Here is a 72,089-nt window from a genome sequence, read left to right on the forward strand (position 1 = left end):
CTAAGTTACTTGCAAATGTATGCATACAGTCTGACAATAATTCCAGTGCATGTTAGAAATTTGTATAGTTGATTTGATTTTATTGATCCAGTCCTTTAGACAGTTTGATGGATTTTGTCAATCTACTTGTGCAGGAAGCCCTGTTTCAATTCTACCAGTATATCAATGGTCCAATTGAATTAGAGATGGATTATCAGTATACATATTGTGAAGATTTACACGTTTTCCGTTTTGGTCAAAACGTGTGAATTGATTTGATTCGGTCTTATCAAATGTCCTATTTGGTCCAAGTGACAGTTTACATAGATTAGCACACATCGGACATTAAGTCTGGTTTCAATTATGACTTGAATGATACGAGCATTTTCTATATAGGAGCAAGGGTTTGCAATATAAGAGTGTTTTAAATACTTGTAAGGGCTTGGAAAAAAATCTTTTCTAGGTGTTAAGATTTTCCTAGGCGCACATCGCAAGAGAAGATCAGATGATCCTATAGTTGAAGAAGATAAGTAGTGTAAACTCTAAAGTTTTGATTATAGTTGAAATATTTGTCACTTTATGTTGTATTTTTGTTTTCCACATAAAATATATTATGTTATGTGTTTACTTGTTTCATTGTTTAGTTATTCTCTTTATTGCATTTGTTCTATCTTTATCCGAACTTGAATACTTATTTTTCTATTTATCAATAGCTAGAAAATATTTTCTCTCGTATGGTGTGCCTGATGAGTGGATGAGTCTTTTTTTGCACTAGAGGATCATAATTGTTGGGCCATGGAAGGTTTGGATGCCACCTTTTCTTGATATATTGGAAGTTATCAGGTAGGTGGACTGGTGGTCCAACAAGTTAAACTAGAGACTTCTATGTAAATATACAATTGATCCTTGCTCATCCAGTCTGAGTCGTTTGGCATTGGGGAATTTTTGGGGATTCGAGGGGATTTCAAATCCCCTAATTGTTTGGGCACCATAAAGTAAATGGGGTTTTCAATTCCAAGGTGTTTCAAATCCACCATGAGAGCTTGGATTACGTCTAAGCCTATGGGGTTGCGAAGAACGAAATGGGAGGGTTTTTAACAATGTGTCAAATTCTATACTTTCTATTCTTTCTAGAGCCTATGAGTATATCATTGAACAGGCTTCTAATGTAGTCAGTCCTAACTATTGTAATTTGTTGTTTCCTGGAGGTTAATTAGTTTGCTATCTCAGCAGTTTAATCCCCTCTCTTCTTTTTTTAATGAACTTTCTGTTATCTCTCTCAAAAAAAAAACCTACCGTTAGAGCTTGGATTACATCTAAGATACTTTCAAGAGTTGCATATGTAACATGTATGTCATCGGGCTATTATTCTAGTGAGTACATAGCCCACTAATGATGTCCCAAAACAATTAGATTATCAATTGCATCACTATAATTACTTTAATATGATGATCAGAATCGTCCAAACATTGTCAATGTAAATCAACGGTTAAAAGTCATTGGTTAGTCACTTGGACATAGATGTGTACATGAATTGAGCTAGCTCGGTTAGCTCGCTCGACTCGACTCGAAAAAGCTCAATTCGACTCGATTTGAAGCTGAGTTCGAGCTGAGTCGAGCTGATTTTTTAAGCTCGAAAATGAGTTCAAGCTGGCCCCAGCTCGACTTGACTCGGATTGAATCCAGCTTGAATTGAACTCGGATCGAACCAGCTCGGTGACTCAGTTACTTTGCTATTGATGTTGCTCACCAAGTGTTTGATGAAATGACTCAACGAAGTGTGGCTGGTGGCAAGGAGGATATGTATATGAAACAAATACCCTTTTTTTCTTAGTTTTTATGTTGCTTAGAAGGTGTTTGATAAAATACCTGTAAAACTATTGTTTCTGCTTTACATACAATGGGATTTTGTGTGTTTGTGGAAATGTTGTACAGCTGAACTCAGCTCGAACTCGGCTCGAACTGGCCTGAGCTGCTGACCGAACCGAGCCGAGCTGGCCAATCAGGCTTGAGGATCGAGCCAAGCCGAGTTTGAGCTGAGGTCAGTTGGTGGTCGAGCTGAGGCCAGCTCAACTCAGTTCGACTCATATACAGCCCTATCTGGACATAATTTTGTCCTTGTAGCCCATCCAAGCCTTGAAATTTCATTATTTTTTGGCAAAGCATATATTTCAGCGAGCTTATTGCAACCATTGTGTTAAACATTACATACCTTCCTTAATTAGAAATATTAAAATTAATTTAGTAATTAAACTCAAGTCCCTTTAAATAGACCACGCTTAGCTACTTTTCGGTTAAAGTTGATTCACAGTACTCTACCAAACACACAATGGGAGGATTTCCAATATAGGGGATTCCGAATAGGCAGTTCCAAATCCATGCTCCCAAATTGATGGATCACTGAGATTGACAGAAGTCCAATACAACTATTAATCGGGCCCAAGCTTCTACACAGAAACCAAGTTGCTTGATCCGACTGGCCCAGGATTTCAGACCCAACAAGCTGGACCGACACATGGGCACCCTTGCCCAACAACGTGGGCGGACGAGATGAACCTCTGGATCATGAGGTGGGCTCCACCTGCGCAGGGTGCTGCCATGACACTGTGGGAGTGCCGATCACACGTGCTACTCACGTGATGTACGATGGATAGGCTCTCCACCGTCAGCCCTCTGTTTTAGAGAACTGGCAATATCCGGCTGTAGGCTAACTTAGCACGCTCCATCATTCTGGAGGGTACCAATATGTCATCCAAACCATTCAAATTACGGAACCCACCATGAAGATCACCTGGCTCAAATATCGCGCTGGTCCACTCAGCAGGTGGGCCATTTAATCGAAATTAATGGACGGTCGACAGGTTGTCTCTGACACAATGAACAGATGTGGCCCACATAATGAGTGGATAGGCCCTATTTATTACACAGGTTGTCTTCATAGTTGGCCCATCTTTTGCACGAGCAAAAGCTCAGGCATTCTCCAAGTAATCCGTACAAAATATTTTCCTCCCAAAGAAAGAATGATCACCTGCAATCACTTGTAAGTTAAGCTACAATCCATCGCGGATGACGATGTGCGACACACCTGGAAACGGATTGGCTACTCCCCCCTGCCACCAGCCCCGTGGCTGATGGTCGGTGCTTTGTGGGCCCACCATGATGTATGTGTTTCATCCATTCCGTTCATCCATTTTTACGGATAATTTTAGGGCTTTATCTAAAAAATGAGAGGGATATAAATCTCAGTTGGATCACACCACAAGAAAAAAAAATAATGATTGTATATCCACCATTAAAATCCTCCTAAGGGCCAGTGTACTGTTTATTTGACATCCAATCTGTTGATGAGGTCATACAGCCCAGATGAAGGAAAAAAGAAAAAACAAAGATCAGCTTGATCCAAAACTTTTATGGCTCCAAAAAGGTTTTTAATGGTTGACACTCATTCAACACTGTTTCCTATAATGTGGTCCACTTGAGATTCAGATATATCTCATTTTTTGTCTCGTACGATAAAATAATCTAGGAAAACTGATGAACAACATGGATGAAACACATACATCATGATAGGGCCACATAGGACTACTATCCATTGGCCGGTGGCTGGGGAGTAGCCAATCCGTGGATTTACTACGAAAGCCTTTTCCTGCGCTGGAAACTAGGTGGGGCTCACTCGATGTTTGTAAGAAATCTGCTCCGTCCGTTTTTTGAGATCTCCTGGGGCCAAAAATGAGCCAGATCCACTACTCAAATGAGCTGAAAAAATGAGGATTGAATGTCAACAGTTGAAATATCCGTAGGGCCATAAAAGTTCCCAATCTCGATAATGTATGCGTTTTCAGTTATCTCGACAGGAATGGTGTTATGAACTGATGGCATGTAAACATCCGACCGTATGTAGGTTTCAACGATAGAGTTTCCCTTCCACCCTTTTTTCATTTAGTACGGCCCACTTAATCCGGAGACGGATTGGCTACTCCCCTGACACCAGCCCCGCCGCTGGTGGTTGGTGCTCTATGGGCCCCACCATAATGTATTTGTTTCATCCATTCCGTTCATCCATTTTTATAGGTCATTTTATGGTTAAAATAGAAAATGATAGGAATATCAATCTCAGGTGGACCACACCACAGGAAAACAATAATGATTGGATATCCACCATTAAAATCTTCCTAAGGCCCACTGTACTGTTTATTTGACATCCAATCTGTTGATTAGGTCATAAAGACCCAGATGAAGGGAAACAATAAACATCAGCTTGATCCAACCCTAAAACATTTTTAATGGTCAATGTACATTCAACATTGTTTCCTTTAACGTGTTCCACTTAGATTTTGATGTACCTCAATTTTCCTCTCATAACGTAAAATGATCTATAAAAATAGATGGCATGAATGAAACAAATACATCATGGTGGGGCCCACAGAGCACCAACCACCAGCCAATGGCTGGTGGCAGGTGCAGTAGCCAATCCATTTCCCTTTATCTTCGGATCTTTCTCCTTTTATTATTTTTTTTAAAATCTCAAATCCTAAAATGATCTCACAAGATGAATGGACAAGATACATTCCTCACAAACATCACGGTGGGCCATCTATGTTTCAGCGGTAGAACGTACTGCAAAAGGCATTCGCTGGAATCCGCGTCCGGTTACGGGGGGTCTTGGTAAGAGGGGTTGCAGGCAGGTTGGGTCCGTCGTGATCCTTAAGGCGGGGCCACCGTTGGCACTGATATTTTATCATACACGCTTGACACGTTGTCACGTGCGACGGCTGTAGCTCAAGCTATTCTACAACTGGTTGCAGGCGTGATCGCTCTTCACGAACTCACTCAACCATACAACCATCAGAAAAAATCTCCCCTCTCTCAGAATTCAGAAACCCCAATATCAGCGCATTGAGATCGTATAACCAACAGAGGAAAGAAAAAAATATATTAAAAAAGGAATTTTCCCATTCGCCCGCGACAAATCGATGTCTGTTTCGACGGCGATGGTGGGATCGAGCTCGTGGTCCCGCGCGCTCGTGCAGATCTCACCGTACACGTTCTCCGCCATCGGAATCGCCATCTCCATCGGCGTCTCCGTCTTGGGCGCCGCTTGGTATATACATTCCTCCTCCCCTTCTCACATTCTCCGCAGCATCTTTTCTCCGAATTGCAATTTCCTGAAACTTAGGTTTTTCTTGATATGCATTTTAGGGGAATTTATATAACCGGAAGCAGTTTGATTGGTGCTGCGATTAAAGCTCCTCGTATCACTTCCAAGAATCTTATTAGGTATGATCGGATCTTTTCGATGAATTTGATTATTTTTCACGTATCAGTTTGCTAATATTCAAATATTGTCGATGTAGTTATAGATTTTTGGATATTTAAGTTAGATGTCAAGCATTCTAGATATTTGTATGGGATTTGGACCGTTGATCTGCTGAACCTAACATGAATGAGCCGTACACCGAATATTGCACCAGCTGGATTACTGTAGCCACCTCTTGGAGGGAATTTACCGATATTGAAATGGATAGTTCTGGAAAAAAAACAAAGAAAGAAGAAAGAAAACCTGTTAATTGGCAGTTAGGACAGTCTTAACCATTGTGATTTTTGGGGTATGGTTCGAACAATTGGATGGTGAGATCTTGTCCACGTGTGCCAAATGGATATTGTGTTTGGCACTAAACGCTGAAGTGATTAGTTTTTAACATGATTTCGTTGGATCTAATTTGGAGCCTTAAAGGCACTTCAGAAGATAATTTCCCGTGTTTCATTTCTTGTGCGATTGGAATCTTGTGAGGTTCTCCATGATACAAGATTCGAACATGGATTTCAAAAATCCAAAAATACTCCAAAAATCAAACAAAGATTACCACAAGCTTTACTATATTGGTTCTACCAAACTGCTTCTCTTTTTCTTTCCTGCAAACTGCTAGTGACACCATTGTCTATTCATGATTGTACACCAGTGATCTGCCTGCTTCTGTGTTCCCACTCAACCCATCTTCTCCCCATTTTGGGCTTTATTCCTTCTTTGAGTGTTGGAGATGCTTGGGTGCTGTTTGACAATCGCCTTCCATTTGAAACTGTCGGTTTTGCAATGACTACATTCCCCTCAGTTCGGGAGAAGTCACTTTGAGGGATTTTTTTCTCATCAATTTATTTTCTAATGTTGGTCACTCTTCTACTTTACTGAGTTTGGTTTTATGACCCCCCTTTGGAGTCTTGTTTTCATTCCTTGAAAATTGTATTGGCAGATCAACAATAACCTTAGCTTGGTCTTTGGGCTCGATTGGGAGCTTGTAAATGGAGGTAAATGGGAAACGGAATTGGAGGTAAATGAATTGGGAATAAATGGCTTACATAGTTGTGCTTGGATGGGAGTAAATGAAATGCATTTGAAATCCAAATATTCTATTTGGATGGGAGTAAATGGGAGGAATTGAAATGCATTGGATTTTTTCAGTATATTCACAAGAATGTATATGATATCCTAAATCAACTTTAATATCTCAAATCAGTGTACATATGTGATATTTAATAGAATGATTATAATAAGCCCATTGAAATATATACTTTAGCCAAAAAAAAAAAAACAGAGCAAAATTTGAGCCTCAAGTGAGCCACAACCATAAGGATCACAAACAAGCAACTTGCTAATTTTTTTTAGCCGTCCATTTATATGGTCAACCTTTGGACGGTTTGGATCATTTTATTGGTGTGATTTTAGTGATATAGCCGATAATTAGATTGTTTTGGAGTATCATTAGCGTGCCAAATGTATGGCGGACATGCACATAGCGGCACTTTTATTTACTCGTGCGACTCTTCAAGGAGATCAAAAAGGCATTTCACACCATTTACTTCCAAATCCTCTCTTCTCATTTGCAAGCCCATTTACTCCCATTTTATTTCCTTTTCATGCATTTACTCCCAGCCAAACACATTTCAAACGTCATTTACCTCCATTTACTCTCAAATCCCCCCATTTACCTCCATGTTCTCCCATCCAAACGGCCCTTTTGGGTAAATCAGCATGAATCTGAATTAAATCCTCATCTTGAATATTAGTGACAGATACAAACTTTCAGGTAGCTTGATGCCATAGGCAGTATTGTTAATTTTTATTGCCATGTGGCACGGTTGTGGATTAAAGCAGTTAGGATTTCATCATTTCTCCAACCAAGCAGGTGTTAGACTTGAGTGTGGTTTGTCACAAGTGAATGCTAATGAAGTCATCAAGCATCTTGTGCACCAAATGTGCATGTCATTGAAGCCACTGGAAATTGTAGATACTGTGCAAATTGGATATAGGCTTCATCTCTGCAATGGCTCGATCCATTATATGAAACAAACCTAAACATTGAAATCTGAGACCTACAATATCTACACTTAGTATTCTGTCAGTTATTTGGAAGGGGCTAAATAGAAGGAATTTTATTTTTATTTTCAATTTACAGTAGATCTCTTTCTTCAGCTAAGGGCAAACAAAACATTATAACTTATTTGGCAAACTGGGATTTCTCTTCCAGCAAGTACTAATGATCTTGGTGTTACACCTCAGAATTGGTGCAATCTCTCAGAAAAACATTGTCATGTGGATTTCTGCCTCCTCAAGCCAATGGGAAGATGAACATGCATGACGCGTTAGGAATCCTGGCAGTATTGGGACTAGGGCCATCCTGCATGATGATAAGGGATTAGTTTGTCTTGTTTCTTCTAGCCCTTTGTGTTTGGAGATGCAAATCATGGGGAAATCCCAGGCCATAAAACTAGTATTAGAGGTTGTTTGGCTACTTGGAAACTGCCCCTGTTGGAATTGGAATCCATTAAGTAGGGTGTTTTTTTATTGTTTAGGTGTTCGGAATTACATAGAAATGGTTTCTTTCTGGAAGCCGTTTCAGCCAAAACAGCCAATTTCATTTCCTTGCTAGAAGATGGCTTGCAAATTCTTGGGTAAATTCATTCCAACTGTTAGATCTGTTAATTCATTTAATAGTTATATCCTCTCTCCCTCATCTTCTCTCTTCAATGGTTAGATCATTTAATTCATTTAATAGCCATATCCTGTCTTCCTCAACTTCTCTATCCAACGATCATTTAATTCATTTAATAGCCATATCCTCTCTCCCTCAACTTCTCTCTCCAACGGTCATCTCACCTCCCTCTCTCAGCCTTCCCTGATTCCCCTCACATGCGTGCATGCGCGTGCGCACACACTGTTAGTGATCTACCATGCCTGTCACATACATAGGTCTCTACATTCATTGTTGCCAAACACTTAGATTTCATCATAGAGTATATGCACCATATGCAGTTTAAACTGCATGATGCTTGCTCTTGATCAGTTTGCAGCGAGATTTGATATGGGTTGGAATTGCACTGAATCGGGTCCTTGAACCCACAATTGTTCTGGACAAAAGCGACAAGGAAGAAAAACAAAAGGACAGATAAAAGAAGATTAACGTGGCCAAATGTGAGATGTTTGGTGTTCATTTGGACAGGAATGAAATTGGGAGCCTTGCTGAATCTTTCAGGTGCAAGGCGGGAGCTTTCCCATCTTCTTATTCGGGCCTCCCCCTATGCATTGGGAAACCAAGCAAGCATCCATGGGACACAGTGATTGAAAGGTTCGAGAGGAAATTAGCGGGATGGAAAGGTAGATATATGTTGCTTGGAGGGCGGATAACACTCATCAAAGTGACTCTTTCAAATATGCCTCTTTACTTTATGCCGCTCTTCAAATGCCCAAAAGTGCTTCTGTCTCATGTGGAGAAACTTAGAAGGGACTTCCTTTGGGATGACATGTCTAAAAAGAAAAGATTCCACTTGTTGGAGTGGAGTGAGGTTTGCAAACCCTACGAGGGAGGGGGCTAACATTCTCAATCTGGATTTGATGGATGAGGCATTTGGACAGATGGTGGTCGCAGTTCAGGACATAAAGGGAAGCTCTTAGGGGAAATATTATTGCTAGCAAATATGGACACACAGAAGAAGGATGGTGGACTAAGGAATCATCTAACTACGGAGCATCCGCAGCGTGGAAAGGCGTTTCTAGCACAAGGGACAAGTTCATGGAAGGTTTGGCTTTCTCTTTAGACAATGGGGAGAGGATATGATTTTGGGAAGACGTGTGAAGAGAGGATGAGCCTCTTAACGTTAAATTCGTGGCTATAGCTAGTCTTGCCTTGGATCACTTTATTAAGATTGATAGATGCTATGAGATCCACGGCAAAACGGTTATGTGGACTCCGCCATGTCGTCGCTTCCTTCAGGATGAGGAGATCAGCGAGTATGTCGCCCTCTTAGAGTTGTTGCAATCTTCTATTCCTTCGATTGGTGAATCTGACAGAATGGTATGGACAGGAGACAAGTCAAGCTAATTTGGAGGCTGAAGAAATAGAAGAGTTAATGGGGGCTACTTTGGATGTTATCCAAAGTGCATCTGGTTGTTTCAGAAAAGAACTCCTACAAATGGTTATTCGATAAATCAGGAAAATTCTCAGTGAAAACTTTCTATAAGGTTTTAGACAACGTTTATATGGAGGTATGGTGCTCCTTCGAAGGTGGTGGTGTTTGCATGGCTAGTGGGAAGCAAAAAGGTTTTAATAGTTGATAATCTTCAAAAGAGAAAGTTGATCCTTCCGAATGTTTGTGTGATGTGTTATCAAGATGCAGAATTGGTGGATCATCTTTTCATTCATTGTGATTTTGCAAAAATTGTGGGAAAGCTTATTCAAACTTTTTGCTGTACAATGGGTGATTCCAAATTATGTGGATCGATTCCTTTTGGCATGGCATGGCGGGGGAAAAGGAAAGATTGGGAAATACGTGTGGCGCATAAGTTTGCTTGGGGGTTTTAGGTTCATATGGTTAGAAAGGAATTAACGCTGCTTTAGGAATAAGCAAAGGAATGCTTCCGAAGTATTCCAAATGGCGAAATCTCATATCAAAGAATGGGTGTATGCATCAAGGATTATCCAGCTGTTCTCGGATAGTTGGGAAGGTTTGTAATTTTATTTTCTTTTTCATCTTTTGTATTTGTAGGCTGTGGCCTTTATTTTAATAAAATTTTCACCGTTCAAAAAAAAAAGAGAGAGACAAGTCAAGCTGCTTCTCGTTTAGATCCTTCTACCGATTGCTTCGTAGACAAAGGGGGAATGATGGGAAAACGACTCACTTCTGGCACTATGCACTTCTAGCACTATGGTGCCCCACCTAAGGTCGGGGCTTTTACATGGCTAGTGGGAAGAAATAAAGTTCTAACGATTGACAATCTACAAAAGCATGCCATGATTATGCCAAATACATGCCTTATGTGTATGGCTAACACCGAGTTGGTCAACCATCTTTTTATTCACAGCCCCTTTGCAAGTCGAGTGTAGGCTTCCCTTCTTGGAATGTTTAATTTGGCATGGTCTATGCCCTTTGATATTGGCGATCTATTTTTGACATGGCATGTGGTCTCTTTGGGGAAAAAAAAATAATCAAAAAGCTCTTTGGAGGCTATGTATCCTTGCAGGTCTATGGCCAATTTGGGGAGAGGAATGATAGATGCTTTCGTAGCATTTGCCGAAATAAAGAGCGGTTTGTTGATAATGTTTGGGAGATTTCTTTAGAGAGGTGGCTGGATATGCTGTAATTTCCTTTTTTCCTTTTTTGTCTTTTTTTTCTTTTGTTTTCAGCTGTTCCTTTTCTGTGCGATCTCAGCACCCTTTCAATTAAAGCCATTGTTATCTTCCCCCAAAAAATGATAAAAGATAAAAGAAGGGGTGTTAATTGGGCAGCATATGATGCTTCATACACAAGACACTCAGAAATTTTATACATTATAGGTTAACTCATTAAACAGCCCAAGTGATGGGGACATCAAAGGACACACTCGGGTGTACCAGAGACGGAGACGACCACTCACATCAGTGCAGCTTTCTTTGTGGATGGGAGACAAGTTCCAGATGGGGCCCGCCAGGCCATTTTGAAGACCCTACATGCATTGGACGTGCATCAGGAAGACCCCACCTTGGGATGATGCATGTGAGCTACTTCAGAGACTATTTTAGTCATAGGATTTTTATTTCATGTGGATTTGACCGTTGGATCTTGTCGATCAGGCCATTGGGCCACCGGATCTTTTAGGTCGGGGCCTATTGGACTCTGATCTTACTTTCTTTATGGTTTTTGGTATTTTTAGGAGTTATTTGATGGTTGAGATTGATAATATATGTTTTAGTTTTCTTAATTTGGACGATGGACCACTTTACTTAAGTGAGTGATATAGTTATAATTATGCTAGACTTTAATTCCGAATTTTTTTATTATAAAAGCACAGGGGGGTGGAGTTTCAACCCTAATGGAAATTTGAGAAGAAAAAAAAGAGAAGCTCTCTTGTGTGAAGGAATTTTCCTAATTGTTTTCTAGGGTTTTTTTAAAAAAAAAAACAAAAAACAAAAAAACCCTTCCTTCTAATTGAATTGTGAAAGGGTACAAACTTGTTTGGTGGTGAATTCCCCAAGGTACATCCTTCCTCTTCTTCATCTTCGAAAGGTATTCTTCTTCTTATTTTGTCTTCTTCTTTTCCTTCCCATTACAACCTTCTAAACCCTAGATCTTCAATTTTTTATTTTTCCAAATTTCTAAAAACCCTAATTCTAAAATCCTCAATTCCCAAGAACCCTAATTCTCCATATTTCATATTTTCTCCTTCCTAACCCTAATCATAAAACCTACAAATCTGTCTCTTTAGTATGGAACGCGCCTATGCTAAATTAGAAGTTCTATCCTTGCATCGGTCCTAGTTGTAATTGATTCATGTGATTTCTTAGCATGTGGGCATGTGATTTAGGTTAAATCAGATTTTATTTCCTATTGTTTACTCTTAATTACTTAGTGGATTAGCATATTTTGTTAATTGAATTATTTTATGGACTCTTTCATAATCTCTATGTTGCATGTTAGCATTAAATCATGTGTCTTGCATCACCAAGTTGTGAGTCCAATGTAACCAAGTAATAATCCAAATATCAGATTGGTCGAACAATCCTAACCTTTGATTTGTGGTCACTTGTTTCGGGAAGTAGGACCAGTGGACCACAGGATATTTTTCGTCTCACCATCCAATCCCTTAGATGGTCAAATCAGTGTATTATTTATGATACGTCTAAAGTGAGACGTGTTATTTGTCCTGTTTGAATTGGATTTCTCGAATGCCACAAGTACATTTTCTTAGCACCTACCTGCATATAGTTCATCACATGATGCCAGAATATCAACGTTTTCATCAGAAAGAAACCATACAGTATCTCAAGCAGCCCACACCTAAGGTTGTCCCCAAAAATCGGCATGATTGGGTGTTGATGGGGACATCCCGCGCACGCGCACGCACATCGGGCCCCCTACGCACATAAGCCAGAAGGAGAGCCCCACCGTCGATCTAGATCGATGACGACGTCCAGGAAGGGTCTCCTAGTTAGAAGATGAAGTTTTGATTCAAGAGAGTGGACCCGATAGCCAAGAAAAGCCCATCATGGGATCTCATGATTGTGGCCTACTTGGCGGATTGATTTCATATTTTAAGTTTTGCTTATTGTTATTATTTAGAACATCGTGAACACTTTGGATTTCTTTGTTTGGTTTTTATTTGAGTTTACTTCATCGCCAAGTAATAGGTTGTGCACATGGTGCGAGTTTTTGGGGTATAGGGTTTTTCCTATAAATAGGCACTCCTTGTAGTTCTTTTGATTAATTCAAGCTTAATAAAAATTCCTGCTTTATTTTTCTACTCTCTTAGTTAGTTGTGGAAGAATTCAAAAGTGGGTTTAAAGCTCTCCTTTTTCGAAGGGCTAACATCGTGGTGTGAAGTCACATCTATCCCCATCCATCCCTACCATCTCTCATCCGTATATCTCATCTTCTATCATCATTATTGCTTTGAATATTTCAGTTATTCATTCCCTTACAGCCAGTTTCCAGAATCTGGACCTGTAGGAGGGTTGAAACTTCGGCGGAGCACCACGCACAAACTGTACATCGGATCGAGTTGTGATTTTGGGGTGTTGGAGTCCATCCCTGGCCGACCAGGGCTAAGGTGGCTTTTTCCTGAATATTGGGCCCCACACATGTGCGGCCGGGATCACACGCTCGTGCGTCTAGTCCATTGTTGTTGTCCACGCGTGCGGTACTTCTCTGGTTCGTCTCTCTCCTCTCTTTCACTCCGCTTTCACCCAAAATTCCTAAACCTAACCCTAAATTACTCAAATCTCCAATTTTATGCCCATTTTCTTACCCTAGGGTTCCCCGAATTGGAATTTCTGAATCCTTTCGATTATGGACTGATTACTATGCATGTGTGGATGATTATTTCTTATCTTTGAGTATCGTTTGGTTCATAACTTTTATTGGTCCAGTCCTAGCCTGTGTCGGCCTGGACCCGCATAGATTCCTCTTTTAATTGAATGATTTGGACTATCGTGTGGGATGTGGAATTTGTGTAACTGTTTCTTAATTGGTATGATCTAAGCCTGACTTCTTGCATCTCATACTTAAATTTCATGTCCTGCATCAGGTGTACATTCTTTTGTTACATCTAGTCCTTCGTGGCCACCAATCAGTTAGGACCACCAGTTTGGTATTATTTTTCAAATATGCTCCATTCACAATCGTCCCCATAATATGGATGGTTTGGATTGATTTACATGTTCTCCATGGGCACGGTGGCAGGAGAGTCTATGTGGGTGGTCATACCCTACCACCATGATTTCCTTGTTTTATTTGTGCTTGTGAGGCCTCATTTTCATTCCCATCATCATACACAAGGCTGGTCATGGTAGATGGGTGAGCCTTTTTAATTGTAGGTGACACCATGTAAATGGGCCTTTCAGATCGTATATGGCCCACCATGCAGATGCCCTTGCCTAAAAATTGGACTAGTCCATTCATTAGGCAGGCTATGCATTTATGACGGTTGGAAAAGTAGCCAACAGTCCAGATTCTGGATACACTCATTTGTGAAAGCAACAGACCTGTTGAATTAGTGGGTCCATCTTTCTGGGTCATGTTATGATTTGGTTAATCTATTCTTTAGCCAATGTTGTAACACGGTAGACCCAACCAATGAATGTCTTAGATGACAGCTCATGTTGGCATGAGTGGTATGATTTGCCCATTCAAGCTTTCTTCTGTGCAAGGTATTCAATTAAGATGTTATGGCCAACAACAGTTACAAACCATTTTACCCTTTTACCCTTTTTTTAGTACCTTGCTTCTGTGCAAATACCCATAGAAACTCTTCTCGGTACCCAAACATAGTTTTTGAAATCCTTTTCACGTACCCAAACATGATAAATAGAACCTTTTTCTTAGAGATTCTATTTCAAGGAAACATTTTTGTTCCCACCTTTTTGAGATTCCAGGGAGCCAACACAACCCCATAGTTTATTTTGGATTTCTTTTCTAGTCCATTGATAATTTAGGGGAATTCTATAAGTCCTTTGTCCTTGGCTCTGTGAAATCATTCACCACCTTGGATGAGAGCCTTTATTGTTATAAGATTAAAGACATGGAGACATCCGTCCTTCCGGGTTCTTTCAACCTTAGTCCCAGGGTTGCTATAACACACGCACACACGCACGCACACACACACACAAAGTAGGTGAAATAGAATCATCATTCTCGAGATATGGCAACTAAGCCAAATATATATATATATATATATATATATATAGAGAGAGAGAGAGAGAGAGAGAGAGAGAGAGAGAGAGAGAGAGAAATGCTCACACACAACTAGTTGCACCATTTAAATTGGTCCAACTAGCTGTGCATTAAATGTCAAAGATTCCTCTTTTCATCCTCCTATGTTGCACTACATGTGAGGATATGTGACATTGAGTCTTACATAAGGTATTATGGGAATTATATATTATAGATCCAACCCATTCATCAAATAGGGCCCACTAATGAAATTCTATGTACTAAAAGTTAGTAAATGGTCATCACTACTAAAGCCATACATGTAACTTGAATCTGGACTGTTGGAATAGATTTCTAACCGTTCACTTTTCTTGTAGATGATATCATACTATTGATCACAAAATAAATAATATTTTTTTTTCATCACATGCTTACAATGGACCCTACCCAATTAACGGACCGGATTTCCAAGATATGTTGTGCATCACCCAAATATATCATATGTGTACAACTTCTTTAGTCATCCCATTTTCTTTGTAAACATTCCTCCTCCTCCTTTCTCCCTCTCTTCATTTAACCTCTTTTTCCTTATTTAATACTCTTTCTCCCCTACACGTTTGGAAACGAATCAAGTCCTTCTTGGCCTAGAGAGGGCTATGTGCGGCCCACCATGTGACCCACAGGAACAGTGCACATTTATCCAGGTTTATGTGACTTGATCAACAGGTTGGATGGAAAATAAACGTTATGAAAACATTACAGTGAGCCCTAGGAAGCTTTTAATGATAGGGCATTTAGTCAACATTGTTTCCCATGTTATGGTCCACCTGAGAATTGGATCTGCTTCATTTTTTACATCGTGCTCTTAAATGATTTGGTAAAATGGATGGACATCAAGGTGCGCCACATGGTAAGGGCTGCATTGTCTTGGGTGGGGTAGGGGCTGCACCTAATCCACTTTCCCCTTCACAGACACATTTAGAGACAATCTCCATCAATTATTTCATGTGCTTATGGACAAGAGATTGTACAGTAATGCAGGTCCGACGGTACATGTTGACACTATAAGTTTATGTCAAATCCACTCCATTCATTCGTCGTCTGTGAGCCCACCATGATGTTAGGGGTTAATCCACACCGTCCATCCATTTTATCAGATGATTTTAGAGGATTAAAATAAAATAAAATAAAAATAGGATGAGGCCCATACATTATGGTGATCCACTTGTTCCTTAGATTTGCCTCTTTTGGGTTCATGCCCTAAAATAATCTAACAAAATGGATAGTCGGCTTGGATAAAATCCATACATAATGGTGGGCCCCACAGTCCTCTCTAGGCCAAGAAGGACTTAATTCGTTTCCAAACGTATAGGGGAGAGAGCGCATTAAATAAGGAAAAAGAGGTTAAATGAAGAGAGAGAGAGAGAGAGAGAGAGGAGGAGGAGGAGGAGGAGGAGGAGGAGGAATGTTTACAAAGAAAATGGGATGACTAAAGAAGTTGTACACATGATATATTTGGGTGATGCGCCACGTATCTTGGAAATCTAGTCCATTAATTGTGTAGGGTCCATTGTAAGCATGTGAAGGAAAAAAAAATATTATTATTATTTGTGATCAATCGTATGATATCATCTACAAGAAAAGCGAACTGTTAGAAATCCATTCCAACAGTCCAGATTCAAGTTACATTTGCAGCTCTAGTGGTGATGACCATTTACTAACTTTTACTACATAAAATTTCATTAGTGGGCCCTATTTGATGAATGGGTTGGATTTATGATACATAATTCCCATCATACTTATGTAAGACTCAATGTCACATATCCTCACATGTAGTGCAAAATAGGTGGATGAAAAGAGGAATCTTTGACATTTAATGCATAGCTACTTGGACCAATTTAAATGGTCCAAGTAGTTGTGTGTGAGCATTTCTCTCTCTCTCACACACACACACACATATATATGATAAATGTAGATTTTTATTTATCAAAATGAATTAAGGTCAAGAGCACCACACGAAAAGCCAATGAAAGGCCTCCTTGACGTCAATTCCAGCCATTCTTCTAGTCCATTCGAGATCCCAATTCCACATAAGTGCCCCTCAAGAAATAAAATGGGCAAATGATATGTGTGGATGCACAAGGGTTTTATAGCCATTTGATATTGGGCTTTGATGCGGTGACCTAAAGACCATTGTATTTAGTTTTTTCCATGCCTACCACAAATGTGCAAGGTTGCCAGTCCCATCCCACTATAGATGAGCTACGTATTGGCATTGCAACTGGCCAGAACAGCCAGCTTTGGGATGGAATTGGGCTATCGATTGGTCCATTGAAAGTACCCCACTCCAGTCGAAGCATCCATAGACTCATCCCAAAGCCAGCCCATAGTAGGCTGGCCTGTCCCTGTTGGACTCCTACTCCCTTGCTCATCCGTTGTTGAATGGGACTGATTAGCATGTACATATAAAGCATGCAAGGGGTATCAGGTGTGGTCATATTTATATCATTGTTTTATATGTAATCTTCTCTTGAAAAAACTACATTTTAACTGAAAAGGTATCAAAGACTAATGATGTAGTGCAAGCATCAGCCTTACCATGGACCAATCAGCATATCTTTACCCATAGAATGTGGGACATTTCCATATTATTTCCAATCATTCATTCATGGTACTCAGTCAAAAGGTTAGGATTGTCTGCTCAACATGATTTAGTATTTTGCAACTGCTTAACAAGGCAGATATGAATATGTATTTTAGAAGAGCTTGTGGTTAGACAGATGAGTTCCTTATGACAATGGGCCTTCATTAGGAATCATCAATATGTCCTTGCCTCCTTTTGCACTTGTTATAGATGAATTCACTGCAAGTATTGAGGACAAGGTCCCTAGTGTATGTTGTTTGCAGATCTTAGTGTTTGTCGACAAGACTAGAAAGGGAACAAATACTGAGTTGTAAGTTCTGAGGAAGGCTCTACAGTATAAAGGTTCAAAAATTAGCAAAACAAAGTCGGCATTCTGACCGAAACTTCAGCAGTAGTTATAGAGGCATGTATTTAGTTGGCCAGGTAATTCCTCAAAAGCGATTTCTTTTGTTACATTGGTTTTATAATTCAAGGGGATGAGATGCCAATAATAATGTCTGGACAAAGGCTCCCGAGTCTAGAGCTTAAAAATTAGAATAAAAAAAATATTTGGAATGCAACTTTAGCAATAATAGTTATAAAGCTAAGATGTAGTGGCTAGGAGATTTCTCAAAGTAAGTTCTTTCGTTAAGTTGGCCCTAAAAGATCAAGAGGATAAAAGAAATCGATGTAGATGTTTCTTATGGTAGTAGAGTTGGTGGGATGAAGTGAAGATTTCTTGTAGTGTTGTGTGATTGCGGGGACATTCTATAAGGAGAATGTTTGCAGAAGATGAGCATTAGAAAGATGAGGGTGTTTGAGATAGATAATTGGGAAGATTAGGAAGGATATAATTAAGAATGGAGTCATCTGAAGCAAAGCCTAAGAGTACCCCCATTGAGAGAGAGAATGATGGGGAGCCGATTGAGATGGTTCAGCCATGGGCAACAAAAAGCCCAAAATGGAGGGTACTTAGATTTGGGTTGTAGGATCAGGTCTAAAAGGAGAATATGGAGAAGGCCTCTGGGGACTTGAACTGTGGTAGTGACAATGGATGAAAAGGCCGGTTTACTTACAGAGGATGGGGTTTAGATGGAAATGATTGGAGAGATAAGAAAGTAAAGTCGACTACAAAAAGATGGGACTGTGATGACGATGACAGTGACGATGATGTTTCTGGCCTAACATGTTGGCTGAAGAACTGCAAGGACTGCTACTCTTTGACCCTCAAGGAGAATGCTATCTTTTCTTTTCTTTTCTTTTCTTTTTTTTTTTTTTGGGGGTTGGTTATACAAAGCTGAAACAGGAAACCAACAAAACAATTCCAGTAGAGAAATTGTGAAATTCCTGGTTAAATGAACTGTTTAACCAAAGGCAGGCATGATGGGCTTTACCCCATGCTGCTGAGCCATTCATTCCATAATTCAGATCCTGGCATGCTGCTGAATTTCGAAGATGATACTTACCATTCCAAGAGCGAATTTGCTTAGCTTTGACATTAGGTCATCAATTGCGGGGGGTTGGGGGGGTGTGTGGGGTGTTTGTGTATACAAAGCTGAAACAGGAAAACAACAAAACAATTCTAGTAGAGAAATCGTGAAATTCCTGGTTAAATGAACTGTTTAACCAAAGGCAGGCATGATGGGCTTACCCCATGCTGCTGAGCCATTCATTCCATAATTCAGATCCTGGCATGCCGCTGAATTTTGAAGATGATACTTACCATTCCAAGAGTGATTTTGCTTATCTTTGACATTAGGTCATCAATTGCTTCTTTCAAAAGGACTCTTCCATTGCAACAACACTTGCACCCAGGCAAAAAACACTAGAAATTGTCTATGCATCCAGAGAATTAAATGGATCTTTCCTGTTTGCATGAAATCATGAATGGGCCCTGTATGATGAGAGCAGGAACCCATTTCATGTTCATTCAAAGCCAAACATCAATGTTATGCATGTGCATCAGCGCATCTTTGGTTACTGTATAGGGGTAATTTAGCCTTTCCTGAATAATGCTGGGATAAGCTTGCAACTAACTGTCATGTGTGTTATTGTCTGCATGGGCATGCGGTCAGTGTGCCTGATGCCATGTGCACACGTGTTCTTATATGATGTCTAGGATGACTTCTTGTCATAGTTGAATGTTTAACAAGACTCTCAATTTGGTTTTGTACCTTTTAACCTTCTTTTTACCATAAGACTAATGTAGCTCTCTTTTCCAGTGTTATTTTCTGTGAGGCTGTCGCAATATATGGAGTTATTGTGGCAATCATTTTACAAACAAAGCTAGAGAGTGTGCCAGCATCCCGGATATATGAGCCAGAGTCTCTGAGAGCTGGATATGCCATCTTTGCTTCAGGCATCATTGTGGGTTTCGCCAACCTTGTTTGTGGGTATGTTATCCGCCTCCACCTATTTATTGGAATCTTGTGAAAGTTAGACGTTGATCATGTCATTTATTTTCCATCTGATATGCTGCAAATGTAAAATCCACCGTTCATCCGGTGATCCGTACATACAAAAGCTGCCTAATTAAAAAATTATGGTATGCCACACCAATGGGAGGAATGTAAAACTGCTTCCAAATTGAGATGGATATGATGATTACGAGCCACCACACAACTTAATGTGGGTCTAGACCACAACTAGTCCCCATTATTAATATGTATATTTTTCAAAATTTTCTTCTTTAGTTCTTCTTTTGCTTTTCAATGAATTCGTTGTATTTTCATACATGATTATAATATATTTATAAATATTATGCATCCAATTTAAATATAATTGCATTAGTTTAGTTAAACATCGCATAGCTTAGGACCCTATACAAAGGAAACTTATTATGTGCATATTTTTTTGAGATGTTATAATTTAAAAATGTGTATTAAGGGCTTTTTTAACAATCCCCAGAGTTTCATTAAAAATTTCAACCATTTCCTCAATGTTTCCCCATGTTTCCCAAAAAGTGCGATAAATTATGCGATACAAACGATATATCCCATGCGATAACCGATACGTATCTGTATCCCAAGGGTGCGATACATAGTGCGATACCGATATTTCGAACACTGGTTGTGTGTGAGCATTTCTCTCTCTCTCACACACACACACACATATATATGATAAATGTAGATTTTTATTTATCAAAATGAATTAAGGTCAAGAGCAGCACACGAAAAGCCAATGAAAGGCCTCCTTGACGTCAATTCCAGCCATTCTTCTAGTCCATTCGAGATCCCAATTCCACATAAGTGCCCCTCAAGAAATAAAATGGGCAAATGATATGTGTGGATGCACAAGGGTTTTATAGCCATTTGATATTGGGCTTTGATGCGGTGACCCAAAGACCATTGTATTTAGTTTTTTCCATGCCTACCACAAATGTGCAAGGTTGCCAGTCCCATCCCACTATAGATGAGCTACGTATTGGCATTGCAACTGGCCAGAACAGCCAGCTTTGGGATGGAATTGGGCTATCGATTGGTCCATTGAAAATACCCCACTCCAGTCGAAGCATCCATAGACTCATCCCGAAGCCAGCCCATAGTAGGCTGGCCTGTCCCTGTTGGACTCCTACTCCCTTGCTCATCCGTTGTTGGGACTGATTAGCATGTACATATAAAGCATGCCAGGGGTATCAGGTGTGGTCATATTTATATCATTGTTTTATATGTAATCTTCTCTTGAAAAAACTACATTTTAACTGAAAAGGTATCAAAGACTAATGATGTAGTGCAAGCATCAGCCTTACCATGGACCAATCAGCATATCTTTACCCATAGAATGTGGGACATTTCCATATTATTTCCAATCATTCATTCATGGTACTCAGTCAAAAGGTTAGGATTGTGTGCTCAACGTGATTTAGTATTTTGCAACTGCTTAACAAGGCGGATATGAATATGTATTTTAGAAGAGCTTGTGGTTAGACAGATGAGTTCCTTATGACAATGGGCCTTCATTAGGAATCATCAATATGTCCTTGCCTCCTTTTGCACTTGTTATAGATGAATTCACTGCAAGTATTGAGGACAAGGTCCCTAGTGTATGTTGTTTGCAGATCTTAGTGTTTGTCGACAAGACTAGAAAGGGTACAAATACTGAGTTGTAAGTTCTGAGGAAGGCTCTACAGTATAAAGGTTCAAAAATTAGCAAAACAAAGTCGGCATTCTGACTGAAACTTCAGCAGTAGTTATAGAGGCATGTATTTAGTTGGCCAGGTAATTCCTCAAAAGCGATTTCTTTTGTTACATTGGTTTTATAATTCAAGGGGATGAGATGCCAATAATAATGTCTGGACAAAGGCTCCCGAGTCTAGAGCTTAAAAATTAGAATAAAAAAAATATTTGGAATGCAACTTTAGCAATAATAGTTATAAAGCTAAGATGTAGTGGCTAGGAGATTTCTCAAAGTAAGTTCTTTCGTTAAGTTGGCCCTAAAAGATCAAGAGGATAAAAGAAATCGATGTAGATGTTTCTTATGGTAGTAGAGTTGGTGGGATGAAGTGAAGATTTCTTGTAGTGTTGTGTGATTGCGGGGACATTCTATAAGGAGAATGTTTGCAGAAGATGAGCATTAGAAAGATGAGGGTGTTGAGATAGATAATTGGGAAGATTAGGAAGGATATAATTAAGAATGGAGTCATCTGAAGCAAAGCCTAAGAGTACCCCCAGTGAGAGAGAGAATGATGGGGAGCCGATTGAGATGGTTCAGCCATGGGCAACAAAAAGCCCAAAATGGAGGGTACTTAGATTTGGGTTGTAGGATCAGGTCTAAAAGGAGAATATGGAGAAGGCCTCTGGGGACTTGAACTGTGGTAGTGACAATGGATGAAAAGGCCGGTTTACTTACAGAGGATGGGGTTTAGATGGAAATGATTGGAGAGATAAGAAAGTAAAGTCGACTACAAAAAGATGGGACTGTGATGACGATGACAGTGACGATGATGTTTCTGGCCTAACATGTTGGCTGAAGAACTGCAAGGACTGCTACTCTTTGACCCTCAAGGAGAATGCTATCTTTTCTTTTCTTTTCTTTTCTTTTTTTCTTTTTTTTTTTTTTTTGGGGGTGTTATACAAAGCTGAAACAGGAAACCAACAAAACAATTCCAGTAGAGAAATTGTGAAATTCCTGGTTAAATGAACTGTTTAACCAAAGGCAGGCATGATGGGCTTTACCCCATGCTGCTGAGCCATTCATTCCATAATTCAGATCCTGGCATGCTGCTGAATTTTGAAGATGATACTTACCATTCCAAGAGTGATTTTGCTTATCTTTGACATTAGGTCATCAATTGCTTCTTTCAAAAGGACTCTTCCATTGCAACAACACTTGCACCCAGGCAAAAAACACTAGAAATTGTCTATGCATCCAGAGAATTAAATGGATCTTTCCTGTTTGCATGAAATCATGAATGGGCCCTGTATGATGAGAGCAGGAACCCATTTCATGTTCATTCAAAGCCAAACATCAATGTTATGCATGTGCATCAGCGCATCTTTGGTTACTGTATAGGGGTAATTTAGCCTTTCCCGAATAATGCTGGGATAAGCTTGCAACTAACTGTCATGTGTGTTATTGTCTGCATGGGCATGCGGTCAGTGTGCCTGATGCCATGTGCACACGTGTTCTTATATGATGTCTAGGATGACTTCTTGTCATAGTTGAATGTTTAACAAGACTCTCAATTTGGTTTTGTACCTTTTAACCTTCTTTTTACCATAAGACTAATGTAGCTCTCTTTTCCAGTGTTATTTTCTGTGAGGCTGTCGCAATATATGGAGTTATTGTGGCAATCATTTTGCAAACAAAGCTAGAGAGTGTGCCAGCATCCCGGATATATGAGCCAGAGTCTCTGAGAGCTGGATATGCCATCTTTGCTTCAGGCATCATTGTGGGTTTCGCCAACCTTGTTTGTGGGTATGTTATCTGCCTCCACCTATTTATTGGAATCTTGTGAAAGTTAGACGTTGATTCTGACTATTACGGCAATTTCAATACATTTTTCAAGAACTGTTTGTTTCTTGCCCCAAAATATGGCCTAAAAATTTATGACAGAGACAGTAATGGGCTCTCTTTACACACACACACACACACACACACACACACACACACAAGTGTTCTTAAAGGCATTTTGGGTAGTTTTAGGGCATGTTTGGGTGCCAATCATTTTCAATTTCCATTAAATCTGCAATGCTCTGTAGTATTCATCAGGAAAGTTGCTCCCAAGTCCCAACCCATTTTCAAAAGAGAAAAAGAAAAGGAAAAAAGAAAAGAGCGCTAGCGATACAGAATGATTGCCCACCTTTGACATGTGTAAAATGTGTGCCGCCTAATGAAAACCTCAACTGTTCACCCGACTCTCCATCACGAGAAGGGGTTCCTTTGAAATTTCAGGCTCATTTTATGCCTAGGTGGGCCACAATTTGTCTTTTGAATATGGAAACATAATCCCTGTTGAGTCTGCCACCAAGGATATCCTTGGTCGCAGGCCCACCATGATGTCTGTGTTTCATATCCATGCCATCCATCCGTTTTGCCAGCTCAGTTTAGGGCATAAACCCAAAAATGAAGCAGATCCAAAGCTCAAGTGCACCACACGTCAGGAAACAGTTGGGATAATCACACCCACCGTTGAAACCTCTAGGGCCTACCATGATGTTTATTTGCCATCCAACCTGTTCATAAGGTCACACAAACCATGATGAAGGGAAAGCATAACTATCAGCTTGATCCAAAACTTTTGTGGCCCCCAAGAAGTTTTTTTAATGGTGGGCATTCAATCACCACTGTTACCTGTGGTATGATCCGGTTGAGCTTTGGATCTGTTTCATTTTTGGGCTCATGTCCGAAAATGAGCTGGCAAAACAGATGGACGGTGTGGATAAAACAAATACATCACTGTGGCCCCACAGTGCCGGTCACCAGGCAATCTGCTTCCTTTGAATATTAACTGCTGGTTCACTTCCAACAGCTGCTGCCACGCATGTTAGCGCCTGTGTGGAGAAAACACATTGAAACCTTCTTCTTTTTTTCCTGATTAGGATAGGTGAATTGACCATGGTGTCTTTTTGCAGTTAATGCTAATGTGTTTTCTGACCCAACAGGCTGTGCGTGGGAATAATTGGAAGCAGTTGTGCGCTGTCTGATGCTCAGAATTCCTCACTTTTTGTAAAGATTTTAGTGATCGAAATCTTTGGCAGTGCACTCGGGTTGTTTGGGGTGATTGTGGGGATAATCATGTCAGCACAAGCGACATGGCCAGCAAAGCAGGTGTGAGTATTATCATCAGAATCAGATGTTCCTGGCTCTCTTTATTTTCCCACCAGGATGGCTTGTGGTGTTTGTATCTTCATCCGTGGAAGCTACAATGTGGTTGTTCTGTCACATTCATTAATCTCATGTGAGAATCAACATAATTGCTAGTTCTGTGTATTGACCTTGAGAATTATTCATGTAGTCTGTCTCTGATCTGTAGTTAACGGCAATTCTGTTACTTCAAAATTATCAAGCAAAGCGGGGCCTTTTTCAAACTCCCAACTCTTTTAATGATAATGCCAAGATCTGAAGGGCTGGAAAGATGAATGGAACTACCTAGGGGATTTGTGTTTAGGGGTGCAAGGTTGTGGCAGGATTAGCCTGGGCTGGGTGACGGTAAGCCTTAGATGTGGATCATCTCTTAGGCCAGAACTCAAACACTGTTAAAAGTTTGTCAGGCCCAAACCTGGCCGGCGGGTGAAACAATTTTTACATTCAAAGTGGTAGCATGGTAAGCACATGCACGTCCAATTTTTACATTCCAAGTGGTAGTATGGTAAGCACATGCACGGCCACGCACACACTAGGTTTGCTGGAATGCATCCCAGTGACTTTAGCCTTTGAATCTGGATCATCTTGGAATGATCCCAACTGTTTTTATGACGAGTCTCACTTGGTAGGGTGGAAAGACGACAAGGCTCAATTGGATTATTTCAGCCCTTTGATAATTGGGTGCTGTTGCTTTGAACACAGAAGGTTACCTTAAGCTTTGTGTAATTTGAAGGGTTGAATTATTCAATCTGAGTTTTTTCAGGCCTTGCCCATCAAGCACTATCAAATCCAGTGGCTAGAGTCCCTATGTTTCTTTTTCTTTTTTTCTTTACACACACACCCACACCACATGGGTGCTTGGTACCATGATCTCAGTGTTGAAATAGTCTGTCTACCACTAAGCCATGGAGCCAGACCAAAGTCCGTATGTATCTTATCCCAATCCATTGGGATGAATTCTAGTGAACCACCATGCACTCACTTATCAGACCATGGCATGAGCACCTCCCAATCACTAATCTTCCTTTACAACTTTTCAATCCAACCCAATCTGATCATTGTAGGAGTTTAGGGTCAATCTCCACCTGCAATGGGCCGAGCCTGAAGATCCAATGGGTGGCCCCAATTTTTTGACACGAGCTGATGTATTTGAAGTAGTTTTCCAAGATTCTATGTGGAAGCAGATTTTTGGGTTGTTTTCCCCTCCACTTGAATTCTCCCAGCAGTGTGCTAGCATAAATCTCGTTGTGAAGGGATGCAGCAATGTCTGCACACACAGTTTGGCAAGTAAATTTGATTGAGAATGGTACTTGGTGCTACCAGCTTTCTCCCTCTAACAGCAGCAGTGCAGCTGGAATAACTGTCTGGTCTGTGGTAAGACTTCTGCTTGCATGAACCAGTCCCTAGATCCGGTTCAACTTGATTTCAGTGACACCATTCATTTTCACCACCATACTTCCCTGCCAAGAAGTTGGTCTGCTCTGAACTGGATGATTTCACAACAATCGACTCTTGCATGACTCGTATCACTATCAGCCAAGAAGGGTCAACTCGAAGGATGGATTAACTATTTCAAGGATATTTCACGTTCTTTTCAATTTAAGTCGGTTATTTCGAGCTTGCAAGATGATACGATTCAAAATTCAACACGCCATTGCATCATCTGAGTGTGCTTAACATCTGGGCATTCCTGCAAACAATATTTGTAATTCCGAGTGCGGCAACATTGTTGTGGTCTTATCAGCAGATCGAAAGCTCCATCTAGTTCTGCCTCATTTGAGACAGCCTTCATATCCTCTTACGAGACAGTAGATACCAACGGTAAGTAGGAGCATTTCAGATTCAGCTCTGAACTGACAGTTACAGTCCCATGTTTGTTTCAGGGCTGAAAGGGAGGAAGAGAAAAGCCCATCCATTTCTCCTTTCCACACCTCCCCAAATGGCTGTGAATTTAGCCTACATCCAAATGGACTGATGGAACTTGGCAGGAATTGACTTCTTCAGGAAGTTCTTAATCCCCTTTACCTGGCTTTGGAGTGTCTTCGACTTCTCCTCTTATCCTTTCTATGATTCTATCACAAACTTGCTCAAAAATCTGCATTCTGCTCTTGGTACCCAACTCAAATTCATCTTTATCGTCTTCTGGATTGTAGTCCAACGCATTTCCAAGCATGATAGTTTCTAAATCCAGTGTCCAACGATCATCTAAACCCTTTTGACACAAGATGCCAAAATCCCACCTCTGCTAATTTGGGGTCCTGCACAATCCCACTCGATGAATGCATCACCCACAAAATTGAATCTGAATTGCTGGGCCCGTGATCTCAAATCATTCATGAATGATTGTGGTTAATGATCTTTGAAATGGTTTATGTGACTGTACAGTTCCTGCAAACAAAGAAGTGAAGAATTCTTCCTTGGCCAATTGGAAGAAGTTGAAATTGTTTAAATTTTCATTGCCTTCAACACAGCATTTCAAAGCCTCATGCATTCCTGCAAACAAATAAGTGAATAATTCTTCCATGGCTGATTGGAAGGAGTTGAAATCGTTTAAATTTTCAGTCTGTGTTGTCGATGGCCTCTGCTTTTTAAAGCCCACCTGGGGTTTTCTAATCACGAGATTGTTTAGATACTTTTTTGAAGCCATCTGGGGTTTTCAGTAATCACAAGATTGTTTAGACAGTTTCATCGGTCTGTTATGTTTTCTTCCAAGCCCAAGATTCTGAACATACTATTCAACACACAGTAAATCTCTCTTATCTCAGGGTGTGAAGTATCTCTGACAAGAAACTCATGGACAACTCCATTCACTTCGATCGAACTGCATCCGGGTATTTTCCTAACACCAAGATCTTTCATCTTCCTCCTCACCCTGGTTGCATCCTCCCATCTGTCAGCTGCTGCGTAAATGTTAGCAAGAAGCGTGTGGATACCAGAATTGCAGGATTCAATTCCAACAAGGTGTTTCGCCACATGCTCGCTCATCTCGACATTGCCATGGATTCTGCAAGCTGCAAGCAAAGCACCCCATAACGGTAGCTTCTCGTTGCCATTCGGGATTTTATGTATCAACTCTTCTGCCTCATCTAACAAACCGGCACGTCCGAAGAGGTCAACCAAACAACCGTAGTGCTCTAGTTTGGGTTCTATCTGATATACCCTCTCCATGGAATCGAAATACCAACGGCCTTCCTCCACCAATCCTCCATGACTACAAGCAGCCAAAACACCTATGAATGTGATATCATCAGGTTTCGCTCCTATACCTTTCATCTCCGAGAAAAATTCAAGTGCTTTGCTTGTCTGCCCATTCATAGCAAGCCCACATATAATTGCAGTCCAAGATGCTGTATCTTTTTGCTCAACTCTCTGAAATACCTCTATCGACTTCTCTATGCAGCCACATTTCGCATACATGTCTATGAGTGCTGTACCAACAATGGCATCTATCCTAATTGCACTTTCATCGATGAATCCATGTATCCATTTCCCTTGCTCAAGAGCTCCCAAATGAGCACAAATGGTTAGAACACTCACGGCCGTATATTTATCTGGCTTGACCCTTCTAATCTGCATCTCTCTAAACAGAGCCAGGGCCTCATCGAATCGGCTAAACTGCACGTACCCATTAGTCATAGCCGTCCAAAGAATGACATCCCTCACTAAACTCCTATCAAACAGCTCCCTAGCCTCATCCACCTGACCATTATTCACGTATCCTGAAACAATACTAGTCCAAGAAATTACGTTTTTCATGGGCATCTCATCAAATAATGGACGCGCCAGATCGACACGCCCACACTTGGAGTACACATCCAACAAGGCATTGCCTAGAACAGTGCTGAATTCAACTTCCCCACTCATGATACAGCAGTGAATTTTCTTACCCAATTCCAAGTCCCCCAGTGAGGCACAAGCAGAAAGAGTGCTCACCAATGTAGCTTCATCGGGCCCCACACCTTCCCGTCCCATCTGCCGGAAAACATTCACTGCGTCCTTGAACAGCCCGCACTTAACGTACCCACCAATCATGACATTCCAAGAAACCAAATCCTTCTGCAGCATTTCATCGAACAACTGCCGCGAGATTTCAATATGACCCATTTCAGCATACATGTTAATAAGCGAGTTCCTGACGTAGGAATCAAATTCCAATCCAGATTTCACAATGAACCCATGAATCTCCCACCCTTTTGAAATAGCATTCAAGCATCCCACTGCCTTCAGAACAGAAGGGTAAGTGAAATTATCAGTTGACAGGCCATGTTCCCTTAGCCTATCAAAGAGCAAAACGGCATTTCCCATACTACCCTTTTTTGCAAATGCTCTAATCATCAGATTGTAGGAAAAAAGAGATGGGTCTTGAATCGTTTTGAAAATCTTGTCTGCATAGTGCAGATTCAAATGCTCTTGGGCTGTGCAGAAGGCCATGAGCTTGTCTAAGGTATCTCTGTTTTGATGGAGACAGGCCCGGAAGATCTGGCAATGGATCTGTTTGAGTTCTTTCATAGATTTGCAGCTTTTCAGGAGAGTAATGCATGATTTCTTGGAGAATTTTTTGGGGTTTTTGGAGGCTAGCAGAGAGTATAGAGAGCGGGATTTTGGAAGGGTTTGGAGGGTAATAGAGGAAAATGCAGAATAGCGTCGAGAGAACATTCCTACATCAGTTAGATTGGGAAGTAATGCTGGCACCACTCTTTCTAGGTTCTCAATGAGCCGGGCTGGCCCGTTGGGCTTTTGGGCCGGGTTTGGCTGAAGATTTGGCCCAATGGCTGGCTCGGGCTTAAAATTCAGGCCTGCTTCTCAATTGGGCTGGGTTTGGTCGATGTACACCAGCCCGTCAGTCTGGCGTGATTACAGGCCGGCTTGGCCCATTAGAATTTGCAAGTTCAATTTTATCATATCATATGGAAAAAATCCTTGGCAGTTCATGTTTGTTTTTGTAGCCTTAATCCACCTAAAAAACATTGAGGCTTGGACTCTGCCCAGAATAAACATTTTGGGCCTGGCTTAGACTGGACTATCTTGGCTCTTGCAGGCCGGGCTCATCTGGGGCCTTTTCTTAGCCCCACCCTGACCTGACCCTGGCCATTTAATTGTAAGTTGGGGTCATGATGGGTCAGTTTGGCTGGAGCCTAAACCATCAACCAAATAGAAGCGGATTGTGTTGGAACGGACCTTTAAGTGTCCAACCAGATCTGTATTTGTTTATCCATGTCGTACCATCTCGAGATGAACCTAAATTGGTCTGGATCACCTCCGCCTCTGATCGGGCCTTCTCTAGTCCATCTTGGACATGAAAGTGTCCGTGACCCGCTCTACATCAGTCCCCTCCACTTCAAAAGAACTCGTCATCGAGTTCTCGTCCTGCTTCGGTTAATGATACTTGGTCAGGTGCGTCCCACAACGATATCCGAATCAAATGTTATGGCCAATTTACGGTTCACCTTCTTTTGGTCCAACCATGCCAAGAGTGTATCAGTGCCATGTCCTACATCAAACCCCTCTAGTTGGAAAAAACTCATCCCTCTAGTTATTCAATGGACTTCGCTTATGATTCTCGGATAAAACGTCGATGTTTATTAGTCCTTCTCTTGTACTTGACATTAGGTTCTTGAGCTGAAAGAATAAATGTACTCATGCTGATTGTGTTGGAATGGACCTTTAAGTGTTGACCAAATTTGTATGAGTGCCTACCATGATGTATATTTTTATCACCGTCTATCCATTTTCGTAGATTATGTTAGAATATGGGCCTAAAAATGAGATAGATCCAACGGCTTGGGTTACATTAACATGCATTAAATGCAAGAATCATACCTGGTATGGTCCACTAGAGCGTTGGATCTACCTCATTTTTGGCCCATAGCTTAACATAAAATGGATGCACGCCATGGATAAACAGATACATCACGGTGGACCCCACAAAAATCCGATCCCAAGCTTAAAGGTCCGATGAGGGTCGTAGGCAATCCGCTTCCTAACCAAACAGGCTAAGAAATCTAGCCCGAATCCAATCTCCATTACCCTATGGCCTAACCCACCCCATTTAATTGTAACTAGGTTGGACTTGGACCATATCAAACCTAGCATGGCCATATGAACTAGTTGGATGGGCAGTACACTGGGCCAAAACCACCAATTTGATATTTTTCAATGGTTAGCACGCTTCCTTCTTTTACCCATTGTTGTGGCCCACTCAAGTTATTTTCTAATTTTTGCCTGATTTTTAGCCCAAAGGCTAATTATTAAGAGATGCACCCAATGACCATATGGATTTTGGGTTTCACATCATGGGTGAACCCAGCACAGCCATCCTACATAAAGTCTCACTGATTCGTAATTGGTTGAATCAGGATGAATTATCCTCAACTCATCTATATTAGGCCAATCGGAAGATTCAGACTCCGATTCTCTCTACTATCATGTATAGGTGGAATGTACTGTTGGGATATGGAGTTTGGAAAACCAGTTAGACAAAATAAATTTAAGACATACATTAATCTTAATCTTGTGAGGGAGGGAGAAATAGAGGAAGAGACCTAAGGTTTGAATAATCCTTTAAAGGTTTTTGGAAAGAATGCAAATTCCAAAATTTTATAGAATTTATTTTTTTCCATGGATTAAAATGTACATCACTTAATTAAAGATTCAAACCATGGAAACTACATTCAAGAGATATTTTTCTATAGATCCAAACAAGCCATCTCTCTCTCTCTCTCTCTCTCTCTCTCTCTCTCTCTCTCTCTCTCTCTCTCTCTCTCTCTCTCTCTCTCTCTCTCTCTCTCTCTTATATGGCAACAAACTAATGAATATGTTGACTAACAAAGTAAAGGTTACATCCATTCAATGGTGCATGAGTCACTGAGAATGGGTCATAGCTTCAACTATTTAAATGACTGATCAATGAACTTTAATTCCTTCTCTTGTGCTACTTCTCTACTGAAAAATGTGTAATTAGTCCAAAACCTATAGTCCCAAAATATCCATGACCCAATATGAAGTACAGTTAGGCCAGCGCAAGTCAAAGACTTGAGTAAGTTTTACTTGACTCAAACTCAGTTGTAAATAATTAAATAGAAAATATTAGCATTAGTAATAAGTTTTTAAAATGGATTTATTCAGAATTAAATTATATAAAATATAAACAAACATATATGTCGGCGTGCACATTGTTATAGATTTTATTTCCTTATTGAGTTGTCACTTTGAAACTGAATATGTGATGGAGATCCTGTTGCAGGTCACTCTTAAGAGAGAGTTTCGTAGTTACTCAATGCAAAATCTTGTCTAGCTTTGGCTAAGCTTGAAATCTCGTTGTCATGACTTGCCTTGTAATATCATCGGTTTTGACTAAACTAAGTTCTGGCTTGGGTGACAAGTCTTAAGTTGAGTACCATGTAAGTCGACCTGAAAGAGTGGGCTTATAAGATCCGACAATCTATACTATATGGGAATTCATAAAAGTCGATGATGAACGACGTTAAGTCCAGCAGTCCACCTAACCATTATAGGAGCAAATGGGCCTCACTACTCATATGATCCTACGAAGGGCATGTTTGGATTATTGATTACCACGGTAATGAATTGTAAAATCTTCACGATTCTGTCCCTCCAGGTTTTCGGTGGTATTCTCATCCCCACATCCAATTACATTACATTCCCTAATAAGACGACACAAACGCATGTAATTCCTGTTGAACCTGTAACTATGGTGATTGGATATTCAACTATAGGGATTACAATCCCGGTGTCATCGTCATGCAGTCGAATATGGTGGTTCGGCGTATAGAATGCTCGTGGTGTTACCAGGATGGGATTAGGTGAGACCCTGAATCCACCAAGGTGGATGGGTCCTTTGTGGGGCCTACTGATGTATTTGGCTACATCCATGCCATCCATCTATAGTGATAGCTAATTTTAGGGAATGATCCGTGCATTGACTAAATTGAGTCAGATTACGGCATCCATGTCTCTTGTTAATAGTCCAGAGTCGGAAAGAGGATGACATGATGGTCGAACACGGAAAGGGGAGCCATGCATGTCTCACTCGGGTCAGATTTTGGCATGCATGTCTCTTGTAACAGTCCATAGTCAGAAAGAGGATTCCTTGCAGGTCAAACACGGAAAGGGTAGCCATTCATATCTCACTCGAGTCAGATTTCTACATGCATATCTCTTGTAACAATACAAAATCGGAAAGTGGATGCCTTGAAGGACGAACACGGAAAGGGTAGCTATGCATCTCCGAATCGGATCACGTTAGTAGTTTCATACCCCTTTAGCACAATAGAAGTGGAAAGAGGAAGCATTGCAAAACGAACTTGGATGGAGAAAGCCATGCAGATCCAAATCAGGTGTCCATTTGGACATGCATGTCCCGATTGTAAGAACTCCATAAGGTGGGCCTTATTAATCAACGGTATGAATTGTCCTAAGGGTTGGATAATGTGGTCGGGTGCACCAACGGGCCCCACTAAGTTGTGATACATCCAGAAATTCGTATAAGGAGTGGAGTGCTACAACTGTGATACACGCATACAGTGTTTTGGAGGAACTAGGATTATCAATTCGTGTGGAGCCTTAGGGAGAGGAGTTTTGATGGGTTTCAAACTCCTCACCCCTTTAACCAATATTAACAGGGCTGGGTACCCAATCCAACACCACCGACAGAAGCTTGAGCCCCATCGTATCTTCTTTAAAAGGTGTTAGGAAAGGAAGACCCCTATCTACAGCAATGGCGTCCCAACCAAATAAGCCATCTAGTCCTTTTGATTTTCATATCTGATGCACAACAAGGTCTTTTGCAATTCCGCATCAAGGTCTTTTGCAATTCCGCATCAAGTTCCCACACCAATATGACACGAAATCAGGAAGATGGTAACCCAATGATACAACATACCAAATAGGAGTGGGTATGAATTGAATACAAAAGCAAGAGGAAACATGTTGTTATGGCAGGCTAGAAGAGGCAGTTACAATCATCGATATTCCCCAACATGATTGGTGAAGACAGCGATGCAAGGATTGTAGTTTGAGATATTACAATCCTGCAAGCGGAGGAAGAAGAGATTAGTAGCCTCTTGCTTGTCATCTGCTCTTAGTGCATCGACAGACTACAGAAGAAGGAGAAGACACGATGGGAAGCTTCGCTGATAAGGAGTGAAATCCGCGGGATTTCTTTGGATTGGCGGCAAGAAACCAAGCAGTAATATGGTTTGGGTCTCAAGATTGAAACATGATACGCTATAATGCATATCCAATCGATGGATTTCATCAAATGCTATGAGTTTACAACACATTTACCCCGATACTCTGGTTTCCAAATACGGCTTAAAGATGGCCCTAGACTATGATCAATGGTTTAGATTGTGTAAGGAACGGGCAGGATGGATGTATATGATATGTTACTCTCCCTATTTTTCCATCCTTACTTTTGTAATTGCAGGATGTTTTTTGAGGAGAAATGTTTTCTTAATTTATAGGAAAGTGTCGAGGAGTTTGGATGAGGTTGGAGTTTATCTGTTTCTTCTGATCTCACTCTTATTTAATCTAGGAAAATATGAATGAAAAAGAGCCTACAAGTGTTCCCCACAGGCCATGAACAATACATTATTTCTAGCCCCATATATTATTTGTAGCACCAAATGCCATAAATGATATGATAAATTTATTTTTACTTTTAGGCCTTTAGGTTGGAAAACTTGTTTAGTTTAAGCTTTATGTTAGTTTGAGAATGGTTTCAACAATTTTCGATATGATGTGACTAACCATAATCTTTTAATTTATTTTTACCTTTCAATTCAAAAATTGATGTTTAATTTAAGGTTTAATTAAAAAGTTGATGTGAAACAAATAATATAAATTTACTACACTTAGTTTTCTTAAGATTTTAAGATAGAAAGTCTCTCCTATCTTTTGATATTGATCTTGTTTCTCTTTCTTTCGTCCTTCTGTTTATTTTTAATATGATGAAAACTTATATGAAATCAATCTTTCAGTCGCAGTATATATACATCTTCTTGGTTAGGGCATCTGTTAGCTACATTAACGATAAATTTCTTCATTATACCATTCTATTTCTCAGTATCCTCCAACATCTCGTTCTCTTTTGTTAAGAATATCCTAAAACACAAATGACACAATATTAAAAATGAATGAGGTTGATATGCATACGTGAGTGTACACACACTGAGGGCGTGTTTGGCCGGGTGGATTGGAAGGGATTGAATGGTATTAGGGCGGATGGCATTGATTTCAAGGTAATGATGGTGTTGTCAGTGGATTGTCTTAAGATCCATGGGATTGCTATATCTCGGGATTGCTATATCGACTCTGTTTGGCACGCCCGGCCAATCCCAGGATTAAACCTTCCCATCCCTTCCAATCCCTCTAACCAAACACATCCCAGGCAAATTTGAACGGATTAGGGTGGATTGGATAGGATTTAAAGGTAATGATGGTGTTGTTAGTGGATTGTCTTAAGATCCATGGGATTGCTATATCCCGGGATCAGATCACCCTGTCTGTTTGGCACGCCCGGCCAATCCTAGGATTTAACTTCCAATCCCTTCCAATCCGCCCGGCCAAACAGGCCCTTAGTAATATATGATCGAATTCTAATAGGGAACAAAAAAAAACTAATTTATTTCTTTATAGTAATTAGAATAAAATCATCAATTCAAGTTTTATGATATAATTATTAGAGAATTATACAAATAAATATGACAAAAAAATAATAATGATTCTTAGAAATTAATGAAAATAAACCTTTAGAACTAATTTTATCCTCTTCCTTGAGTAGCTATATCACATTCCCAGCTTTACAAAATATGAGCATTCGTGTCTAGAGCTTGATATTATATATATATATATATATATATATATATATATATATAGTAGCAGCAGTCAAGCTAAAAACATGAATTTGTGCTGGCTTGAGTCACCTCACAATTTAGGGCATGCTCACATTTATACCAATGACTTGGATAGCCCAAATGGGCGATCTGAACCATCCATTAAGTCATTACTACTTTCACAAATTATCATGAAAAAATCATGCTCATAGGATGATCATATTCATCCTTGATCTAGCCTTTCATTTTGCAGACCATGGGTGGAATAGTTAGAATTGCCTAACAAAAGTGACCCTTTAGAATCATAAGCAACATGGTGGGCCCCAACAAATAGATGTATCAAGTTGTTGATTGGACCTATTTTTCATAAACAATCTTGACCATCCCTAACAGAGGCCATTGATCAGATGTTTAAGATTGTTAAATCAGTGAGATATTGCATCACCTTCAGTGTTACACTTCATTTACCAACATTGTTACTCAGGAGGATTAACAAATTACCCTGACTGAGACAATCCTGACCCTCCAATTGGTTGCCACAAACAGAAGAAAATGGTGTGCGGCCCAAATTCAATGAGGCCAATTATGTGGTTTAGATAGTCCAATCAGTGTGACTTTGAAGCTAAGCTCCATCTACAAGTAGGCCCATGATCTGAACTGTTTTACATATAATCTGAACTATTTTCAAATACATGCTTGTTCATGCTGCTTAAGATCCATAATATAATACTTTATATATCCTTGAATCTTGCTTAAATAATAGTTGAGCTTCTTTTAGAGAGAGAAGCAATCTAAAAGAAAATCCAAAAAAAAAAAAAAAAGCAATCTTTTTCTTTGAAAAGAACTTATATGAGAACTATTTAATTTAGTGCCTTTTGTGCCTCCACATCTACCATCGTTCGTTTGAATGCGTGGGTGAAAGAAAGAGCTATTTAAGCCATTTCTAATCCGGCTCCATCCGAAAAATTCACCTGGAAGTGAATCTGCAGTTACAATCATTAGGTGTCTCGCCATTCATCTTTGATATTCTGCCAGTGTGATGGATGATGTGTAGGCACTTAAAATTTGCATACGGTGGCATAAAATTAAGTCAAATTAAATTGTCCAAAGTATGGTTCCTAGTTTAGATGTATCATTAACCAGAAAATAATCTTATTTGTTGAATCAGAAGGTCCTGATTCAACAAATAAATGTTGATAAATCAAAGTTAGGATTCTTCGACCAATATGATTTCAGGATTATGACTTAGAAGCGGTGAGTTCTAGTGTAGTCTATTTAATTTAGGTTATTGTGCAATGTGTACAACTTTTGGGTGCATGCATATTGTCTTTTCATGGGGTAAGGTGAGGGCCTTCCTGGAGATGTTAAAGCATGTTAGCATGTGGTTAGGTCGAGTACATTAACAATGGACGTCACACGGGGCCGACGCAATCAAATCTCACCACGTTTGGGCCTTGCTGTGTTAGGTCTAGGCCCCAGCCTTACCGAATCTACTCCCCTTTCCTTACTATTATATGACTCCCTATCATCATAGTTATCTAAGCCTTATCCTAACTAATTGGGGTTGGCTATATGAATCATGTTCTGCCATCTCTATCAAGGACCAGACCTTCCGTCTAACCATAGGTTATCAAGTCTTTTCCTACTACCTTTGTCCATATCTTTTTGGGCCTTCTTCTTGCTCTTTTAAGGCCTTTAACATGTACCAACTCACTCCTAACCAGCACGGCCCATAATCTCTATTACACATGACTAAATCATCTAAGTCTACTCTCCGTCATCTTATTACCTATTAGTATTACTCCAAAGTTCTTCTAATGCATTAATTTCTAAATCTATCTTTCCTCATCTTACCACTGACCAATCTCAATATCCTCATTTCGGCTACATTCATCCTATAAACATATTATTCCTTAATTGTCTAACAATTTAGACTATAAAACATGACTAGTCTTGTAGTTATCCTATTAAAAAAAAAAAAACAGTTTTAGTTTGAGTGGTATACTTTAAACACCCAACCCTAGGTTGATAAGCTGATTGAGTTTGAACGGATGGATTGACAACCGAATCCCAATCATAAACCCTAACCCTAGGAACCACAGTCATAAACCCTAAACTAAGCCTAGTCAACCTGATCAGCCCAATGCCTAAAACCTAGGAACTCAAAACCTTCGAGCCTTGAGTCAACTCACTGAGTTAACTCACCCGGTCAGCCTACCCAACCCCACAACCTAGTCAACTCACCTAGTTAAGCCCGAACCTAAGCCTAAAACCAAGCCCAATCGGAGAAATGGCCGAAAACCTCAAAGCAGCAATTCTCACAGTAGAGCCTCCACACTCTTGAAGGATGTTCTCTGCCAAAGTAGAGAGTCCAAGTGGGGGCACTCCCCCTCTTTGGGGTAGCATCCCTCAAGCATGTGGAACTCACATTTTTCAAACCTTAAGTGTGCGGTTATGATATATTTACTTAAATGTCAATCACCTTACTCAAAATTATCATTTTACCACCTCATCTAACCCATGAGATGATGTCATGTGGCAATCTTCAATCTCAGCTATTCAACCAGCTTTTGCCCCTATGATTATCAAGAATTATAAGAAAATCGGGTTGGAGGCTATAAATAGCTCCCTTCCTTTCTCATTTCAACACACCCAAGCATTCACTCCCATTTTCAATCATCCATTCTCACCTAAAGGAGTCACCTTCCATTCCTCCACCAAGGAGAGTCGGAGTGAGAGTGAGAGTGAGAGAGCTCAGCCCTGGTCTAGCCTAGCCTAGCCAGAGTCTAAGCCTCTTAAGTCACCTAAGTTTAAATTTAAAGCCACTCAATCAGACCTTGCGACACTACTGTTCATTTAGCCATTTAAGCTTCTAATAGTTTCATCGGATCAACACATTATCATTGTGCAACATTAATTCCCTTTTCAACCCCCCCGCTCCTCATATACATCATCATCGTAGTGCATTTTATTGAGTCATGGAGCCACATCTAGGGGCCGCACGACCGGTCGTGGGCCCTGCTCAACCGGTCATGGCCCCTGCTCGACCAGTCGTGGACTGGCACGACTCGAACTCCAGTGAGCATCAGTTTTTGGGTCCGAGGTGCTCGATCGGTCGTGGTCCATGCACGACCGATCGTGGGGTCCGCTCGACCGGTCGTGCAGTCTGCTCGACCGGTCGTGGTTACGCAGATTCATTTCCGAATCTGATGCGGACTGCGGATTTCTGTGTCACCTTTCGCAAGGGTGCGAAAGGGATCGAAGTTACCAAAACTATAAATTGGGGTCCCTAGGGCTATTCTAGGGTTAAGGATGAATAAAGGTGAATATTGAAAAATATTTATAAGGTGTGGGCAAGGGATTTTCTATATTCTTCCAAGGAAGAGGTTAGTATATTACCTTGTAATCTTCGTTCTTCATAGTGGAAGTTTGCATCCGTGATTTTTTACCCTAGGTTGGGGTTCTTCCACATATATCTTGTCTTGTGGTTTGTTTGGATTGCTTTGATCTATTTCTAGTTTATATTTCTTCTTGTTTATCGTTTGTGTGAGGCTTGAGTTTGAATCTAGGCTCACTGCGTTGTTGGCGTGTTGCGCAACAACTGGTATCAAAGCTATTGGTTTAGTTTTATTGGGAGCGATGATGGAAGAAGGAAAAACTAGAATTGAGAAGTTTGATGGTTCAAACTTTGTCTTCTAGAAGATGCAGATGGAGGATTATCTGTATCAGAATGACCTCTATATTCCTCTAGGAGGAAAAGAGAAGAAACCAGAAAAGATAACAGATGATGAATAGTTTTTAGTGGATAGGAAAGCTTTAGGAACGATCCGACTCTCTGTCTAAGAGCGTCGTCTTCAACATATCCAAGGTGAAAATTACAAAAGAATTAATGGAAGCCCTAGCCACCATGTATGAAAAACCCTTTGCGTCCAACAAGGTTCATCTTATGAAACAGCCATTCAACATGAAGATGTCAGATGGTGAGAGCATGGCTGAACATCTAAATGAGTTCAATACAGTCACGAGCCAGTTGGAATCCGTTAGCATTGTTTTTGAGGATGAGGTCAGGGCGTTATTGATCTTGTCCAGTTTACCAAATAGTTGGGATGGTTTGGTGATTGCTGTGAGCAATTTCTCAGGGTCGACAAAGCTGAAATTTGATGATGTGGTCGGTCTAATTATCAGTGAAGAATCTAGAAGAAAGGCATCAGGAGTTTCAGAGGATTCAGGGAATGCTCTAAACGTTGAAGAAAGAGGAAGATTGCTGAACAAAGGAGGTAATAAACACTGGCGTTTTAAGTCGAGGAAGAAGTCCAAGGGACCGAAAGACAAAGACGGGTGTTGGCATTGCAGCAAGAAAGGGCATATGAAATGTAATTGCATAGCGCTCAAGAAATAAGAAGGAAGCTCTCAAGGCGAGAAGAATTTAGTGAATCTATCTAAAGATAGCGACACAGAGGCGTTGATCTTGTCTCTTGATGCGAGGAATGAGTCTTGGGTTATAAACTCGGGTGCTTCGTTTCATGTCACCTCATGTAAGGAGGTTTTGCGTGATTATGTGTCAGGTGACTTTGTGAGAGTCTACCTGGGTGGTGATGAGCCATGCAGTATTGTTGGAAAAGAAGACGTTCATATAAATCAGAAAGACAGAACGATGTTGAAATTGAAGGATGTCAGACATGTACCGAGTTTGAGAAGGAATCTGATCTCAATGGGGTAGTTGGCCAATAGTGGTTATGTAACGACATTCACCAGTGATTCCTAGAAGATCACAAAAGGTGCCTTGGTGATATCTTGAGGCAAAACGGAAGGTATTTTGTACGTGACTTCAGGATCGTATAGTTCACTCGCAGTCGCATCAACTAGAGTGAATAGGCAGTTATAACATCAGAGGTTGGGACATATGAGTGAGAAAGGGATGAAAGTGCTATTGTCAAAAGGGAAGCCAGAAGGGCTGAAGTCTATTAATTTGGAATTCTGCGAGGACTGCGTGTATGGCAAGCAGAAGAGGGTAAGTTTTAAGAAGACGGGAAGCACTCCAAAGACGTATCTGTTGGAGCTTGTACACACTAATGTGTGGGGACTGGCATAGTATTATCTCTTGGTGGCTCACGTTATTTTGTTTCTTTTATTGATGATGCTAGTAGAAAACTGTGGGTCTATTTCTTAAAGCATAACTCTAATGTATTTGATGTACTTAAGAAGTGTAAAGTTTTGATAGAAAACGAGACAGGTAAAACAGTAAAATGTCCCAGATCTGATAATGGGGGAGAGTACTGTGATAAGAGGCTTGAGGAGTATTGTGCAGCAAATGGAATCAAACATCAGAAAATGATTCCAGGGACACCGCAGCAGAATAGTGTGGCTGAGCGCATTAACAGGACCATCCTTGAGCGCACCAAGAACATGAGGTTACATGTAGGGTTGCCTAAGACGTTTTGAGCAGATGCTATAAATACTACCGCATATCTCATCAATAGAAGTCCATCAGCACCATTGGATGGTGGGCTACCAAAAGAAATGTGGACTGAGAAAGAAGTAAACCTTGCACGTCTCAGAGATTACATGCAGGGTTGCCCAAGACCTTTTGGGCAGATGTTGTAAATATTGCCGCATATCTCATCAATAGAAGTCCCTCAGCACCATTGGATGGTGGGCTACCAAAAGAAATGTGGCCTGAGAAAGAAGTAAACCTTGCACATCTCAAAGTGTTCAGTTGCACTTCATATGTTCACATTGATGCAGAGCACAGAAACAAGATGGATGCGAAGTCTAGGAGGTGCACGTTTATAGGCTACGGGCAGCATGATTTTGGCTACAGGTTTTGAAATGCAGAAAACAGAAAAATCATCAGAAATAAGGACGTAGTCTTCAATGAAAAAGTCATGCATAAGGACAGTGTGAAAGAAAATAAGGCCGAGAAAAAAGAATTCATAGATTTGGAAGAGTTACAGGACATGGGTGTTACAGCGCCACAGGATGATCATGTACAGGAGCATTATGAGGCAGAGCTGCATACACCAGTTGTAAGGAGGTCTACTCAGGAGAGGAGATCTACAGTCCGTTACTCACCCTCCTTACATTATCTACTGCTGACAGATAATGGTGAACCAAAATGTTTTGAAGAGGCGTTACAGTCAGATACACAGGTTAAGTGGAAGCAGACCATGGATGAGGAGATGGACTCTCCTGAGTCCAATCGTACATGGGAGCTAGTCACTCTACCCAAGGGTAAGAAAGCTCTTCATAACAAGTGGGTTTACAGACTGAAGGAGGAGCACGATGGTTCGAAACGGTACAAGGCTAGATTGGTTGTGAAAGGGTTTCAACAAAAGGCAGATATCAATTTCACTGAAATATTTTCACCTGTGGTGAAAATGTCTATAATTCGCATGGTCTTGAGTATAGTGGCTACAGAGGACTTACATCTAGAGCATCTAGATGTTAAAACAGTCTTTCTTCATGGGGACCTTGAAGAAGAGATATATATGCATTAGCCGACAGAATACGTGACACCAGGAAAGGAGAACAAGGTGTGCAGACTAAAGAAGAGTTTATATGGCCTGAAGCAGGCCCCAAGTCAGTGGTACAAGAAGTTCGACAGTTTCATGTCGAAAAATGGTTACAGGAGATGTCATGCTGACCACTGTTGCTATTTGAAGAAGTTTGATACGTCATACATCATCCTTCTTCTGTACGTTGATGACATGCTTGTGGTCGGTTCAAGTATAAAGGACATCTCAGATCTCAAAAGATAATTGTCTAGAGAATTTGTCATGAAGGATTTAGGAGCTGCAAAACAAATCTTAGGTATGAGGATAAAGCGTGACAGGAAAAATAAGAAATTAATTTTGTCATAGGCAGAGTACATAGCCAAAGTACTTGATCAATTCAATATTAGAGGTATTAAGCCGGTTAGCACTCCATTAGCCAACCACTTCAAGCTATCTAAGGAGCAAGGTGCAAAGACGCAGGAGGAACATGATTACATGGCTAAAGTCTCATAAGCGTCAGCTATTGGAGTCTCATGTATGCTATGGTGAGTACGAGGCCAGACATTGCTCAAGCAGTGGGAGTTATTACCAGGTTCATGAACAATCCTGGGAAGGAACATTGGGAAGCTGTGAAATGGATCCTTAGATACCTAGTGGGTACTAAGGATGTAGGGTTGTGCTATGGTGGATCGAAAATCAAGCTACAAGGCTACGTGGATTCAGATTTGGCAGGAGATATCGACAGCAGAAGAGCACTACAGGTTATGTCTTTACTCTAGGTAGTGCTGCAGTCAGTTGGGTCTCTCAGTTACAAAAAATAGTATTTATCAGTACGACGGAAATAGAATATGTTGCGGCTACAGAAGCATGCAAGGAGATGGTATGAATGCAAGGTTTTATGGAGGAGTTGGGTAAGAAGCAAGCAGATTGCTAGCTAGCTGTATAGTGACAGTCAGAGTGCAATACACTTGGTTAAGAATTCAGCCTTTCATTCAAGGACCAAGCATATTGCCATCAGATATCACTTCATACGTTCGTTACTAGAAGATGGATCGATTGCTCTGGAGAAGATTCATACAAGTGAGAATCCTACGGATATGCTAACCAAGGCGGTCACACGGGAGAAGCTGAAGCTCTGTTCAACTTTGATTGGTCTTCAGGCTTAAAGACGGGAAGGTGGTGTACTCCGGATGAAGAAGATAAAATTTTATAGCGATGTGTCTCCAAGTGAAATATTGTTGAGATGTGAGCCACATCTAGGGGCCGCAGGACCGATCGTGGGCCTTGCGCTTGACCGGTCGTGGTCCACACACGACCGGTCGTGGGGTCCGCTCGACCGGTCGTGGTTACGCAAATTCGTTTCCGAATCTGATATGGACTGCGGATTTCTGTGTCACCTTTCGCAAGGGTGCGAAAGGGAAGTTGCCAAAACTATAAATTGGGGTCCCTAGGGCTATTCTAGGGTTAAGGGTGAATAAAGGTGAATATTGAAAAATATTTCTAAGGTGTAGGCAAGGAATTTTCTATGTTCTTCCAAGGGAGAGGTTAGTATATTGCCTTGTAATCTTCGTTCTTCATAGTGAAATTTTGTATCCGTGGTTTTTTACCCTAGGTTGGGGTTTTTTCACGTATATCTTGTCTTGTGGTTTGTTTGGATTGCTTTGATTTGTTTCTAGTTTATATTTCTTCTTGATTATCGTTTGTGAGTGAGGCCTGAGTTTAAATCTAGGCTCACTACGTTGTTGGCGTGCTGCGCAACACATTTTTCATCATTTTCACACATCTGATTGGCGGATGTATGCTTTGTGGCTTGCCAATATAATCGGATCTTGCTCATCAGAAGCCTTAGCCGGTTAGCCATCGTTTTAACATATACACTGCATGCCATCGTTTTCCATCATATTTAACTGGTGGGCATATGCTCTGAGACCTGTCAATATAATCATAGCAGGTCCACCAGAAACCTTAGCCAGTTGGTCATCGTTTTATCATAAGCATTTATATAGCTTCATAAGCATCTCATACATATATCCTACACTTGATCATTTCGAATGTATGCTCTGCGTCTTGTCGATATAGTTAGAACCTGACCATCAGAAATTATGATCAATTAATTACCACTATTATTGCATCGCATTATATTTTCTGCACACGAAAACTACCATTATTCTCCAACAATTAATCAGATCTTGTGAAGTAAAAACCATACATCTGTATAAGCAGATTGGGTGCCTAACACCTTCTCTATCTGTAACCACGGTCCCTTACTTGAAATCTCTGGAACATAAACTCACGAGTCATCTTAAGGTTAAGGATCTTCATATTCTCAATCTTAAGTGTTTCTATGGAGTCTAACCAACTGCAGAATCGTAACAATTGGTTAGTTGGTGACTCAGGTCAAATATTATACCCTTTTACCCCATCACAAAAGCCTTCGAGCTTGGCGACCAGTGAAAAGAATAGAGTAGATCTCCCATACCCTTGGGAAATTTGCCCTCCAATGTCCACATACACATGACCGAATAAAACTCTAGAGTCATCCTCTATTTCTAACACCCAACTTATATTTTATAGATAACATCCTTCTCAATCTTTCCATTCTCTTAATTTTGACCCAAGGTATCAAAAATGGTTATTTTAGAAAGCTTCTCATTTTATTAAATTTGTACTCCATATATTCTATTTTTTTATAAGTTTGACTAATTTCAAATAATTTATATTTTAAAGCATCCTTTCATAAATCTAACTTTGTATTTATGCCCTCCATCTTCTTGTGAATCGAAACTATGCCATCTTTGGACAACATGCACCATTGGATCTCTTCTTGTAAATGCTTATTAACTCATCCATAACCAATGTGAAAAGGTATGTGCTTAATGCTGACCACTGAAGTGTGAACTAACAGTGGGGTGTACTAACAAGCTAACAAAAAACAAAACAAAAAAAAAAAAAAAAACCTTACTACTTTCTTCACAATTTTTTTAACATTTCTATATTTTTCAAAATTTTCATTATTTTTAATCCTTTATCCAGTTACAAAACATAAATATTTTTCGTAAATAATGTTTTATAAATTCCTATTCCTCCACTTTCTTTATATGATTGGGTTTTCCGTTTAGATACTCCTAAAAAAATCTTTTGTCATTTTCTTAATGCACTTTGCCATTTCATTCCACATAAAATTTAATCATTCATCAACAATCCACTTTGCTTAGTCCAATTTATTTCTAAATAACCAATACCTAGTTTTTTAGTACCTATTAATTTTACTCACATTTTCCATCTTTCATGTAAACATTCATAATCATTGACCTATGTTGCATAGTAATACTCTTTCTTGAACCTTGCCATCCTCATATATCGATCTTAAGATTCTTTCCTGAACCTTGCAATCCTCATATATTGATCTTATTGTTTTTCTAAATAGAAATAAAATTATTTTTCACTTGTATATGATCTATTTTATAAACTTATTAAATTAAATGTTCATTTCTTTTTTTTTATGTGTTTGCTAGCGCTAGATTCTGTAACATAGCAAAATCAAATATAGTATCCTCCATTTCATTTCTTCTCCTAAAATCATATACTTCATGTACCCTCTCATATCTTCTACTTTATTTTCCTATGTAATCATATTAGTCTTTTCCTATAAATATCCCCCATCCACTCAAAATTTCTTGCATATAGTCCATTGATTTCCTCTCAGAACTGTCTCTTAATTCCATCCTCTAACTTTGCTTGTAGAACACATGCACTAATAATATATCTCATTTCCTAACATAATTTTTATTAATAAAATTTTATCACTTACTCTTCTAATTTGTTTTTATTAATAAAATCATATCACTTAAATCTCCAAACATCTACAACTTTATTCTCTAATAAATGTTTATATACAACTATCCATATTCTATTTCTATTATTTTCAAATTTATACTTATTAATTTCTTTATTTTGGCTCATTTTTACTTGGTCTCCTAAACGGAAGATATGTTAAACTCTCCAAATTTATACTCATCTTCTAGCTGCATGCATATCATATCCAAATTTGACCCATTTACAACCGTAGTCTAGAGGGATATATACCTAAATCACAACCCATTGATGTACTTTGTGGAGGCTTACTTTAAGAGAGGCTTACCTAAATCACCACCCATTTACAACCGTAGGGGAAGAAGTGCAAAATATGAGAGTGGTTTGCGGACTAATTAATCAATTCTTCTACATATAGAGCCCATCAAAAGACCCTAGCCCTCAAGTTTTCACACATTCATAAAGTCCCCATTTGCTAGGATTCTACCACATGATCAAGTTGATAATATGCTGGTCCATTACATATATGATATGATCACATGAAAAGTGAGTCCCATTGGCATGCTCATTGCCTAAATCAAGCAGTTGCATTTTATATGGCTTGATCAAGACATTTATCCATGATGGCCCACTAAATGGAAAAATCTTACAATCTTACATTTATCCATGACGGCCCACTAAATGACCGATATATATACTCATTTTAACCATTGGACATGACCGCTTGCGGCCTCTAATTGAGCGAGCACATAGAACGGTGGATGTTAACGATGGAGCTGTTTAGTGGACCACCATTAGGGTTGTTTTGTGGATTATTTGAACGATTATTATTCTTTCTCATCCATTTAGTATGAAGGAGGAATGATGAATTGAATTCTCTCGATGATTCTCCACATATCTTAATTTTTTAACTTTCAAGGTGGACCCAAAAGTTTCAAATGCTATTACGTTTGACATACTTCTCAAATTTTTATTCCAAATACATGCCCCGTTTGGTTGCATTCATACTTTTGTAGCATTCTTCTACTCATCGCATGCACTTTTTTAAATTTCCACCACTATCTTTCCTGATTCTCATCCGAGGTTTGCTAAGCACACGTGCACACACCAGCATACGTGTCAAAACAAAATGTATTTGCGTCATTTCATTACTTAGGTGGGCCAAAACAAACGGACGGTGATGGAAAGTATTTCCTTTTTCTTTTCCATTTTCACAAGTCATCCATGCAGAGCAGAATGTACAAATTTTCATACCAGACAATCTAAACCAAACAACAGAGTGGCCCACCTGATGGAAAGCTTGGATCTTGCACGTTGGTGCCTGAGCGAAGATGTAAAGGAAGTGTGGGCTTTTTATTTTAGTAGAAAAAACGTCACAGACAACAAAACATTCTTCTAGACAACATACGACTTCTATATACGTAAGGACGACTTTGTACACATCATGCAGGTTATTTAGTTTCAAATTTTCAGACAATCTGATGTATATATGAGATTACGTTATAATTATTTCATTATTATTATATGGAATAATCTTCTTCATTTTCACCATTCAAAATTAAAATAATAATAATAATAAATCTACAAGAAATCATTCACAGCAAACTCCATCACCTTGTAACCATCTCATGATTAATGTGGGTCCAAGATCAGACACTGATAAGATGTGGGGAGGATGAGTTACCACCATTTTTCAACTGTAGAAAGCTAACATGGTAGGCTTCCCCTCCAAACTTTCACTTCCTTATACCTTTTATTCCCAAAATGACCCTCAATATACAGCACCTTTTGCCTCCAAAAGCCTTTCCTTTTGTTCTATTTGGCAAATGCCCCTGTCATAAGGGTGCAACCATATTTATACAAAATTCCCAAAATACTTCAGCCAAAATAACCCAATTGCAAATTTACAACCCCATTTATGTCATTTTACCAAACCCTGTGCCCATTCACTTGCTAATTTAAAAAAATCAAGGTATGTTCTCAAATTAAAATAAACCAATGATAGATCACATATTCCAATGAAAGGAAGATTAAAAATAAATTTAAAAAATCATAGAAGCTCTAATGAAATTGATGATTACAACTAAATACTTCTTTCATTATCATTAAACTATGCCGAATATTATGTCATATCAAAACATTGGTATACACGACAAGAGTCGTACATACATACATGCCCATCTATATTATAAAACACTCTAATGGCCCACCAACAAAAACCCATTTGCAATTTGCATCAATGCCCAAACTTTCTAGCATATTAAGAGAAATCCCCACACATCCAACCAATAACTTCCACCCCATCATGTACATGCCACATCCACCCCATCCAATAGGTTGGCCCCACCATGATAATCACCTTGTTCGAAAAACATCCCATCCACTCATCAGATGCACCATACCTTTGAAGATAATATATATCACCATTAATAAATAGAAAAATACAAGTGTGGTCTGCTTAATGAGTAGCTTAGGCTGATTTTTAGATAAGGTGATCATGATGGGGCGAACCTATTAGATGTCGAACACACACGGCATATTGAAAATTATAATCCACTAGATAGAGTCTTATTTTTTAAATTTGTTGCACGCATTAGAACTATTGATCTTAGACTGAGAGCAATCTTATTTTCTTTTCTTTTCTTCTTCTTCTTCTTCTTTTTTTTTTTTTTTTTTTTTTGTAATTAGCTTGTTAGTACACTCCACTATTAGTTCACACTTCACTGTTAGCCACCCCCACTTGGGAATTGATACCATGACCTCAGTGTTGAAACGAGCTATCTTTCACTAGGTCTACCACTTGAGCTATGGATCAGGGTGTAGACCGAGAGTAATCTATTACGTAAGCATTTCTCTCAAATACAAAGGAAAAAAATTTACATAGCTAGTTAGGATGAAAAAAAAAAAGAAGAAGAAGAAGAAGAAGAAGCTAATGCTTACTTATAAAACAGTACACTATTAGATAAAAAATTCGGATCTTAAAAGCCGAGTAATGTTTGGTACCACCTAAAAGATTTATGTGCCACTAGTGGTACCATACCACTCATGCAGCTGGAGCATAGTCATGCCCATCATCGTCATCGTCATCATCATCATCACCATCGGGTTCCATGGGTGCAGCCGGGGCATAGTCATAATCCCCGTCATCATCGTCACCGTCGCCTTCCATGGATGCAGCTGGTGCATAATCATAGCCATCATCACCATCATCATCCCCATCCCCACGCTTCTTCCACCATGAAGTGGCCATGAAAATGGGACCCATTTGCTAGGAAATTGCTAGTAAGGGATGAAAATGCAAATTGGGTTTTGTTGGTCGGATGTGATTTTGAATTGGGGTTGGTGGTGTTTATATAGAGGGATGAAATGGTGATTGGCACAGGTTAGCCACGTGTGGAGTGTGTATGGAGGGTTCCAAGGTGTGGTGAGCACAACGCTGGTTACATGTGGCACGTGAAAGGGTTGCCACGTGTGGGGTCACACGTACAGTCGGATGTTGTGGTGGACTGCCACGTTGGAAAGGCTCTTTTTTGGAGGTGGACTTGGTGGGATAATAGGAAGGTGGGGTAATGAAAGGGCAATGGGATTCCTAAAAGCTTAGAACCATATATGAGAGAGGTTGTGTCATTGTCTTAGGAGTGGAGTGGAGATATAATTCTTTTGAGGGTATTTTAGATATTTTGCAGAAAGTTAGTCAAGACCATGGAGTGTTTTATCAGGTGGAGAGAGGGCCACTGGTTCTGGTGGGCCATGGTGATTGAATTGATGATTAGGACGTAAGGGTTGTAGCATTGGGGTCAGGAGTTCGACCCAACAAAGGTTTGACCACTCGTTCGTGTTGGATACGACTCGTCCGAGTTGACTCGGACTCAGTCAAGTTTGATGCGGTTCACTGGGCCTCTGAGAGGCTATCGTGATGTATGGGTTTCATCCACACGGTCTATCCATTTTTACATATCATTTTAGCATATAAGACCAAAAATGAGTGAGTTCTAAGGCTTAAGTGGACCACAACATAAGAAGCAACAGTGGTGAGACACCCACCGTTGAAACCTTCATAGGGCCCACTGTGATGATTAATTGCCATCCAACCTGTTCATAAGGGTATATAGACCTTTATGAAAATATAATTAAGCTTGATCCAAAACACCTGTGGCCCTGGAAAGGTTTTTAACAATAGGTGTTTAATCCCCACATCCACTTGAGCATTGGAGCTGCCTTAGTTTTGAGTTTATATGCTAAAATGACATCAGAAAATGGATGGACGGTGTGGATGAAGCCCATACATCACGGTGATCCCTCCGAGCCCTTCTCCATTTCTATCTAGGGACAGGTAGGGGTGGTACCCAATCTGGGTCCGTGACCAAGTCCTGACTTATACCTGAACGAGTCAGTCCAAGCTGCCAAGTTAGAAAAACAAGGACCTGACGTGCTTGTAGAAGAGACAAATGCTGGGTGAGGTGGTTAAGGCTAGACTACCGAGTTGACTCACTAACCTTTGTTCTTGAGTTCAATCAAAAATTACCAAAGCAGTCCTGAGGTGTTGGAAAACCACACAACTTTTTCTTCCATGGTAAGGGTTGCACGGTCATGGGCTATGCCGGATCACCATCTAAATACGCTTATGATATTACCCTTCCATGTCGGCCTTGCAATGGAAAAGATGTATGTATTCCATATCATCTTAAGGCATGAGTACAAAAATGAACCAAATCCAAATCTTAAGTGGATCATACTATAGGGAAAAAAATGGTGAATAAATGCCTCATCATTAAAAACTTCTTAGCCCACCGTAATGTTTCCCACAGGGGGAGAAATAAATATCAACTTCATCCAAAACTTTTATGGCCCATAAGACGTTTTTTAATAGTCATTCACCACCGTTTCTTTCAGTATGGTACACTTGAGATTTGGATATGCTTCAATTTTATGCTAATGCCCTAAAATAATATGAAAAATGGATGGACGGCATGGCTATGTCAAATCCACTCCATACCTCATGATCAACCCTCAATGTTAGGGCATTGGGACAAAAATCAGCAGATGCACAATTTAAGTGGGCCCATCCACAAGAATCTATGTGGACAAGATGAACATAGGTTTATATGTGAAAAATAAATACCCCATTTACGTCATTCATTAAGTGTCATTAGAGGCGGGCTTGCATTGCTTCCTGAATCTTTGAGAGAAATTGCAACAAAAAAATTTCTTTAAAAAAATTTATCTTGTCAAACATATAATTTAAAAATAAACTTTAATTTTCTCAACAACCTAAAAAAAAAAAAAAAAAAATTGTTAATAAACAAACATAAGAAATAATATTTCTTTTCCCCATGTATTTCTGGAAATAAGATTTTATCAAGAAATACAATTTCTTTTCTCATCATTTCTACAAATCCAAATAAATCCTTATTTTACTTGCTTGGTTAAAAGACTAAAATATTCTTCAGATACGTGACACTAAAAGTTACTTAAGCCGACGGATGTAGGTCCCACCTTCACATGAAAATGGAACCAACACGTGAGAGGTACTGAATTCACTAATGTCAGCAGGGGATGACAACTTCATCTTCTTTCTTCCGCCCACTGCGGACCGAACCATATTGCTGGACTTAAGACGCTAGGCTCAGGTGTGTCCGAGAGCTCATTATCCTAAACTGGCCCAGCCTGTTTCAGATTTCAATGGCATTTTCTGGTTATCATGTATGATTAGCACACCTAATGAACACATGTATCTGGGCTAGCTTGGCCTTTACCATTCATAACCATCACAGGCCGCGTTGGGTTTTATTTCGCGGGCCCCGTTTGGACAAACCTCGTGGTTGACAGCTCCAAACCCACGTTACTCACGGGTCAAAGATGACTGCGGATCCTCTGTTTCTCCGTTTCGTGGAAACAGCGAGCAGCTGAATTAAATATTATTATTGTTCCAAGTCACTATAAGTGTCACGTCACCGGCTTTTTTAAATATATTAAAAAAGTTTACCGAAAATTTTTGCTTTTCAGTCTAACGCCGTTACGCGGTTTCGTTTGGAAATCGGATTGCATGCCGGGACGCAATTGCTCTTGCCGTATTGAGTAAACTCAGTGGGGCCCACCTTGTATGTATGTGGTCCATCCATTTTTTCATCTAATTTAAGGGGTTGAATCTAAAATTGAAGTATATCCAAATGTTAAGTGGAACATACCACAGTAAACAGTGAGGATAATGATTTCCACCATTGAAACGTTGTTAGGCCCACAGTGATGCTTATTTGTCATCCAACCTATTCATGAGATCATACAGGCATGGATGAAGAGAAAACACAGATATAGGCTTGATCTAAGACTTTTGTAGCTCCCAAGAAATTTTCAACTGTAAGCATTCAATTTAACTGTTTCTTGTAGTGTGGTCCATTTGAATACTGTAATGCTTCATTTTTTATCTCAAGCCCTAAACTTATCTTTTAAAATTGATGGACCGAGCGGATAACATATATTAGTCATGGTGGACCCCACAAAGTTTACTCAGTATCCTACGTTGTGAGTTACTACGCAATCGGCTTCCTTACCTCTCGTGATTCAGCGCACGAGTTAAACAGCGAGACTCGCTACTAAAGTTACGTCACCTGGTTATGTGGGTCCCGCAATGATATATGTTTTGTATCCACACGGTCCATCCATTTGGAATCATTTCATGGCATGAGCCAAAGAATGAATCAGATCCAAAACTTGAGTGGACCAAACAGTGGAGAAAACTTGAGTGGACCCCACCACAGAAAACGGTGGAGACAGTCACGCCGACCATTAAAAACTTGTAAGGGTTACAAAAGTTTTCGATCAAGCTGATATTTGTATTTTCCCTTCTTTAATGTCTTCATTAACTTATGAACTGGTTGGATCTCAAATACAAATCACGATGAACCTTGGGAAGGCTTCAACTATGGAGGTAACTTTCCTCAGTGTTTAATGTGGTGGGGTCCACTCCAGTTTTGCATTTGCCTCATTCTTTTGATCATACCCTAAAATGATCTCTCCAAATGGATGGATAGTGTGGATACAACACATACATCATGGTGGGCCCCACATAAATTGGTGACGTCACTTGAGTCCAGCTACTCAACCTCTTGTGGGTAGTAAATCCACCTCCAAATTTTTTTCTTTTAAAATTTAATTAGGTCGCATTATATCACGGCAATTTTATAAGATAAAAAAATATTTACAAAATTTGCCTAATTAGTAAAGAATATTAGTTGCTTATCTTCTAACCACCAATGTTTCTTGTGGTGTGGTCCCCCTGAGATTTAGATCTTCCTCAATTTTGTGCTCATGAACTACAGTGACTTGTAAAAATGGATGGATGGCGTGGATAAAATACATACATCATGGTGGAGCTAATAGAGCTTTTCCAATAACCCACAGTACTGCAGTTGGTAGTATATGCTACCAGTGTCCCCTTTGTCAAAGCCACTAGTATGAGCAAATAGTAAGTGGATCAGGTGAGTCGTACTGTAATGTTTTTTGGAAAATTGACCTGGACCACAAGGTGTGTCACCCCATTTCAGGCCATAGGCCGATAAAATCAGTTCTATCTATAATTCAGGTTGACTACATGATTGTAAACAGTGTATAGGCAATCCTCGCCTTCCAAATTGTTTCCATTAGTCTGGCCCAAGTAATTCATGTATTGGTATGATTTTTAGTAAAAAAAAAATTAGTAATCTAGTTGTTAAAGTGGATTTTGATGTAAGTATATTAATGTTTGACTATTTAAAATAAAGGGTGGACATCTCTCTCCTAATATTTCCTTTAGTGCATATCTCTAGGCTCAATATGGGACTTAATAGTCAATGGTTATAATGGATGCTACATAAACATCACAGTGGGCCCTGGAAAAATTAAAAGTCAAGCCCCATACAAATATATATATATATATATATATATATATATATAACTGATGGGGATTTTTCTCCTCATGGCTTGACCCGTCGAGGAGTCTGCTCGACCAGTCGAGTTGCGCTCGACTCAAAGTCCAGCGAACAATTGGGTTTAGAACTCCGTGGTGCTTGACCAGTCGAGGTTATGTAAATTCATGTCCGGATCTTATGCAGATTGCGTAAATTTGAGGCGGTTTTGCAAGAGGTGCAAAAGGGATTCTAAACTATAAATAGGGGTTCCTAGGGCTTTTCTAAGTAATGCAAGAGAGTTTCATAAAGCTTTGCAAGGGTTTACTAAAGGGTTTAGGGCTATTAAAGGCGTGAGAGAAAGAGAGAGGAAGCTTGTGGAAGGGAGGTTCTGGTCGTAGAGGTGATCTACTGTGCACTCGACATCTCAGTGCTTCTATGTCCTCGTGATCGATGAGATCTCTCCATTTTTCTTTATTATCTTATTGTTTATCCACTCCTGCATGAGTGAAGAAGGTTTGATCCAAGCAGTGTGTGCTTAATCGGTTGTAACATTCTACTTCATAGTGGATTATTGATCTGGACGAGGTCTCGTGGTTTTTACCTCTTTGAGGGTTTTCCACGTAAAAATCTCTTGTGTCATGTGGTTTGTGCTTTAATTTATTTCATTGCTTTATTATCCCATAATTTTGGTGTTTTTGGGAGGCTAGATCCTAAGGTGTTATGCAACGGCCCCCCAACATAAACTCTCTTTACAATTGAAGAAGTATGGGGGATTGAATTTTTGGCGGGGGCCCACCATGATATGTGCAAATTCCACTGTGACAATTAGATGCGTAATCATCTAGGCCCGAATCTGAAAATAATTAGGTTAACACGAGATTTATGTGAGCTACACAAAAGAAAATATTTAGAAGAGAGACATCCACCTTTGAAACTTATAAGACCACCACCATGACGATTATATAAAATGGACACATTAGTTTATCTAATGGAACCCCATCATTTTGTCTAATGGAAACTTATTACTTTGTCAAATGAACCCGTCACTTTGTCTATTGAAACCTTGTCATTTTATTTGACAAGCCGCCACTTTATCTAGTGAAATCCTGTCACTTTACGAAATAACATCATTACTTTATTCAAAAACTCTTCATTTTATCAAGTGAAACCCTATCAATCTATCTAGCAACCCCATCACTTTATCTAATGGAACATCGTCACTTTGTCCAATGGAACCCCATTACTTTGACCAATAATCACATCTGTAACACTCCGATTCCCGAAACCCGAGTACACTATTGTCTTTCAAAAACCCAAATGTTAACTTTTAAAGATAGCTCAAATTTTACGTACATTTTTTTCTTTATCAAAGTTAGCAATTTAGTGGAATAAAAACAAATTAAGTATAAGATGGAGTCCAAATATACATAATAAAATAATCGAGTAGCTACCCGAAGGCTTATACAAACCAATGTCTTAAGTTTTTACAATACACGACAGTACAAATTAAATACGAGTGAAATTAAGAATAGAGAGTCGCAAGTTCATCTAGCTCCTCCTATTCCACATGAACACCAACATGCCCATCATCTGTGTCTCCTACAGTGAATATGGTTTAATAGCATCAATGGCTATCCCAGTGAGGTACAACCCCCAAGATTTACTAAACATCAAGATAATTAAGCATAGTTTTCAGGAACAATATATAATGAATAGTTTTTATGGTAATAAGACAATTTAACGTGGGGCCTTAAATCATGTGGGACGACTGACAATATAAATCATCCATTGTCGATAATTTTTTCTTAGTCATTAGACAAAGTGACGGGGTTCATTAGACAAAGTAATGAGGTTATTAGACGAAGTGACAAAGTTATACTAAATAAAGTGACGAGGTTACTCGACAAAGCAACATGATTCCACTAAACAAATAAATAAGGTTAAACAAGACAAAGCAAATAGGTTTCCATTAGACGAAGTTACAGATTGTCGGAAAAAGTGATGGGTTGCTGAACAAAGTGACCTGGTTTCACTAAACGAAGTGACAAGGATAGAAGACAAAGTGACTGGGTTCCACTAGACAAAGTGATGAGGTTGCTGGACAAAGTAACGAGATTGTTGGATGAAGTGACGAGGTTCACTAGACAGTGATTGGGTTACTGGACAAAGTGTTGAGGTTCTACTAAACAAAAAGACTATGTAGTAGGAAAAAGTAACAAAGTTCTACTGTATCAAGTGATGGGTTCTACAGATAGTGATGAGGTTGTTGGACAAAATGACGGGATTTCACTAGATAAAGTGAAATGGGCACTAGACAAAGTGACAAGGTTCTAATAAATAAAATGACATGATTATTGGACAAAGTAAAGGGATTCCATTAGACAAAGTAATGATGTTCCACTAGATAAAGTGATGGGGTTGCCAGACAAATTGATAGTATTTTGCTTGATAAAATGACGAGTTTTCGAATGAAGTGACTTGGTTTCACTAAAAAGTGACAATGTTATTGTGTAAAGTGACAGGATTTCACTAGATAAAGTAGCGGCTTGTCAAATAAAATGACGGGGTTTCAATAGACAAAGTGACAGGTTCATTTAACAAAGTGATAGGGTTCCATTAGACAAAATGATGGGGTTCCATTAAATAAACTGATGTGTCCATTTTATATAATCATCATAGTGGGTCTTATAAATTTCAAGGGTAGATGTCTCTCTTCCAAATATTTTCTTTGGTGTGGCTCACGTGAATCTCGTGTTAGCTTTTTTTTTTTGGATTCAGGCCTAAATGATTACACATTTAATTGTCAGAATGGATTTTGCATATACATCATAGTGGCCCTCGCCAAAAATTCAATCCCCCATAATTCTCCAATTGTAAAGAGAGTAATATATATATATATATATATATATATATATATATATATATATATATATATATATATAGGGCGTGACTCTTGATTTTTCCGAGGCCCACTGCGATGTTTATGTAATATCCACTATAACCATTGGCTATTAAGTCTGAGCCTAGAAATACGCACTAAAGGAAATAGTCAGGAAAGAGATGTCCACCCTTTATTTTAAAGGGTCAAACATTATACTTGCATCAAAATCCACATCAACAACTAGATTATTATTTTTTTAAAAAAAAATATTTTGTCAAAAATCATACCGATACATGAATCACTTGGGTCAGACTAATGGAAGTAATGTAGAAGGCTAGGATTGTCTATATACTATTTACAATCATGTGGTCAACCTGAATTGTACATAGAACTGATTTTTTCGGCTTGTGGCCAAAAATAGGGTGATGCACCTTGTTGTCTAGGTTGATTTTTCAGAAAACATCATAGTATGGCCCACCTAAGCCACTGACTATTTTCTCGTACAAGTGGCTTTGACAAAAGGGACACTGGTAGCATATACCACTAACTGTTGTACTATGTGTTATTGGAAAAGCTCTATTGGCTCCACCATAATGTATATATTTTATCCATACCTTCCATCCATTTTTACAAATCATTGTAGTTTATGAGCACAAAATTGAGGAAGATCCAAATCTCAGGTGGACCACATCACAAGAAACATAGATGATTAGAATATTAAAAATTTATTAGGCACTACAAAAGTTTTGAATCAAGCTGATATTTGTATTTCTCTTCATCCATGTCTTTGTGACGTTATCAGTTGATTGGATGGAAAACAAACATTACATTGGGCTCTACGAAGTTTGTAATAGTATGTGTTCAATCACCACTTTTTCTACGGTGTGGTCCACTTGAGATATCGATCTATCTGTTTTTAGACTCATGCCTTAATGTAAGTGGGCAAAATGGATAAACTGTGTGGATAAAAAAAAAAAAAAAAAAACAACCATCATGGTTAGAGGTGAGCATCGAGTCGATTTAAACCGAGTTAGGGCTGACCCGACTTGTTTCGATTTTGAAATAGGCCTGACCCGAACTCGACCTGACTTGGTACCGAGTCCAGCATGCCTAACCCGATCCAAGTCCGGGTCTGGCCTGGACTAATCTGGACTGAATCTGACCTGATCACAAGTACCGATTCGAGTCGAGTCTTAAAATAATATGAGAAAACATATGGATGTAGTAGATATACAACGCATAGATCAAGGTGGGCCCACGGTGAGGATCCTACAGACATCATTCATCCTAGGTCGCATCTAATATTCCTTATTAATCAAGCAAATTTTGTAAATATTTTTTTAATCTTATAAAGTTGTCGTGAGATGACATGACATAATTAAATTTTAGAAGAAGGAAATTGGAGGCGGATTAGCGACTGACACGTTGAGTAGCAAGACTTGCTATTGAAGTGACGCCACCAAGTTCTTTGGGGCCCACCATGATGTATGTGTTGTATCCACAATGTCCATCCATTTGGAGAGATCATTTTAGGGCATGATCAAAAAACTGAGGTAGATCCAAAGCTGGAGTGAACCCCACCATAGAAAATAGTGAGGAGAGTGACGTCCACCGTTGAAGCCTTCCTAAGGTCCACCATGATTTTTATTTGAGATCTAACATATTCATAAGTTAATACAGATATTAAAGAAGCGGAAACACAAATATTAGCTTGATCGAAAACTTTCATGGCCCTTAGAAGTTTTTAATAGTGAGCATACTCTCTTCACTGTTTTCTGTGGTGGGATCCACTTGAGTTTTGAATCTGATTCATTCTTTGGCTCATGCCCTAAAATAATCTCTCCAAATGGATGGACAGTGTGGATACAAAACATACATCATGGTGGGACCGACATAACATTTGACGTCACTTTAGTAGCGAGTCTCACTACTCAACCTATGCGTTGAATCCCCAAATGAAAACTTAAACAAAAATCACCGTAGATCTTAAGTTAACACAGACATTGAAGAAGGGAAAACACAAATATCAACTTGATCGAAAACTTTCGTCACCCTTAGACGTTTTTAATGGTGGGCGCGACTCTCTCCACTATTTTCTATGGTGGGGTCCGCTCGAGTTTTGAATCTAATTCATTTTATAGCTCATGCCCTATACTGATCTCTCCAAATGGATGGATAGTGTGGATACAAAACATACATTATGATGGGACTCACATAACTAGGTGACGTGACTTTGGTGGCGAGTCTCCCTGCTCTACCCGTGCGCTGAATCCCAAATGGAAGGAAGCGGAGTGCGTGGTGAGTAACTCACTACGGTTAGGCACTGAGTAAACTCTGTGGGGTCCACATTGATTTATATATTTTATCCACTCCGTCCATCAATTTTATCAGATAATTTTAGTTCTCGAGACAAAAAATGAAGCATATATAATGCTCAAATGGACCACACCATAGGAAAAAGTTGAATTGAACATACCATTGAAAATTTCTTAGGGGCTACGAAATGTTTTGGATCAAGCTTATATTTGTGTTTTCTCTTCATCCATGCCTGTATGATCTCATGAACAGGTTGGATGACAAATAAACATCACTGTGGGGCCTAGCAAGGTTTCAACGGTGGAAATCATTATACCCCCCTATCTATATACTGTGGTATGATCCACTTGATATTTGGATATACTTCAATTTTGGGCTCAACCCCTTAGATTAGATAGAAAAACGGATCGATGGCCTGGATAGACCACATACATACAAGGTAGGCCCAGCTGAGTTTACTCAGTACGGTTAGAGCGAGAGCGGACTTAATCAGTGTGCAATCCGATTTTCAAACGAAACTGTCTAACGGCGTTAGACTTTTTTTGAAATGTAATTTTTTTTAATATATTAAAACAGCCGGTGATGCGGCACTTTCAGTGACGTGGACCAATAATAGTATTGGACTCAGCTACTCATTGTTTCCATGAACGTGGACCAATAATAATATGGATTCGGCTACTCGCTGCTTCCACGAACAGAGGACCCGCACTCGGTAAAGATAGACATGGAAATAAGAGCCATAGACTTTTCCTTTCATCTGTGGCGTGACAGAACCCATCTAGGGCGCACGTGGCATGCATGCATTGCAATAAAATCATGAGCCCTATTATGGATGGACTGCCAACAGTCCTGGCCATCCAAATGGTATCAAATGATGGTTACAGTTGCTATGTCACCGCAGTTTTCAACGCATGCTCTTCGTGGAGTTAGATGTACTATCCCGCCTTTGGTAGCTAGGATTAGAGGTGCGCATGGGACGACTTGATTTGGTTAACACGGCTTATCCAATTTGTTCAAGTTTCACTCGATTTGAATCGAATGGGTGGGTCCGTCCAAACCAAGTAGGCTTTCTCCAATCCAAACTCAAACCGAGTCGAGTTTGAGTTACTTAGTAAGTCGATCCGAAATTCAATTAGACTCGACTCGGTCTAAAACCCAACTTGACTTGGGTTTCAGTGTGTGTATTATAATTTCTATCATCTCTAACTCTACCCACTGCACCCTCCTCTAACCCGGTCCCAATTCTCTCTCTGCCTCACTCATCCTCCTCATCTTTTAAGCCCGGCAACCACCCACCACCCTCATCCTCCTCCTCCTCCTCCTCCTCCTCCTCTCTCTCTCTCATCTCCACTCTCTCAGTCTCTCTATAACGCCCTGAAATTCGGGGGTCGAACATAACTCAACTTCCGAGTTCCAAAACATCACTTATGCAACATATTTAATGATGGATGTATGTTGTCTGTATTAGTGCATAAAACATGGAATAGATTAAGCCAAAACTCAAATATAATTCAGGGATAAGTGAATAAAGCAAGCGGAAGACTTATAGAAATATATGTGTACAAGTGTGAATCCCTGAAGTACATATACAAACCAGGTCGTAATGAAAGTATTATTATCAAAATTACAAGTATCAAGTTACATCGTTTAAATCCCAAAAATAATCCCAGAGTCCCGCGCATCAAAACAAGGCTCGCTAGAACCCGTCTGAAAACTGTATATAAGAGAAAGCAGCCTCATCATCATCCATCTCCCGCTCTGCCTCAGAAGTCGCATCCACATCTTCAACATCAGAACCTAAGACAGAGTCTGGTGAGTGTTTAACACCGCCCCAGAACGTGGGAGTGAGTGATCAACTCAGTGGAACAATAAAGCACAGGTTAACATGTTATCAATTCAATCAAGCAGTAATGATAAAGCAGAACAATTAAACAAGTCCTAAGTACTCTTGTTAATGCAAGGATGCATGCAGAATGATGCGTGCCCTCACGCGTACACCCTCAGCGTCTTCATCTTACGTTACGCATGACACCACCTCAAAGTGCACCACATCTACAAAGCACATGCAAATGCGGTGCATGGATATGATTACCAAGTTATTATTAGTCCATTTCATATAGCAGGATTGAGAAGCTAAGATACCTTCCTCATATCATCATTCAAACAGTGATCCATACTAGGGTCGTCAATCCTAGACATCTCATACGATCATATATTTGAGGTCGTAGTAAAGGGCTCGTCACCAATCAATGCATGCCTTTCATACCTTTACTACCACAATTCGGCTCGTCACCTCCTTGCGGTATCCAGGTATGCTCGAGGTCACTACAAAGGGCTCGTCACCAATCAATGTAAGCCGACAGCACGAATATAGTGTCCCATACTACCATAATCGGCTCACGAGTTTAGTTGCTTACTGGTCACTACGGGGAGGCTCGTCACCCCAGCGTAGGCCGACAGCTCGACCACGGTGTCCCATACCACCATGTCCGGCTCATGAGTCTTAGCGGATCGAGGTACCATGGTTATTAGGATTTCACTGGTAAGTTCGGTACCCTAGATTCAAGCAGTAGCGTCCATACATGGTGAACATACATCGGACAATCGGGTTACTTGATGAACTCGACTAGCACGAGCGCACGTTGAGTTGAGCGACATAGAGTGCGCAAACACTCCGCGTGGCCAAACCACTGCCGACCACTCTAATGCGACTCGGGTTCGTCTAATACGTCCTACGTGGCGAGAGCAACCTCAACCACGAACATAGGGTCGATTACCGATTTCCTGGACTAATGCATAGTCCCAAACACATTACACTACTACAGATGTTCATATTGGATGTAAAACAGTAAAGGAACAACAACTCAAATCATAGTACATAGACATTTGAAGAATATCAACTTAACATAAATGTAAGCATATGAAATGCTTGAATTTAAATAACATGGAATGTAACTTGCATAAAGGAAATCATGCGCATCAATAGGAGTGTTGAGAATCACTTCTCAACGCCCGCAATTAGTGTAATAAGTTACACCATAGGTCATTCATGCATTTCTACAAACACTTAGAATACATGGCACAACATACATGACATATGTTGAAAAACATGCATTTGGACAATTCCTTTTACCAAGGAGTTGTCACACATACATCTAGCATACATACATGACAAATAATCATGGCAAACACAAGTGCATATTTTATACGTATACGGTACTTTATACATACACATAGAATACACAAATCTCAATATAACACATGCATATCGGGAAAGCAACGTAAACACAACATTTGGCATGTGAAATCTCATCCATAACAAGAATAAATCATTCACTGGCATTGAAAGCCTTGAGAACCATAACTTATACACTTAAAGTCCACACCTTAAGCAAGGAAAGAAACACCGAACTGATTTAGACGAGTTGTCTTCGTCAACGGCGATAGAATACCCTAAAACAAGGATAGAAATGAGATACAACAACACCAAGACTAATCTAAGCTCTAACACAGATTAGGGTTAGGTTAACTTACCCCAAGATGAACTCAGAACCGTCAGAATAACGATTCAAAGTGAAGGTTCAAAGATGAAGAAGAACAAGAAAGAATCCAAGATGATTCACCAACTTCTCTCTCACGATCTCTCTCTTTTCCACTCTCTTTCCAAGCTAGGGTTAGAGAAAATTCGTATGGAAAAGAGGGCTAGGGTTTAAGGACTATAAATAGGCCTATATTTGATGAAAATAACCCTAGGGATAAGGTATACTTAGGTTATAACCAAAGCATGTCTTTCTCGATCCAACGAAGCACTTCTGGCGGGCCTATAACCACGAAATGTCGGACTTAAGCTCACTGACCAAGGATCTAGGTCAGGCTGAGTTTTCGTACCGACCGGCTCTTCAAATCAGCCGTGGCGGACCACACTCAATTTAACGGTCACGGAATCTCGATCAGGTCCACAAGCATAAGGATATGCCTGGGCCACCTCCCCTGATCAGAGGGTGAAATTGGGTCAGAATCCAACGGTCAGATTGCTTAAAATCATCGCGCAAGCGACACGACTCAGATTTCATAAAAGCTTATTAAATTTCTAACCGTTCTCACACTCTTCACTCTGAACTCAAACAAATCGACCCAGAACATCACATGGACTTGATTTCTGAGGTGATGGTCAAGCCCAACTCGGTGACCGCAACAGCCTAAGATCATCGCTATCGGACTTTCGACGCGCGGTCCAAGTCCGATCCAGAACTTTCAAAAATTTTCCAGAACAACTGGATTTAGCGATGGATCCCAGATTTTAGAGTAACATAGCGCTAACTAATCTACAAGTTCCGAGCCATGCAAATACAATTTAAAGTGATTGATGCGAATTTCACAAGCAATCGAGTATAGCGCTAATTACCCCAAAAACAACTACTTAAGGAAAGATTAACACAAAATTTCCAAGGTCGTTACACTCTCCCTCCCTCATCTCTCAATTTGACTCACCGCCAACTTAACTCGACTCGATACTTCTGACCAGAACAGACTCGATCCAGATCAATCCAGGCCAGACCGGACTCGGATCCAGTCAGGCGTACTGGACTCGGTATCAAGTCGGATCGAGTTTGGCTAAGGTCTATTTCAAGTTTACCAGATCGAGTCGAGTCAGCCCTAACTCAGTCCGACTCGACTCGATACCCAACTCTAGCTAGGACCGGGGTCCTGAAGGGGCCACTGTGAGATTTAGCCGGACGTGGTTTGGCTAGTGACGCAGCCACTAGCTAGGTGGCTAGGGGTCAGTGCTCTGTAAGCCCTACTGTAATGTATTTGTTTTATCCACACCGTCCATCCATTTTTAAAAATCATTTTAGTGCTTGAACCAAAAAATGAGGCAAATCTAAATGTCATGTGAACCATACCACTGGAAAACAGTAGTTATTGAATGCCCACCATTTAAAACCTCTTAGGGCCTATTATAGTGTTTATTTGACATTCAATTATATTATTTTGTACTTTATATCAACTAATATTTAGAAATATGAATGTGTGAGTTTATATGTTACAAAATATCAAAAGTTGACAAATTGGGATTTTACTGCTTATTTTAAACTGTTCATTTGAATCTATGTAGATATTTGAAGATTCCGACGAAGATATGTCACCTAACAAGAGTAACACTCAATCGACGCCTATGAAAGCATCCCGTCCATCACCAAGTGTTACACCATGGAGGACCCTGAGGAAAATTAAACAGAAATCGACCGATGCAAATGGGTCATCTAGTGGTGTAATGCGATGGACTAATGAGACGGACGGCTATTTTATTGACACTCTTATGAAAGTTGTCGCAAATGGCTGTAAAAGTGTCAATGGATTTAAGAATGAGACATATAAGACAGTTGTCGATACTGTGAAAGATGTCATAAGGATAGTGCTATAGGAGAAACATGTTGGGAATCACCTCCGTACGCTGAAGAGGTTGTATTTTAAAGTGCTCGAGACTTTGAATGCTTATGGTTTTGGATGGGATGACGACAAGAAAGTAGTTACTGCTCCAAATGACGTATAGGAAGATTACATACGAGTGAGAACGACATTGATCCAAGTTTTTAATACCTTCATTAGAGTTATTTATTTTCTTTATAATTAGTAAATGTGATATACGCAAAAGTAACCTTTTATTGATAATTCATTCTTCTTGTCAATAGTCACATCCTTATGCTCAACATGTACGGGGCGAAGCGGTGCGGAGGTGTGCTGACTTGACCTTCCTGTTCGGTAATGACCGTGCTAGTGGACGTCGTTTAAGTACAGGCAATATTCCAAATTCTATGGCTTCTAGACGGTCTAGAGATACAGATATTTCGCCAAGAACGTCTGTTGATTAGAACGATGATACGCTCGTGCTATCGGGCGATGACGTAGGAGACAGTGTGAAAGGGATACAATGGTTGTACCATAGTCGTGACGACACCCACAGGGCCCACCGAAGTCCAAATGGAAATGGAAACAATTCCGTCAACACAGGCAGCACTTCCATGTCAAGGAAGAGAGCACAGATGAGTCGCCCCTGTGACGTAATTGGGAAAGGAATGAACGAGGTTACTGATGCAGTGAAGTCATTGGCGATAACAATTCACCAAGGAAAGGACATGATCTGAATGTCATAGATTGTTCCCGCCTTGGAACAGATTGAAGGGCTAACAGGACATGAGATCCTTCGCGCTACAAAGATTCTATCGAAAGATGAGCAGCAGTCTGCATTCTTCCTTTCACTCCCCGAGCATAAGAGGTTGGACTTCGTGTTGATGTTGTTTGCACCGGACCACTCCTCCGACTGAGCTCAGTTGGACGTACATGGACTCTGTTTGTTTCTTTGGAATTTTTTTTTTAGACAATTACTTTTGGTTGTTTTGGATAACTATAGGTGACATTATGTGGATGGATGTGCCTGTATAGAACGGGTCATGGATGTGCTTGTATAGAACAGGCTTTGGGAGGACCTTGCTACTAGGATGGCAGTGTTGGATAAACTGTCATCCTGTTGATATTTTGATGACTGTTTGCATTTTTTTGGACTTGGTGGCTATGGTTTGTTGATACATAACTGTCTGTTACACTGCATAACCTATTTTTATTTTTGGTTTACTCTATCAATGATCTTTATAATAATTGTAATTTTTTTTGTGTAAACCATTCCGTCAGATTTTGCAGGTGTTCGTAAGGCCGATTCAGGTATATGAGAATAAGTACTTCAATACCTTGTAATATATTCCACTCAGGTGATATTTGAATTTGATCATCTCATTTTTGGTATATTCCACTTAGATATTTTTACTTTATTTGATAATGTGTAGATGGCAAAAAAGGTATATGTTGTGTTCAACGGTCGCCGCCCTGAATTATATTATGACTAGGAGGAGTGTTGGGTGCAAGTGGAGGGATTTTCACGGGCACGTTTTTGCGGATACAACTCGGTAGTTGAGGCATATCTCGAATGGTCTAAAAGGTCCGAGAAAATGGGACTTCCGGCTTTCCCACGGGACGAGATCGTAGATGACCAGGAGAGTGTTAAGTCGCAGCATAGAGAGCGCTACAGTGCCATCTGCATGAGTCATCCTATTGGACGGACCTTGGCAACGACCTCTTGTGCCCCATATGACTTGGGCACAAAGAGACAAGGAGGTATTGTAGACGAGGGAAACAGTGGGGCACTGGTAAGATTCATCTTTGGAATCTTGGCATTGATTCTTCTCATTCAGCTTATATCAAAGCTAAAGTAGTGAGCAGCAGTTGTGTTTGTTTGGACTTTAATTGGAGTTGTTTTGGACAACTTTGTGTTTACCTTTCTTGATGGACAGTGATTACTATTTTAATTTTCTTAGTTAACAATGAATTTTTAAATTTCTAGACTACGATTGTAATGTATCTTTTTCGACCCCTATGACTGTTTTGTTGAAATAGGTAACGTTCGACTAATCAGGTACCTATATGCTATGTTAGATTCAATGGTGATATTTTTGGCATCCACATAAAGTGGTTGCACGGCATGGAACCTAACACGTATGGGAAGTAGGGCCCACAGTTGAACGCCGTGGATAAAAACAACATAGACGGATTGGCTACTCCACCTGATACTAGCCCCGTGGCTGGTGATCGGTGCTTTGTGGGCCCCAGAATGATGTATTTCTTTCATCTATTTCGTTCATCCATTTTTACGAATCATTTTGGATGGTCCTAATATGGCGAAGGCCATCGAGACTTTCACTCATCCAACCGCCTCTTTTGTTAGTAATGGTGCTAACATGGTGGGGGCCATTGGGACTTCTGCTCATCCAACCACCTCTTCTATTGGTGATGGTGCTAAAATGGTGGGGGCCATTGTTGACTTGGAATTCCTGATGGAAGGCGGAGGCTGTCAACCTGAAAAATTTCATCCGGCTGTGGACCCTGTTGATCCTTTCATGGATTGTAATCCACGTCATTCTGAAGATTCGAACTTGCTAACGCCACCCATTCCACCCGTTCCACAAGTTAATGGCTTCGATAATGTTTTGGGCACTAATGCATGGTTCACTACTTTACAAATGGCTACTAACACGGATAATAGTTCTCATGTCAATATCCCAATGGGTGGAGCAGATACTGGTGTTCGTTGGGGTTGGCACTATCCTGCAAGGAATCCATTGGAGCTATGTCCAGTATGACAGTGTTCCTCGAACATTCCATCGCAATATCTGGTGTGATGGTTGTGGAATGCACCCGATAAGGGGGGCCCACAGAGCACCGACCACTAGCCATTGGCTGGTGGCAGGGGGAGTAGCCAATCCATTTCCAAAAACAACGATTGACCATGACCGCATGGATGATACATGCATAGAAGACAGGGCACTAAACACAAGGCTGTGTGAACCAGGCTAAAGTGGTGGACACCATAACAACCCAGCTAGAGCTGTACATCGAGCCGAGTTGAGTCGAGGTGGGCCAAGCTTGGCTTGACTCGTCCATGCTATACTCGAGTTCAAGCTCGAGCTCAACATTGAAGCTTGGCTTGTTTACCAAAGCTTTCGAGTCGAGTTCAAGTCGAGCTAGTGGTTCGAGTCGAATTGAGCTTACCTCGGTAGGGTAAGGGAAAGAAAAAGAGGGAATATGGACGGGTAGGGTTGTATAGAGTTTTTTAGTAAAAACTTTTAAGTTTTAACTTCTTCTTTTTTAAACTTTTATATATATATATATATATATATATATATATATATATATATATATAATTAAAATATATTACTCAAGCTCGAGCACGAGCTTCGAGTCCAGTCGAGTTCAAGTCGAGTTAGAGTTGAAATACATCATGATCGAACTTGGCTTGAACTTAACTCGAGCTTTAGTAAACAAGCTTGACTCGCCTTGACTAGGCCTTTCAAGCCGAGTCAATTCGAGCTAAGTCAAGCAGAGTCGAGCGAGCTTTTCGAGCTAGCTTGACTCGTGTATAACCTTAAACCTAACCGATGTGATGCTTGTAATACACCTTCACACCAAACACAAGGCTGGTGATTTGATCAACAGTACACTCAAAAGATTATAGAAAACAAACGACTGACTGTATTCAACTGAAATATCACCAATCATTATAAATACATGTAAAACAGCAATCAGTACTTCAATGCAGGCCGATTACTTGTATATGGGAAAACCAAACAGGCCCGAAGGGAAAATTTAAATATCAACTTGATCAAAAACTTTTATGACATCTAAGAAGTTTTTAACGGTGGGAGTTCAATCAACGCTGTGTGGTCCACTTGAGATTTTTTTATCTACCTTAATTTTAGGTTCATGCCATAAGATGATCAAGAAAAATGGGTGGACGGAATGGATGAAACACATACATCATGGTAGGGCCCACAAAGCACCGACCACTAGCCATTGGCAGTGTCACTAGCCGATCCATTTCCGTTTTAGCCTCCCTCTGCTGACCACCAATCGACGGGCTATGTTTGTACGATTGATATGATTTGTCAACAAAGCCCAAAGGTGGAGCCTACCTGATGAACGTTCGAGATCGTCCAAATATGTTTTATGATTTTGGACAAATTAAAAAGAAAAGAAAAAAAAAAGACAACGAATGCATTTAAAGGACTCAAGAAACTTCCCAAGCAGAATATTCCAGCAGTTTGATTGGGTGGTTAGGATTCGCCATTGGGTGTGTTTTTACACGGCCGCTGAATGAATGGTTCAAAATGAAACTAAGGAGGCGCCCTTTGGGACGCGGATTGGGTAGCGTACTGAATAAACTCTGTGGATCCCACTTTGATGTCTTATCCATGCCGTCCATCCGTTTTTTCAGATCATTTTAGTGCAAAACTCAAAATTGAAGCATATTAAAATCTCAAGTGGACCACACCACAGGAAACATTGGGAATTGAACACCTACCGTTGAAATCTTATTGGGAGCCACAGTGCCGCGTCCCGCCTTCGTGTCCACGGACATCAGCTTCGAGTATTCCTGCGGACTACCAAACATATCCTCCATCCGATCACATGTGGTTCACGTTCGAACGTACGCATAAGGATAAGCTTTCGACATGAGAAACTTTTATACTCTGGCAGAGTGCGATGGATGATACGCAGGCACTTAGAAATTGCACACTCGGCACATAAGTAGCAAAATTAAAACGTCCAAATTGTGTTACCAGTGTAGATTTATCAAAAACCAAAAAATTAAACTAAATGGACGGTTAAACATGAAAAATATCCAACGGTCCTATTTCCACAAACGTCCACGAATCAGAGGCTAGGATTGTTCAACGAATACGATCTTGGGATAGTAATTTCGCTACAGTGGGCTTCATAATCTAGTTGGTTTTATTTGAGTTAAAATATGCTACATTTTACAATTTCTGAGTGCCTGCATATGAAGTTTCATACATAACCCGAGTATTATAAAACTCCTCTACCCAAAATGGAAAGCCCCGACACGAACCACCAATCCTTCTCTCCAAATCTTTAATTCAAATGGCTACAGCTTTTTCCGACCAATTTTTCCGGCCAAGTTCCGACTTGGGTGTCAGATCACGACGACCAACTTCCCCAAAACCTGGCCGACTTTCAATCCCCCCTCTCTATAGAACTCCCAAAAATGGAAACATAACGGTCAAAAACCGTCACAATTTCAAGTGGGCCCCTAGACTAAGCCTAGTGGACCAAAGCCCACAAAAATCGACCGTTGATGCAGGTGAGCTCGTGGACTTCTTGTACCAAGATCTCCCCCATCTCTTTGACGATCAAGGCATCGACCGTACAATGTATGACGATCGTGTCAGGTTCCGGGACCCAATCACCAAGCACGATTCCATCGATGGGTACCTGTTCAATATAAAGCTCTTGAAGCTGTTATTCCAGCCAGATTTTCAGTTGCACCATGTGAAACAGGTACTTTCAGCTATTTTGGGTCATGTCAATGTGAAGTTCTTGGATTCATTAAGACCCGTTTGGCTTCTTTGTTTTGAATTTCTGTTGCATTTATGTCTGTAGAAATGTTGGATTTGATGGGATTTGTATTTGGTTTATCCTTTCCTAAGCAATGATCCAATGAGGATCTTCTCACTGGATTCCGGTGCAAATTCCCATGTGGCCCACCTACGATCAGAACTGACCATTGGGTCCATGTTTTGATATTCCATTTGCACTAATTCACCAATGTGACCTTTGTAAATTGCACTCCCTTATATCAACAATTTAAAAATTGTAATGAAGGAAATCTCCCCTGGGCCCCAGTCTGGCCCACCTATGATCAACATGTTGGGGGACTGCGGAAGTACACAAAGATGAATCACGCAAAATATTCCAATCACACAAACACTCCAAATTTAACGTGAAAAAATCCTTGCAGGAAAAAACCACGGCATAAAGCGATAGTAATGCACTATGAAAGCAGAAAATTACAAGAGAGAGAGATTACCCAATTCGAACACGTCTCGAATCTCCCTTACAAGCCCTTGAAATCCTTTGAAATGAATTAGAAAGCTCTGAGATACTCCATATTCCCGATTACACCCATATATATAGCTTCTATGAGAATCACAATCGCAATAGGAAACAAATCTCACATTTATGCAACTCTGCGTAACTCCGTGCGATTGTTTGATGGCACTTTGATGTCACTTCGATGGCATCAAGCAGCCTTTGATGTCATCAAACTAAACACCAAAACGTTCCAATGACTAAACATGGATTTTCCAAATTCCTTTGATGGCATCAAAGTTTGCTCGATGGCTTCAAGCTAGCATCGACAGATCTGTTGATTTACAGATTTAAGACATCAATCTACACAACAATGACCATTGGGTAGAAAAAGCTTGCATATGGCCCAATGTGGATTGATGTGTGGCTCTGTTTGTACTAATTCACCAATATTACCTTTGTAAATTGCACCCTCTTCTTCTCAACGATTTAAAAATTTTAAGAAGAGAAATTCTTGTGGGGGCCAAGGTGGGCCGCCTATCAGGTAGGATTGCATATGGGCCAACTGAATTGTTATACGGCTACTTGTCAAAAACAATCCGTGTCTAGTTGTATTGTTCATCAGTATGTTGATCCAATTCTCGATTTCATATTTTCTTGCCACAGCAAAACACCCCAATAGACAATGCAAGTTGCACTCTTCTGTTTACAGCTTCCAAAATAGGAAATTCAGTTGCAAGAAGCAGTTTAAGTTTTAAACTGAATGCGATAGGAAAACCCCACCCAATTTCTCCTATTAATTTTCATAGGATTTCCAATATCGAGATGTTCCTCGCTTCGAAGATTAGAGCATCGATTGAATGGAGTTATGACAGCCGCATCTACAGAACTTCATCTATGCTCATCTTTTAAAGCAATTCTTCCATCTCGACTTTACCATGCAAAATGTAAAGCATGTCCAACTTTTCGACTCCATTTTCTACGGACATGGTTTCCAATGGCTGCCTAAAGTTTCATGAACTTGATATTAGTTTTTAGCTTGTTTCTATCCGTCTATGATTTGGAGTAGATTTGTATCTATTCAATGTTCTTGTTTGTGTCCCATGTTCCTTTTCTGTCTTCTCCTTCACATCGATCGGAAGGTTCCAATTCATCTAGCTGGTAGCATTTTCCTGTTATTCCCTTCAGAACCATATCAACCTGATTAAACATGGAATCGTATGTACTGCTATGGTGGGCCTTAATACAACAGAATGCTATATCAATATACATGAAGACTATTTTTTATTTTTTGGTACTTTAAATTCTACTTTTTTGAATCGTATGTACTGCTATGGTGGGCCTTAATACAACAGAATGCATTCATCACTCCATGAGCTTCCAACTCTGCACCTGTATAAATGTTCTAATGATCATCTCACAAGAAGCAAAAACTAAAATGTTGAATACATTGAGAGTATTAGCGAAACTAGGAATAAATGTTGAATACATGTTGTTGAACATTATGAAATCAAGGAATGTGTATTTGAGGATTAGTGCCAGATTTCAAGTTAGTTCAACTAAAATTACTCTTTTGCAACTCTTGTCTAAACACATAAGGCATCATGAGTATTCACGAGGACGTCATGATGTCTCACATCGTGAATTGGAAGAGAATTGAATTAATGTATTCTTGATCTACAGCAGTGAAAGCATTTGTGCATGGCGGAAGCGAAATAAATTAAATAAGATTTACTTCTAGGAATGCATGAATTAACAAAAACTTAAAACGCACATTTTTTATAAAGGGAGATGATCAATGCTTGCTCTTTCTCTCTCCTT

The 72,089-nt window shown here is 40.0% G+C and overlaps 3 protein-coding genes across 3 annotated transcripts in view; 2 read left to right on the forward strand and 1 right to left on the reverse strand.

Moving 5' to 3' along the window:
* The first annotated feature begins 4,757 nt into the window (after positions 1-4,757).
* LOC131255616 (V-type proton ATPase subunit c''2) lies at positions 4,758-24,807 on the forward strand. The gene is made up of 4 exons (XM_058256365.1): positions 4,758-5,080; positions 5,179-5,256; positions 19,501-19,671; positions 24,382-24,807. The coding sequence occupies exons 1-4, from the start codon at positions 4,953-4,955 to the stop codon at positions 24,551-24,553; spliced, it is 549 nt and encodes a 182-aa protein (XP_058112348.1). The 5' UTR covers positions 4,758-4,952; the 3' UTR covers positions 24,554-24,807.
* Positions 24,808-26,254: 1,447 nt separating this feature from the next.
* On the reverse strand, positions 26,255-29,248 carry LOC131255620 (pentatricopeptide repeat-containing protein At1g31430). The gene has a single exon (XM_058256379.1). The coding sequence runs from the start codon at positions 29,237-29,239 to the stop codon at positions 27,269-27,271; it is 1,971 nt and encodes a 656-aa protein (XP_058112362.1). The 5' UTR covers positions 29,240-29,248; the 3' UTR covers positions 26,255-27,268.
* Positions 29,249-69,271: 40,023 nt separating this feature from the next.
* LOC131255628 (uncharacterized) overlaps positions 69,272-72,089 on the forward strand; it is a 9,461-nt gene continuing 6,643 nt past the window's right edge. The window contains exon 1 of the mRNA XM_058256391.1: positions 69,272-69,737. Within this exon, the coding sequence (XP_058112374.1) occupies positions 69,321-69,737 (417 nt within the window). The 5' untranslated portion in view covers positions 69,272-69,320. The remainder of the gene's footprint in view (positions 69,738-72,089) is intronic.

This window comes from Magnolia sinica, chromosome 1 (genome assembly GCF_029962835.1).
Source record: "Magnolia sinica isolate HGM2019 chromosome 1, MsV1, whole genome shotgun sequence".
NCBI classification, from domain to species: Eukaryota; Viridiplantae; Streptophyta; class Magnoliopsida; order Magnoliales; family Magnoliaceae; genus Magnolia; species Magnolia sinica.

Bases quoted from the DNA above. Each gene is read 5' to 3' on its own strand.
- LOC131255616 (XM_058256365.1), top strand. From the start codon at position 4,953: ATGTCTGTTTCGACGGCGATGGTGGGATCGAGCTCGTGGTCCCGCGCG. The intron at 5,257-19,500 runs GTATGATCGGAT...TCTCTTTTCCAG, and splicing joins ACTTCCAAGAATCTTATTAG to TGTTATTTTCTGTGAGGCTG. The intron at 19,672-24,381 runs GTATGTTATCCG...CTGACCCAACAG, and splicing joins TTCGCCAACCTTGTTTGTGG to GCTGTGCGTGGGAATAATTG.
- LOC131255620 (XM_058256379.1), bottom strand. From the start codon at position 29,239: ATGTTCTCTCGACGCTATTCTGCATTTTCCTCTATTACCCTCCAAACC.